This window comes from Triticum urartu, chromosome 7 (genome assembly GCF_003073215.2).
Source record: "Triticum urartu cultivar G1812 chromosome 7, Tu2.1, whole genome shotgun sequence".
Lineage (NCBI taxonomy): Eukaryota > Viridiplantae > Streptophyta > Magnoliopsida > Poales > Poaceae > Triticum > Triticum urartu.
Window position 1 is genome coordinate 565,429,112 of NC_053028.1, and position 71,358 is coordinate 565,500,469.

The following is a 71,358-nucleotide window of genomic DNA, read 5'->3' on the forward strand; positions in this document are numbered from 1 at the left end:
AGTCTTGAACTCCAGATATCTCTTCAAGTTTTCTATATCCACATGTTCTAAAAGCAATCCTCCAACTATACATGCATTTAACAATACCATGAAAAAATGGTACATATATATATACATTATAATACATCAATGGCATAACTACATTGGCAAAATAATGTCAAAATATTAGTTTGATTAAGTACCCCAAACTAAATAATTAAATCACTTGTTGTAACAAAACACATGTTTGGTTTATCACTACAAATATATAGTGCTATATATGGACATTGTATGGGGAACTGAAACCCTAGTATTAATAGACATTTTGAGTTGTTAATACCGCCAATAAAAAAGTGTTGTATGTATAATATATAAAAAATGTATCAATAAAAACAACATACAACTAGGTGTGTTATAACGAGGTAACAAAGTTTAGTATAAATAGTTATATGTGCAGATTTTTTAACTCACCCCACACCCATGAATTGGTTGAAAATCTCACCTCCATCTTAATCTCAAGAACATGGAGAAATGAAATAGTATCACTCATGTATTAAAATGAACTATTATATTCTTAAGATATTGATTGTCAGCAGAAAAGAGTACCAATATAATGTGAATTCCACGTTACTAGAGCTAGCATGACATAATCTTTTCATCATTTTTAAATCAAACACATATGATTAGTATCAAAACATGTAGAGAGAAGTTCATATTACAACGTCAAACTATCAGCAAAGTCCAAAAACACAACCCTAAACTACGAAACTATCTAACAACCCACAACTTTTAATATCGGGCAAAAAACAACCTTTAGGTGACTTTTGACCGGTTTGACTGGTCAGCGTCTAGCCAACGCCATTTGGGGTCAAGTTATGCCAAAAAAAGTTTGTAGAAAAATTGAAAAAAAACTCAAAAATCAACACAACCATTATTATTCAATCTAGGAAAGTTTCAACCAGTTTTGCTAAGTGAAAAACAAATGAGAGCGAAAATTCAAATTCTGAGCCATTTTGGGTCAAATTTTGGTCGAAATAAAAAGTTTCCAGAAAAAAATTTGAAAAATTTCTCAAACTTTTAAACAACCATTAATATTGAATCTGAGAAATTTTAAACCCGTTTTGCCAAGTATAGAAAAATGAGAGAAAAAATCAAATTCAGAGCAATTTGGGGTCAAATTTTGGTCAAGAAAAAAGTTTCCAGAAAATTATGGAAAACATCTCAAAAATCAACACAAATGTTATAATAAATCAGGGAAAGTTCCAACCAGGAGAAAAAAATGAGAGCTAAAATTCACATTCAGTCATTCTGGGTTAAATTTTGGCATAAACAGTTTTCAGAAAAAATTGAAAATATCCTCAAAAATCTACACAACCCTTAGATTCAATCTATGAAAGTTTGAAGAAGTATTGTTGAATGGTAAAAATACAAGCAAATTTCATATTCAGGAGATGGTGACATGGCGGATGACTAGGACGTTGACAGGTCAAAACAAGTCAACACGTGTAAAAAAACCACCTGAAGGTTGTTTTTCAGTATTGAAAGCCAAGGGTTGTAAATTACACAGTTTCGTAGTTGAAGGTTGTGTTAGGCTTTGCTGGTAGTTTGAGATTGTAATATGGGCTTCTCCCAAACATGTATGAAGCTATATGTCATCTAATTGCCAAAATAGGGCGTATATCTGTTTCTCTAATTGATTGATAAAGTCACCACATGCTTCTTTGTAGTCATTGGAAATGTCTTCTCCCATTGAACGAATATCGCCAGTAAGTCTGAAATAGATCCAGAAAATGGGAGCGCCAATGCCAAGTGTAGGACTTGAACCCTGTTGGGTTGTTTCCACCGCAAAGAACCTAACCATCTGAGCTAGGCTCAATTTGCTGATTAAATCTATTTTTAAGAAACACTAACAAGCATTTTATATGTGATATTTATTAAGGAAAATAATTGCTAGCACAATAGGAAACAACTAAAAACACAGATCAACCAGTACAAAATAAAAACATATTCGCCTTCTTCTTCCTTAGATGATACACCACCCATGGGAGATTGAAAATTACACCAAACCAACAGTAAATAAATGGACATCTGCAAACGCCTTTGACATAAAGGCCGCAATAACCACTCATCCTTTAGAAGTTGATGAAGAAGCATTGGTTGGAGCATCATCCCACGCAAAATAGGTTTGCAGTTGATCACCATCGGGTGCAGATGATTGGAGAAACCAGGCCATGTCGCAAAACAACACATAATAAGATGTCGAAGTCGTCGCATTAATAGCCAATCAATTGCTCTCCATTAGGGACACACTAACTATCAAGATTTGAAGAGAGCCGAGAGATCTAGAGAGACAAACTCTCATAGGCCCTTGACCGACTCCCGATCGGACGTCGTCGAGGCAGGAAGTGACCGGAGAGACCTCATTCAAATACGTCATCGCTGCCGCCGCCACATCGTTGATGTCGCTGGGAAACAATACTGAAGGAGAAAATAAACGAACAGACGCCCCCCCACTCCTCTTCCCACCGACAAGGCCATCTAACGGGGATGCGAAGGGGCACCGATGCGACGTCATATGGGAGAAACTTGGTGGCGGTTAGGGTTGAGAGAGAGGCCTAGAGAGAATTGAGAAAATCTTTTGTATGACCTTTCGTACGCACATATAAAATCTTGAGGGATTGTGAACATCCAATGGGTCGATTTAGCCCATATCCAACCTCAAGATAACCCCCACGCCCTCCTTCCTTCCTCCAAGCTGCCAAACGGCCAGCTCCAACAGCGGCGCCGAGGATAAGAGCAAAGCAATTAAACTAACCCACCAATGACAGCGAAGATTAGCCCCCGATCCCCCGGCTTAAGGCGCTTTTCCAGGCCACGCCTTTGTCGGGGCGCGGTGCACCTGGACGGGCTCTAATGATCCGGACCGGTGGCGCGCACATGGGCTTCGCCCCCGCGGCACGGCACGGCGCCGCTGCGGCCACTATAATACTCCTCGCCGGGACACGTCGCGGGGTTAGCCGGGGCCGATTATGGGATCCCATGGCGGGTTTGTCGAGTTCCCTAAGGTCAGCACGCTGCGAGCCTGTGATTCCACTGGCCGGGAGGCGTATTTAAAATGGCCCGCGCACTGGCGATCATGTGTGCGGATCGGCCGGGGCTGGGCGTGCTGCGCTGTGATGCGAAAAGGGAGCGCTTGGACGGATTCGAGCGGGGGGGAAGAGATCATTTCACTGGTCCGGGCGCGAACCGCCGGGCTCCATTGGTTAAGACTGCATGCACCTCATTCGACGGACGGGCAATGCCGTGCTGAATTGTTTTATGTAAAAGCGCTGTTTGTTCTACTGCACTGATGCCACTCTAGCCGACACCGTCGGCAGATCACGCTAGCCGATGAGGATAACTTAAGCAATGCCTTGGAGATGCGTGCCGTTCGTAGCTTATGTGCGCAATGCCACAGGAGTAGGTATTGAGATGTGAGTTCTGAAATGACTCCAACAACTTACTACTTCACGTAATGATGACGGACAACACTGACAGTACAGTACAGTACAGTACAGGCGCTGATCCAACATCAGGAGCGGCCAAGCCTCGTCGCTGTTCCGGACAGAAGATCAGCCTCCATCCAACAACTAGGTGCCCGAATACGCATAGTTGAATTTTAACCTCGTCGGGCCGCCGATGTGCTCCCCACCTTCTGCGGCGTGTCGATGGGCACAGAGGAAGAGTGTGCCGGCGTCGCCTTACCGCTATCCACTCCGATGGCACACCATTATTGGCCCCTCTTAGAGCATATCTAGCCGCGCCCTCAACAAGCCTCCCTGTTAGCGGCCGGTGCCTGAAAATCGGTTCAGTCGTGTCCCTAAAAATCCGTTTTCGCCGGTTTAGACCCAAACTGCCGCCGACGGACCCAGGCCGAACCCGGCGCGCTGGAGGGCGCCGGGCGAGCGTTTTTGGCGCGAAAGAGAATGGGCCCGCCGAGTCAGCGAGACGCCCCTTCGTCGTCCTCATCGCCTCGGTTCCCGCAGAAATCAATGCGAAGGCTGCCGCGTCCGTCAGCCTCCATTGGTGCCTCACGGGCGGCGCAGTGATGAAGGCGCCGTGACGCGCGTCCCGCCCTCTCCCGCCATGCGTCGCCCGGCATGCAGCCCGTCGCCGCCCCCAGCTACGGCTATAAAAGGCGACCTCCCCGTCGGTGGCCGCCACAGCTCTCATTTCCCCCATCTCTACCGCAAAAAGCAACACTCTCCCCTCTTCCCGTCGACGAACAGATGGCCGAGAGGTTCCCAGGCGACGGCGCGGCGGCGAACGGCTTCGGCCGCCGCAACCTCCAAGAGCCGGAGGCGCGCCTGCTCTACGATGCCGAGTACCCGGCGCCCCCAGACATGTGAGTGTCGGGGGCGTGGAGGCCGAGCGCCGGCGGCGTCCCGGTGCCCGAAGGGGCGGCACGGCGGGCCGAGATCGCCCGCATCAGCTCGTCCCTGACGGAGGAGCAGCGGAACGAGCCGCGCTACGCCGCCGACAGCCACACCCTCTGGACCATGTACTTCCAACGCCGCTGCGAGGAGCAGATCGCCTCCACCAACGGCGTCATCCCCCGCGGCCACCTCAATGCCGACGGGCGATGCAAGTGGTGGGGCGTGCCAGGCCGCACCCTCGAGGCCGTCCTCAACCACATCGAGACCGGAAACGTGTCGCGCCTCGAGTACCCGCCGCGACCGTCCTTCTCTCGCCGCCGGGGTAGCTCCTGGACGCCACGGCGGATGGAGCCGGAGGAGACGCCGCTCGGGCGCCGCACCCACGGCGGTGCCCTCATCATCAACGAGGGTGCCCGGCCCTCCCTGCGTAGCTCCCTCAGGTCCGACCGAAGCCCGAGCCGGGGCTCCTCTCGGTGAAGTCGGAGCACGTCGAGATGGTGGCCCCCGACGATGAGTCCGCCCTCAAGTGGGCGAAGGAGGAATACACCGGGAGCAGGTGCACCGCCAGCGCCGGGCGTACGCGGAGCTCCAGGCCCGGCGCTGCAGGTGAGAGGAGGGCGGTGTCATCGTCCTCGACAGCGATGAGGAGGACAAGGCTGGGCCGTCCAGCGCCCCATCGCGCGTCAGCGACCCTGGCCAGGGCTGCAGCAGGGACGGCGGCGGCACAGGCGAGGCACGCGACAACGACTACGATGATGGCGACGGCAACGACTACACCCGCTTTTACAGGCTTCTCGGCATGTAGACGACGGCGACGGCGATGGTGACGGCGGCTAGGCGTAGTTTAGGCATTGTTTTCATATTTTCTGTACAAATTTCAATGAAGTTTCACCGAGTTCGTGCCAAAATCGTCGAGTTTGCATATATTTGTACGAAATATCGCTGAACCCGGAACGACCTGTGGACCGACGACTAGGAACAAAGTCATCTTAAACGGTTCTTTTTGGGGCGCCCTTGGGGGGGGGGGGGGGGGGGGGGGGGGGGGGGGGGGGGGGGGAGGGGGCGAACGGCTAAAGATGCTCTTAGCTGCTCCACTACGGCAACCATGCCGGGCATAACAAATTCTGGCCGCCATTTTTTGTTCTTACCACTTCTCACTAACTGAGCTCGCTATAAAATCGAACTTCACTGACCAACATACCGGTTTCTACGCTCATTTTTTTACGAGCATCACAAATACTTCCTCCGTAAAAAAATATAAAAGCATTTAGATCACTATTTTAATGTTCTAAACATTTTTATATTCCTTTACGAAGGGAGTACTAAACTTTTGCTTAAAATACAGGCACAGGTAGCCTGGTAATTACGTTTGGTCGGTGAAATAACACTAGTACCAGGTAGCACGTACTATGCAAGACCGAAAACAATGATCTCTTTCAGTACTGTTCGCCTCACACGCTAGCATGCTGCTTTTCAGTAGTTGTGCAAGCGCACCCGCTTCTGCTGCAGCATCACAAGCACATCTCGAACTCTTCAGATCGAGTTCAATCCTAAACCACTCACATTTCATAGTATGATCCGAAGTCCAAACAATGTGTCTTTACACTCTGAACAGGATATAGTAATTGTAAACTACAACGCCCGCCCTCAGAAACAACAACAACAAAAATGTATGTGCCCGGAACTTCTAAGTGCACAGCACAGCTAAAGATGTTATTAACAGCAATTGTGCTACAAACAGTTGAATGAAATAATAAGCAGCAACAATTGCAAACCGTGCAACAGAAAAATGCAACAAGATTTTCAGGACTGCTGTACCATTATTTTCTAGAACAATACTACTACTACTAGAACCATGTCAAATTCTCAATATAGTGGTTAACTATTAGCTATTGGGCAAAGGGCCTGAAATATAACATTGAAACTCAACCCAAAATCTCATTCTTTACACAAGAAATCAAGAAGATTTGGAATCATTTATTAGAGTAAAACATGTCTAAATCCTGCAGGAAATAAAACTGTTCCAACCTATCACCACAGACACACATAAGATGGCCCCACATTTGACCATCAACCAGCTCCCACAAATACACATTCCAACAATCCAATACAGAATCCTACATAAGCCAAGTTAGATTTTACGAGAGCATCACATCAACTGCGCTCATATACTAGTTATAACCAGCAACAGACAGCAATAGTTGACGGTGGTAGATGCAATAGATAGATGCATGAAGAAAACTGCATTATAACAGAACACTTCATGGAGAAGTTGACTATGATGCAACATTCAAGCATTTATTTTAATTAGTTGTGCTTAAGATATTCTTGAAGGCAGGTGCAGCTTCAAGTAGGCAAAAAGTAAAATCTGCCTCTTCTCATTATCAGTTACAAACAGGAAACAACTATTATCAGTACAAACAGGAAACAGCTATCAAGAGGTAAAATCAATCAATTCTTCAGTTCAAGAAATAGTAATATGAGGCATAAAGAATGCTTCAGAACAGAATGTTACTAACTGTAAAGTACAGCACCTGCCCTCAGAAATATGTTAACATCCCAATCTACAAAATGCATGTAGAAACAACAAAAAACTAATTGTGCCTGAAACTTTTATATGCACGGCGCAACTAAAGAAGTTATTAACAGCAACTGTGCTACAAACATCGCATGAAGCATCTATCCAAAATGGTTAACAGTTGAATTGAAATAATAAAAGGTAGTAATGGCAAATCATGCGACGGAAAAATGTAACAAGATTTTTAGGACTGCAGTACCAGTCTTTTCTAGAACAATACTACCACAACCATGTCCAATTTTCAATATAGTGGTGAGCTTAGTCTCCATAAGACCTACCTAACCATCTCCATCGTTTCTCTGATTATTAGCTACTGGCCAAAGGGCCAGAAATATGACATTGAAACTCAGCCAAAATCTCATTCTTTATGCAAGAAATCAAGATGATTTGGAATCATTCACTAGAATAAAACAAGTCTAAATCCTGCAAGAAATAACACTGTTCCAACCTATCATGGCAGACACACGTAAGATGGCCCCACATTTGACCATCAATCAGCTCCCACAAATGCACATTGCTACAATCAACAGAATCCTACATGAGCCAAATTTGATTTTACGAGAGCATCACAATCTGCACTCATATCCTAGTTACAACCAGCATACATACAGTCACAGTAGAAGGTGGTAGATGCAATAGACAGATGCATCAAGAAAACTAAATTATAACAGAACACTTCATTGAGAAGTTGACTATGATGTACTCCCTCCGTCCGAAAATACTTGTCATCAAAATGGACAAAAATGGATGCATCTAGAACTAAAATACATCTACATACATCCCATTTTATTCATTTTGATGACAAGTATTTCCAGACGGAGGGAGTAGCATGCAATCATTTAATTTAATCAGTAATGCTCCAAGGTATCCTAGGAGTTAAGTGCAGCTTTAAGTCAGAAAAGAGTAAAATCTGCCTCTTCTCATTGTCAGCTACAGCAAAGGGAACAAACAGGAAACACACTAAAAATTGACAATTAAGAAGACCACTAGATCAAGAGGTAAATCAATCAATTCTTCAGTTCAAGAAATAATGATATGAGGCATAAAGAATGCTTAATATCAAGTACGGAGAAGAACACTAGATAAACAGAATGAAGCATGCCCTCAGCCCAAGAAAATAGAGACATGAGGTGGATCAGTTCGAAAATATTTCAAAAGCAGAGCAAACCGGCTTGGTATTTAGCATCAATACAAGCAGTAGTCACTTCATCCCGAAATGGTATCTAAAGTCTGAAACAAGCATAGCTTTCGTGCAACCACATGACAGCCACTTCTGATCAACACAAAAAGAAGAAATCAGCAGGCTCATACTTGATCCAATACATAAACACTGCAACTCACGAGTATATGAAAACTAGGCCATTAAGAAGCACCGACTCACTCAACAGCCCTCAGATTAAAGGTGAAGCGTCCACAGCGTAACCTTCTAGTGTTGTGAAAAGATCATGCGGAACAAGAGTTTGTTTGAGCCGGTGCCTAGATGTCTTGGATGCTAGCAACCAGTTTGCCATCAGTGTCAACGTAAAACAGCCAATGACCAAAACTGACCAGCAAGAGAAGAACACTAGATAAACAGAATGAAGCATGCCCTCAATCCTAAACAACTTCTGTTTCATAGTATGATCCGAAGTCCAAACAGCATGTCTGTGCGCTCTGAACATGATGTTACTAACTGTAAAGTACACCCGCAAAAAAATCTGTAAAGTACAGCACCTGCCAGCAGAAATATGTTAACATCTGAATCTACCAAACGCATGTAGAAACAACAAAAAACAAATTGTGCCCGGAACTTTTATATGCACAGCACCGCCAAAGAAGTTATTAACAGCAATTGTGCTACAAGCTTCGCATGAAGCATCTATCAAAATGGTTAACAATTGAATTGAAATAATAATAGGTAATAATTGCAAACTGTGCAACAGAAAAATGCAACAAGATATTCATAGATTTTCAGGACTGCGGTACCAGACTTTTCTAGAACAATGCTACTACAGACATGTCCAATTCTCGATATAGTGGTGAGCTTAGTCTCCGTAAGACCTAACTAACCATGTCCATCATTTCTCTTATTATTTTATTAGCTATTGAGCAAAGGGCGTAAATATGACATTGAAACCTAGCCTAAAATCTTATACACAAGAAATCAAAAGGATTTGGAATCATTTGTTAAAGTAGAACATGTCTAAATCCTGCAATAAATAGATCTGCTCGAAGCTATCAAGACAGACACACATAAGATGGCTCTATGACCATCAATCATCTCCCACAAATGCACATTGCTGCAAGCCTACAATCCAATACATGATCCTGCATAAGCCAAGTTTTAATTTACGAGAGGATCACATCAACTGAGCTCATATACTAGTTAACTTATAACCAGCAACAGACAGCCACAGTTGACGGTGGTAGATGTGATAGATAGATGCATGAAGAAAACTGAATTATAACAGAACAATTCATTGAGAAGTTGACTATGATGCAACATGCAAGCATTTAATTAAATTAGTTGTGCTCCAAGGTATTCTAGAAGTCAGGTGCAGCTTCAAGTCGGCAAGGAGTAAAACCTGCCTCTTCTCATTGCCAGCTACAACAAAGGGTACAAACAGCAAACACACAAAAAAATTGACTATTAAGAAGACCACTAGATCAAGAGGTAAATCGATCAATTCTTCAGTTCAAGAAACAGTGATGTGAGGCATAAAGAATGCTTAATATCAAGTATGGAGAAGAACACTAGATGAATATAGAATAAAGCATGTCCTCAGCCCAAGAAAATAGAGACATGAGGCGGATGAGTTCGACAATATTTCAAAAGCAGAACAAAACGGCTTGGTAATTTTAGCATCAACACAAGCAGTAGTCACTTCATCCCGAAATGGTATCTAAAGTGTGAAACAAGCATAGGTTTCATGCAACCACATGACAGTCACTTCTGATTGACACAAAAAGAAGAAATCAGCAGGCCCATACTTGATCCAATACATAGACATTACAACTCACGAGGATACGAAAACTAGCCTGTTAAGAAGCACCGCCTCTCTCAACATCCGTCAGATGAAAGGTGAAGCGTCGACAGCCTGACCTTTTACTGTTCTGAAGAAATCATGCGGAACAAGAGTTTGTTTGAGCCGATGCCTAGAGGGAAAGATGTCTTGGAAGCTAGCAACCAGTTTGTCATGAGTGTCAATGTAAAACAGCGAACGACCAAAACTGGCCAGCAAGAGCTCGTCACCACCACCCGAAGCAACGGTCACATACCAATAGCACTCACCATCATGGCCTTCAAGCTTTCCCCTGATTTCTGCGATCGGCAATGCAACCCGGTACTTCAAGTCCCAAACCTCACTGTCGTAGTTCGGCAACACCCATATATCAACAACTTCCGCAGCCTTGTTACAGCAATAGATGCCAAGCATGTCATCCATCTCAAGGATGCATGACTTGGTGGGATCAACTGGAGCATGCATCTGCCGAAATGACTCAGCTATGGTGTCAAATACCACCAGTTCCCATCCAGCCTCACAATCCTCCAGTGGGGTCTCGCCTGGGCGATAAAACAGGCACCAATGCAGGCTATCACGCACCCGGGCAGGTCCGTGGAAGTAAGCCGACGAGAATTTGGGCTCCGACAACCCGATGTACCTCGGTGGCTGGTCGGATCCCAGCGCAAAGACATAGCAGCCATTTTTGCCTGTAGGCGAGTCAAAGTCACTGTCGTCCCCCCAGTCCATTGCGCCCCTCCATTGCAGTAACAGCCGGTACTCGTCGGTAGGTCCGTGTAGGTACATCCCCAGGATGTTGAAGTCCGGCAGGGGCGGGAGGGAGGCGTGCTGACGCGTTACCGGGTTGCAGACGGCGAGGCGGGCGCGATTGCCAAGCATGCCAGACTTGGCGACGAGGAGGAGGCCGTCGCAGCAGAGCTCCAGACTGAAGGACCCGCCAAGCCGGGCGACGGTGTGGAACTGGGCGTCGGCGGTGGCGGCGGACCGGTGGTCGAAGGCGAGGAAGGTACGGTACCTGTTGTCGGCGGCGATGGGGAATGCGGGCTGGCGTGCGTGGTGGGCCAGGAGGAAGCGACGGGTGGAGGTGGCGCGGCGCCAGGCGCGGCGGACGGCGCGGCAGCGGATGAGCGATCTGGGGTCAAGGCGGGCGAGGATCTCCCAGAGCACGATCTCATCGGGGAGGTTGCGGAGGAGAGGCGTCGCTCCTGCGGCCGCGGCCTCCGCCATGGTCGCCGGCCGAGGGGAGGTTGGTGTTTCTGTTTCGGTGGAGAGAGAGTCGGAATGGAGATTTTTCTGAATAGGAATGGAGATAAGCGTAGAAGAAATGGAACTCTGGGCTGTGGAATGGTAGCAGCTCTCAAACGGGCTGGGCTTAGCCCAGAAGCAGATCGCTGTGAACTTTTTTTAATGGAGGTAACTGTGAACTGAAACGTCCTTTCAATTACTCATGTTTTTTTCCTACAAAAAAGTTACTCATGTTCCGGAAATCCAACTCTGACCCCAAGCTCATGCTCCCCGGTATGAAAAGGGTGTCTGATTGAGGGTAATTAAAGTCACGGAATGGAAATTAAAGGGGTACCAGACTTCAAATCATTTGTTTGGTTAGGGGGATTGAGAATTTATAAAGGAATAGGTCTAGGACTTGAGACTCTAACTCTCACCGTTTTATTAACAGGGGAGAGGAAGGGGTTGGCAGTTGAGAGGGAATCATTTTAGTGAGTCAATCTTAACCCTTCGTCATAACTTTATGTTCACTTTCCTGGTCTAGTCTCTTGTCAATTCTCATGAACCAAACAAAGGAATACAAATACCCTCAAATTCTCAAATTCTCAAAAATAATTCCTATCATGGCCAAACCGAGGATTGAGAATAAAATGACTCATACCATATCTAATCTCAATACAATTCCCTATACTAAACTCCCATCCCCCTTCCCAAATATTGCCAAACGCGTTGGAAAGGTAAAGGAAATAAAATATCAAACAAATCCAAAAAAATCTAAAAAGAATTACGCATCGAAGATGAAAGACTCTTGTAAGTGCGTGCAAATTTTCACACTGAGACGGCATCCGAGGAGCTCAGTACAAAACAAACATAATCAGAGATCAATTTTTTTTTGCAGCTTTGGGCATTTTTTGAGCTTTTATATTGTTTTCTTTGTGCCAAGCTCCTCAGATGTCATGTGAGCGTGAAACTTTGCAACCACCTAGAAGAATCTCTCATCTTTCATGTGTAGTTTTCTTTAGCTTTTTTTAAACGGGTTGTCTTTTTGAATTACTTCACTTGGTGCAGATGTACCCGAGCTCCTAACATTACTATCCTTGTGATTCCTTTTTTTTGCCATGGATACATTATACACTAGGAATCTTATTTTACCGCTTATCATTCCGCACGTGCATATGAGTTTTCTACTAAATCATACATTCCAAGATCATAGCAGTTATAGCATACAATATAAGTTCGTAATTATGAATATATAAAATAAAATAATATAATATTATTGCCTTTAGGTCATATTTCCAACAATCGCGTTGTCTTCATCGACCAACGCCATTTGTGGATTCTAGGTCGGTGCACAATTGGCCAATGTACACCGTTGGAATAGGTCGATGTCGTCTTATTTTGAAAAGTAACTTGGTCTATGAATATACCAATAGAATCCAAGCCTTGAAACAGCAGAAAATAATCCATCAATGATATCATGTGAATTTCTTAATGACCACACTTCATTTTAGGAAGTACTTTAGTACAACAATTTGGATATGCATCTAATTGATTGATACTACTGAATTGCTTATGGTGGATATGTATGCAATTAATATCTACCTTGCAATGGCCATATATATTTAGATGTCATGCACCTCATTCACCTAACCAGCACAACAACAAGAACCTTGATTGATCCCCAAGCTACATAAGCGCATCCATCAACCCAAAGTCGTACCACCATAAATCTGTCACCATGAGGACTTGCAGTCTCCTCCTCCTCATTGCCGCCACTATTGCAGTGGCTTATACCGTTGCCACATCCGCCCAAGTAGCCTGGTATCCAATTGGGGGCGTCAATGAACCGCACGTCCAGGAGCTCGGCAAGTGGGCAGTGGCGGAGCACGTCAAGCAGGCGCACGATGGGCTCAAGTTCATCAAGGTGATGAGCGGTGAAAAGGCGCCCGATGCCGGTGTGAAATATCACCTCATCATCAAAGCATTCAACAGCAACAACAAACCTGTTAGATACGAAGCGTTTTTGGTTGAGGAGATTAGGAGCAACACACGCAACCTCATCTCCTTTAGCCCCGTGAACTAAGTGATGACCAACTGGGTGGATAGTATTTTTGGATGTAATAAACATGTACTAATGAGAATAAATAATTTTTGTAAGCGGTATGGAAAACTATTTGAATTGAGATAACAAGTTTTTGGCCTACAAATTTCAAAAGGTAGTTTGCTCCATCATTAAATTGTCAACATAAAAAGTTCCTGGGAAGAAAAACTGGTTGTCATGTTGCATCTCTACTTTTCTCGGCATTATACTGAACTCCTTGGCGTGCAATTTCTTGGTGCTATCAATCATGTACTAATAGGCTATCGCGCACTTTGTTGCGCCGTTATTCACTCGTGGGATTAATCTCTCTTGTAGATTATTGTAGTTCATTGTTTCATTTTGACTTTATCTGTGTTGGCTTAGTTTTTAACTATATTTTGGTGGTATTTTTTCATTCATATATTGTATTGGGATACCGTTGGAGATGGTATTTGTTTTGAAAGGAGAGTGGACTTGTTCTAGCGTGGTTCCTTACATGTTCCGGCTTTATTGTCAATCAATGGTGATTGTGTGAGCCCGTCGGGTCGTCCAGTGAAGCTCGCGCTTGCTCACCTCGGCCCACTGCCTCACTCGCTTGCTTACTTTTTTTTCCTACTCGCTCCGCTGCTACCTTAGAAGAGACATGCTATCAATTTTTTTGTTTTCAAATTTTTTGCTAAATCAAAAGATGTTCATGATTTTTTTAATCTTGGATTCTAAAAAATCTTCCGCCTGAGAAAAACATGATTTTATACAATGTTTGTAAATTTTTAAAATATTTAGGGATTTCAAATAGTCTTCATGAATTAAGAAAAATCAGAGACCAAAACTGTTCGTGGACTTTTAAAATATTCGGATATTTAAAACATGGAAGCGGGCTCATATACAAGTAACAGCCGATACACAAGGCAAGCCTACAACCGACTCAAAAACCACGACGTACCGGGAGCATCAAAAATCTTGGGAGCTTAGTAACTGTATAGATAAAAGATCAGCCTCATGACGAACTAAGCATAGCTCGGCTGGTTAGGTTCCTTGTGATGAAACCAGCACACCAGGGAGGAGACATTCATGCCGACTACGAGGCGCCTGTCGCGATTTCGTCAATTTTAAGATGGCGTGCCAGCTCTCGAAGATGCTCATAGCGATAGGGTGTGCATGCGTTCACAAGATGAGTGTATGTGCATTTATATGAGCGTCTATTTAAAAAACACTTAAAAAAAGATCGGCCTCCTGAATAGGGTGTGCCCTGATTATCTTAGTCTTGCCAAATTATGGTGAATATTTTGGAGGTTTAATGAAAACTATAAGGGAATTCATACTTGGAGCATTTTCCGGCGACAACACTGTGCCCTGATTATCTTAGTCTTGCCAAACTATGGTGAATATTTTGAAGGTTTAATGAAAACTAGAAGGGAAGCCGTGCATTGCCGCGGCCTGCTGGCCAGGAAAAAAAACTTAAACACAGGAGGACTATTAATCGAAGGATTTAACAAAATGAAAAGTTCAATACTATCTATTTTCCCCAAAAGTTCATGTTCATCTTTCCGGTTGAAGAGCACAATCCATCCTCGGTTTTTTATTTTTTTACCTCTGAAAACAGCATTACTTACACTGAATATCACTATGCTTCTTAAATTGATATTATCTCATCTACTGACCCATTTTCAGACTTTTCTCACATAGTCAATGACTACATCACAGGAAAATATGTGTGTCATATACCAAACCTCTCATGCTAAATCATTAAGTTTAAAATGGAAAATTATCCAAATACAGTTGGAAGGCGAAATAAATCGATTGGACGTGGTTATGAAAGGGGCCAGCAGTAAAAGACCACGTTCTGAAGACTTGGCCACATGCATAATGCATTTCTGAATATTGTGGTACACATGTACAGCATGTAGAAAAACTAATCTGAAATATCCGCAAGTGGAATTAATAATATGCTCCAGAAGAAAATAGAGAGCTGCTGCCTACTGCTATCCTTTGTTCGTGATAACATGTCATGGCATTTTCTCCAGGAAGCGCTCAAGAGACACCCTCCTGGCAATGGGGGAGGGGGGGGGGGGGGGGGGGGGGGGGGGGGGGGGGGGGGGGGGGGGGTCTGCAAAGAAGGTTAAGTTGTTGCCTTTTTAAATCATGAATTCATATAACTCAGGAAAGATGCCTTGCATGGCGGTGCTCGTGTAATCACGTAGTAATGAGGATGAGAAGAGGTGATAGAAAATCAAAAGCATACCAATTTTTTTTTACCTGGATAGCATGCCAAAAATGAGAAGAACTCATCAATTAAAGCTACAATGATCTTAAATTGAAACAGATGAAAATGCTGAAACCTGATGTATCTGGCTTCCTTTCTTTGCAACAGATTCTGGCCAGCTTCATTTTCCCCTTGGCTCATGCACAACAAACATGAATGAAGCATCCGAAAGTGGGAATTCTTAATACTTCCCTAAACCAAATGAAGCAATCAAGTAGATGTACCTAAAGCACTGAAGCACTTAAGCACTTGAGTACAGTTGGAATACTGAAGCACATGAGTACCTCAAAATGCAGAGCTGATAAACCTGGACTAGATGGGACACATGATATACGATCATATTTCAGAGATATTAACAATTGCGAATAGTATTTTTATGAATCTCTTACCCCAATCAAAATATATCTGTTGAACTTTGAGAAACATGCTATCATAATGACCTTTTTGCAGCCATCCTACCAGGAAGCGTGACTGGCCAATCAAAAATACCAGTCACAAAAAGACTCTGTTACGCAGATTGTTAGATGACTTAGCTGAAACCATCTAGCCTTAGTTTTTTCAGAAATTAATTGAATCATAGAGTTCATCTTGTTGCAGAAAAGACACTTAAGCATAAAAGCTACCTGCAGGGCTGCAAATATATGGGCAGAACAAAGAGATGCAATGACCTTGATCATGTTACACGTCGAAAAATCCTTCAAGCTATTTAACTAGTTACTCAGCTATACATATCTACTCTCAAGTCTCGACACAAACATCCTTTTCAACACTTCCATTCACTTTGACACAATAATCTGCTGCTACGCCAGGATATCGGCACACTAACCTGCTAGTGAGCTTAGCACATCTAATTAGTTTATAAGAAAATCTTCCACTAGTTTTGCTCGCCAGTGGCACTGTGTATTGCAATGGTGTTAGTTTGTCCGTAATTCAATTTCAGTTCCTGTTGAAAAGGTACATGATCCATATCATGTTCATAATCAACAAGAAGTCTGCTCTGTTCTATTGATTTTTTTTATGAGTGGTGCCTTTTATTATTTCCCACTGAATCCATCGAGGAAGGTTTCTGCAAGAAATCTTTTCCCCTGAAATGGTAAAGCATGTTTCTGAATATAATCTTCTGCAAAGATTTGATGCCAAGTCAAATCCAGTGGTTTCTTGTGGCATTTCTCTGTTTGCAAGCTCTACTAAGACACATTGTATGTCAGACACAATCACATTTGCATCATTTCCCCTTACCCTTAGGACAGCCAATAAATATCAGTTGCATTTGCAGCTTGCCAAAACCACTAGCTTGTCACGAACTTCTTTGAACAAGAGCATGTCGCTAATTCGAGCACAAATCAAGCAGGAAACAGCAGCAATCATCAGCAATGCACCGAGTCGAATACCGTTGATGCTAAGTAACTTGCCACCGTACCAAAGAGATTAGCATAATGTCATCTGATCTTAAAATCAAGGTATACATTGCAAGTCAAAGAAACAACAAATACTAGGGAGATGTCTTCTCATCAAGCTAGAAGAAAAGCTCACGCGAAATCTTTCACCAAGATGGCCTTCTCCACAATCCCATCCTCCACCTTCCGCTGCTCTCCTTCTCTGGTCCCCTCGGCGCAACCCTTCTCCTGTCCCAGCTCTTGGCCGACGACCACAACAACCCTATCTTCCTCGTCTCCGCGCCCGGCGACGACCATGACCTCGTCGGCGTGGCATTCACTGCCGCGCCCTCCGCCAACAAGGGATTCGGGAATGGCCCCGCAGGTGGGTCCCGCCTCCACGCAGCCTCCACGAGGCGCGAGCGGGTCGTCCCCCTCGTCCTCGTCATCAGAGAGGGAGAGGTGAGGGAGGCGGGAGGAAACGGCCAACGCTGCAAGGGAGAAAGCCTCGGCGATGGACTCTTGCGGGAGCGCGCAGTCCTCCAGTCCCGCATCCTCCAGCCGCGGCGGCCGGATGGGGTCGCCGGCGATGTGCCTGCCGCCCTCGGCCGTTTTTTTTTTTTTTAGCGGACGGGTGTGCGCTGACTGGAGGTCTCTGGGCTAGCGAGTCTGGACGCGGGCTGGCTTCCAGTACGGGCTCACACGCGGATCATGGGCTTGTTGCCTGTAATAATTAACAGGCCTATGATGTTAACTGAGTCACACTATTTCACGGAAATTGTATATCACTAAAAAAATCATTGTCTAAAAGAAAACTTAAATAATCATGGAATATGCTTTTGGAACCCGGACACGTTTGAAAAATACAAAATCACACTTCAAAGTTCCAAAGAAAAAAACTGAAACAAAAAATAACACGCATACGTAGGAATGTATACTACATTTCTATAAATTTTCATGACAAAAACATTCTGGTGTGATCTAAAAAATAAAATCATGTATCTCTAGCACATGCACTGTTCACTATAAAATTCAATGATTTTGTTTTTGTGTGTATAAAGGCAAATACTGCACCTACAGAAACATAAACATCCATACTTATGTTTCATTTTTCAGGAAATTTTTCAAAATTTCAAATGGTATTTTTTGACAACCAGGCTTCCCTGGAGCCGGTGAGCAACAAATCTGCTCTTAGAGATCTCCAATAGATAATGTATTTTATACACCAAAAATGATGTGAGTAAAATATACATCACCAAAGAACGCCCAACTCCAACAGAAAATGTAAAATACAGTAGCCGGGCCGCTCCAACGGAAGATGTAAAATAGTCTAGGTGCACGACAGCTAATCCGTAATTTCATATCTTTTTTACAGAAAAACTTTCGATCTATTTGTCTTCAATCATGACAGTACACGAACATCAAAAGTAATAAAAGTTACATCCAGATATGTAGGCCACCTAGCGACAACTACATGCACTGAAACGACCCGAAAGTGCACCATCATAGCCCCTTCCTTGCTTGAGCCGGGTAAAATTTGTATAATAGACAGTCGGGAAGTCATCGTGTTAAGACCCTATAGGACCAGCGCACTAGAACAACAATCGCCGCCGATGAAGAGTAGTGTAAATCAGAAGGATCCAACCTGAAAGCACACGAATGTTGATGAACGGTGATCTGATCCGATCAGATCCACCAGAAACAGATCCACCAAAGACACACGTCCACCGACAATGCTAGACACGCCCGGAACGGGGCTAAGTGATTAGAACCTTATTCCATCTTCATGAAGCCCACCGTCTCGCCTTCCTGAGTAGGACACAAATCCTAACAAAATCTAAAGAGACAACTAAAAACGGAACCCTCCTGCCGGTAAGGGCCGGAATCCATCACGGCCTCGTGGCTCTCAGGCAACCGGAGATGAACTGTCAAAATCATCTCAAATCAACCATAAAAACAAACAAAACAACAACTTGAGCTAAACTGAACCTGATCTAGGCTGGAAAAAATGTATATATTTGAACATACATGAACTTGAGCATATAGCAGGGACACTCGAATTGAACGTTGTCTGAGCTATACATAATATTATATTGTCTCTATTTACTTCCTCTATCCCATAATATAAGAAACGCTCCTGGTTCCAGCGCCTCCGCGGGGATGCCAACGGCCTCATCCTGGCTGCTGCTAGGTGCCTAAGATGGGCAGGGCGCGCGGATCTCACCGAAATCGAGGAAGCAGAGGAACCTTGATTGATTTTTTTTTATGGGGAACCTTGATTGATTCGTGTAGGAGGACCGCCGCCGCCGCAGTTCTTCTCGCATTGCCGGGTTTAATTGGGTTTTGCTTTGGTGCTAAGGGATGTATATTTGCATCACTTGCGGATGTATTTGAGATTTTTTTTCATGCACATGATCTGTTGGTGGGATGGGCCTTGCTGATGTATACTTCATCTGTTCTCAAATGTAAGTTTTTTTAGAGATTTTAACAAAAAAACTACATACGTATGGAACAAAATAAATAAATTTACACTTTAAAATATTATATTCATATATATCCATATGTTATAGTCCATTTGAAATCTTTAAAAAAAATTATATTTAAGAACTGAAGGAATATTTCGAATTTCTACATCTACATATGCTCCTACTATTTCAGCCCTACTTCACCTTTTTCTTAGTCCGACCCAAATTTGCAAGCTCTATCCATCCACTGCAATTAAACAGTAGAGTACCATCAAAGTGTTTCGTCAACTCATGCGATTTCCACGTGCTCTAATAGTGGTCCGACCCAGCGCGCCATCAAATAGCTGCGTGCGCTCGTTGACCGCTGGTAGTACCTCCGACACTCTTCCCTCCTGCCATAGCAACGATGGACGGCGCCGGGAGGACGACGACGACGACGACGGCGTGCGTGACCGGCGCGGGCGGCTTCGTGGCCTCGTGGCTCGTCAAGCTGCTCCTCTCCCGCGGCGGCGGCCGCTACGCCGTCCACGGCACCGTGCGTGACCCCGGTGAGCTTCTTGAACCGTTGGATTCTTCCGTGACCATGACCGATGCTAAACGAAGATTCGGTCTCCTGTTGCTGCCGGAAGGCGACGCCAAGAACGCGCACCTGGCGGCGCTGGACGGCGCCGCGGAGAGGCTGCGGCTGTTCAAGGCCGACCTGCTGGACTACGGCAGCATGGCGGCGGCCATCGCCGGCTGCGACGTCGTCTTCCATGTCGCCTGCCCCGTCCTCGCCAACCACACCCCCAACCCCGAGGTACCTTTTCCCCTTTACCCTTTCCCTCTCTCGTTTTCTTCTCCGAAATTCAGTCAATAAACGGGTACAGGCGAACACGTCCTGTTCTGTTCTTGTAATCCAACAAGCGCCTCCATCTGCATGTTTCTGCAGGCTGATTTAATTGCCCCTGCTGTGACTGGCACGATGAACGTCCTGAAAGCTTGCTCTGAAGCTAAGGTCAAGAGGGTTGTGATGGTGTCCTCCGTCGCTGCCGTCATGGTGAACCCCAGCTGGCCTGGAGGCAAGCCCATGGATGAAGACTGCTGGTCTGACGTCGACTACTGCAGAACCACAGAGGTGAGACCACCAACCAAATCACGAGTCATGATCGTTCCTGTAAGTGCGGCGTAATTAATTCCTGAGATGTCACAACTCACTGCAGTGTCCAGTGATTATGAAGAATTGGATTGTCTCCAGTGAAATTCATGCGTTTCAAACATCATTTCAGTCCCCTTAGTTATGCAGAAATGTGGCTTCAGTCTTCGCAGTTTCTAATCCTGCCTCCTATCATTCTGTCAGAATTGGTACTACCTTTCCAAAACACTGGCAGAGCTTCAGGCCTTGGATTACGCAAAGAGAAGCGGACTAGATGTCGTGACAGTCTGCCCGTCCTTGGTCATCGGGCCCTTGCTGCAACCTACGGTGAACGCGAGCAGTTCGGTCATAGTTGATTTCTTGAAAGGTTGCCTCGCTTTGCCACACCGATCTGAAATAGTCATCGCCGAAGGCTGAATTCTTTGCCTATGTTTCCATGACTGCATTAGGTCCAATACCTGCTTCATACATTAGTATATTCGATTGAAATGGTTTTATCCTCTGACTCTCTGCAGGTGATAATGAGGTAAAGAGCAAAATCAGAAACTTCGTGGATGTTCGGGACGTTGCCGATTCTCTCATCTTGGTGTATGAAACCCCAGAGGTCTCTGGACGCTATGTATGCAGTTCACATGCAAGGAAGGTCTCTGATGTCATTGACCTGCTGAAGGGCATGTATCCTGCTTACAAATTTGCGAACAAGTAAGCCTGTCATTAATTGATATACATATGGTTGAGTTTATAAATGCAACTTGGTGATCGGTACAACGCTTCCTCTGATTTCTTAAGCTAGTTTCTGATATTAGAATGAAACAAAAATGATGTTTCTGCATATTTGATACACGGTGCTTTGTGCCTTGTGGAAGCACTGAATTAATGATGATCAGTCTCTTATTGGTGCATATAAGTCCATCTTTCTTGCATAGGCAAATTGGTAATGGTGGCATGCCAATGATGCCATGACATGACTACTGTAGCCTAATGCGTATTTCTGCTCGAAACCAATGGCAGGTTTGTCCAAGTGGATGACGAGCCCTCATTTAGTTCAACGAAGCTTGAGATGCTGGGCTGGAAAATCAAGCCACTTGAGGAGACCCTCAGGGACAGTGTCGAATCATACAAGGCTGCATCTGTCCTGGATTGAGCCAACAATATTTATGCATTTTCTTTCATAAGCTTGAGATGCCGGTGGCAACAAGTCTGGCTTTTGTTCATTTTGTAAGTTGATGTCAGCCTTGGTTGTTTTGAGCTTCGTTTGAACAAAATTTAGCTATCGGCATCAAAATGGCATAGTACTAGGAGACGCTCCTTCATGTGCACAATGTAGAAATCAGTCCGGGCAAAGTATGTTCTTGCACTTAATTTACTCTTCATATATTAATGGCATTGCTATAGTGTAGTGATTCACCATTTTTCTGTGCAAACTAAAGTGATTCCCAAATAAATGTTTAATCTTTTGAAAACGCTGAATTCCAAATTTTTATGTATATTTTTACTTCCCTTTGATGGGACAATAGTCATCAAAAACATGCTATGACTAGCTTTATGGTTCAGATGTTGGACTCACAACATTCAGTATTCACTAGCACAACTAAAAATAAAAACAATCATCCTTTTCTCTATCACTGCCTATATTTAATTCCTTAGCTCTTAAACCAAAAAAATCACGTCAACAATCAAATCTGGACATATTTACTCCATAAGACTATTTCAGCACGGTTTAGAATGATGTGGCGATGGTTTTCATAGATAGCAAGCTACAAAGAAATTTTTTGAAGAAAAATGAAGAGATTTTGAAGAGTTTAGTTGGAAAAATTCGACAATGATATTTAAAAAAAAACAGGATAAGCATAAGGCACTACAAGAAATCTGTTGAAACATGATGGTCCCAATCCATCACATACCACTACAAAAGTTTGAGATTTTAGAAAGCAATTTGATTTTATGCTATTATGCATGAATATACCTATATGTACTCTTGTTATTTAATATTTTATATTCTATTTTAGAATACCAAGTTAAGGTTCCTTTTGTAGTCTCTTCAAAAAATATTTATCTAAAATGCTACGAACATTTTCTACATGGAAAATATTACTCCCTACGATTCAAATTAATTGTCGCAGCTTTACTACAACTTTAGTACAAAGTTGCACTAATGTTGTGACAATTAATTTGGATCGGAGGATATTGGTTCATGTCAAAGTTAGTATCTCTTTAATTCATTTGCTATTATTCATGTATTAAATAAAATTCTAGCTATCACTCGATATAATCCACATTTGAACTATATGTATCAAAAATTGTTCAACAAATGAAAATAATAATTCATATTTAAGTACCTCCGTAACTTTTTAGCTCCTCTCCAATTTTTTTCTAAACAAAAAGTCTCCTTGGAAAAGTTCAAACCTCCACATGTGTAATGTTGATATTTTTTTTCATTTTTATACAGTTTAAATGTGATATGAAAACTACTAAAATTGGAATGGGGTCATGATCTCATAAGATATTGTTTAAAATGTCTTATAATTTCACAAATCTTGGATCGTACATTGCTTTTATAGCACATGCATCTTGGAGTAAGAATCATATCATTGAAAGGTAAAATTTGGAAGTTTGAACTTCACAGAACATTTCTTTATCGTTTTCACTTGAGATTTAGATTACAACTCTTTTTGAGGGAGAGATTTAGATAACAACTTGATTTTACAAAATTATGCATAAATATACTTTTATGCCCATCTTTTTATGTATTATATTTTGATACCAAGTTAAGGTACACCATGTAGTACCTTCCAAAACAAATCACTGAAAAGTTCCAAACTTTCTCTACATATAACATACTACATTATATATGTGTACATCAAAGGTATAATTTGGTATAATTTATGTATTAAATGAATTTCTACCTATTTACCATATACAATTCAGAATTGAAGTTAATGTATCAAAAAAGCCTCCAAATGAAAAAAATGCTTATTTTTTAGCTCCTATCCATAAAACATATAAAAAATCAAATGGATGGCATACTTATTTGAATTCATTTGGAATCTTGAATTAGACTTCTTTTTGTTAACAACGGATTAAATCCTACTATTAACATGCATGAAACTGACATTCATAGCCTTTTTATGCTCACACTTAGTTTAGGATTCCTATATATATGCACGCATTGCTCAAGGAATTGGTTGTAATATATTTCAATGGGATTTAGTCATATGGAACATGAATATTTGGATAATAATATGAGACCGAAATGAAAAATTCCTATGTTGTACTGTATTTGAGTATATATATACAAAACATTTATTGAATATAAGTAGTATTATAGAATGCTAACAACAGAGCCTTCCCTGTGCATGGTTGCATGTGGATGTGGCATGTTTCAATTATGTTAGTGGAGATCACCTACTTAGTTATGCTAGATGATATCCCATGTGTTGCTGTGGGAATCTTGCTAAAAGGAATATATATTTTTGTGCTAGATAAAAGGAATATATGAATATGTGGTATAAAGTAACTAAAGCTAATGCAAAAGCAAATGTAAGTGTGTTGTGGGTTTACACTTTAAAAGCAATATAATATATGGAGCATCTAAACATGATGTAGCAAAAAAAAAGAGAAAACTTTTGGGTTGAGGTTAACAAGATATTAGTTTCTACCAATAATGTGAAGCATGAACTTGAGAGGTATGCTCCAAGCTTCCAATACATATATCGTTCATATCAAAATAAAAATTAATATAGAAAAACAATTATGACTAACATGGATGACTTGATGATGTGGCTTGGTTGCATGGATAAATTAATGAAAATTGTAACTAATAGCTGCCATGTATAACTTGTTATTGTGACATAATTGTATGGATATAAGAAAAATAATTAGTCACAACAATTTAGGAATAGAGGATAGATGCCTGATGCCGACAAATGTTATGATGGATCCAAGTGCATCCGAAAACATCAAGGATGTGTTTGGTAGGCTATATCAAGCCCAACTAGGCTCTGGCGGGCCAAGTACTCAGCTGTTTGGTTGCCTGACCTACATGTAGAAACCGGCTCGCACGGAACTTAAAGCGCTCTCAGCCAAGCCCGCAGGGAACGCCTAGATCGGCAGTTTTTCCAGATGCAGACTCAGCCTATTGCAATTTACACTATAAGAATGATGCGAGTTGTGCTTGATGCAGTCTACCAAACGACATGCAGATGATGGCCCGGAACCTGTATACACCAAAAAAGGCTCCATTGAGACAGGTTCCACTGAGAAAGTAACCAAACACTTCATAAAAAACTAAAAATAGCAACAACAAAAAGTTAAGCAATTCCGATTTGAAAACATGGTCGGGTGGTCTACTCTTTTTTTTACGGATCAACAAGTGTATATATTAATTAAGCAGCAGTCTTACACTCGTTTTGACAGAGATTACACAAATCAACTGGTCCTGAGCCTAGCCAGGTAGCAGTACGCCGCGACATGCGACCTAGTTGAGCCATCAAGTGAGCAGCAACATTCAGACTACGCTTTACATATACTCCCTCCGTTCCAAATTACTCGTCGTAAAAATGGATGTATCTAGAACTAAAATACATTTAGATACATCCCTACCTGCGACAAGTAATTCGGAACAGAGAGAGTACTAAGCAAAACTCACGACCTTCATGCAAGAGGTTCTTTGTCTCACATGTGAACTTCGTGAAAAAATCACATCCGTGGTGATTAAGGCGAGAAAACAAAAGTGGGCCTAAAATATGCTTGAACAATGGGTGTTTTAGAGCATGCACTTTGTCCCTTTGTCCAAAACACTTCTTCATGAAAATTTACATGTGAGTCAAATATTTGACTATGTTTGTTAAAAAATAGAATTGTTCATTTTTTTTAAAAATCTGATGTTAATGTTTTTGTCTGGTGCATGTGCACCCAGAAGCCAAACTTATGTGTCGGTGTTGATTCCAAGTTTTTTTAGGTAAGAGAAAAATGTGTGCCATCGTTTAACTTGTGCGTGTGGTAGCGTGTGTACACACACACAACACGTTACGTTGTACTTGGTGTTCCTTTTTAAGACGTTGCATTTTTTAAAAGGAAAATTAGATCATGAAGAATCGGTATGCGGCCGGATGATTAGGCGTGGTTGTACAGTGGAATATTTTTATCACGGGAGACGACGCTCCCATCCCATGCCATCGATCGACAGCGAGGTTGCGGACACACAAATACGGGAAAGGTCGAGGACTACACACATAAAATTCGCAAAACCAAAGACCAAAGCCGAAAGACTCTGATCTTGTTTCATCAAAAATATAAAACCCCGCACGAGGCCAGCGCGGCGCGCGGCGAGACGCGGAAGGAACAAGCAAACAGCGCACGGCAGAGAGAGTGAGCAGTAGAGCTGTAGAGGCGCGCAGAGAGAGAGAGAGAGAGGGAGAGAGAGGGACGGGAGCATGGAGGTGGCGGCGGCGAAGACGACGAGCGTTGTGTGCGTGACCGGCGCAGGGGGCTTCGTCGCCTCGTGGCTCGTCAAGCTCCTCCTCTCCGCCCCCAAGGCCCGCTACACCGTCCGCGGCACGGCGCGCGATCCCGGTAAGAGCGCGCCCTGGCCTTCCTTCCCCGTCGCTCCCATTTTAATTTCCCTTGGCTTGCCCTCGACCGCTCGACGATCAGATGGATAGATGGTTGCTGTTGATACGAAATGCGGCGAAGCAGGCCAGCCGAGCCGACCATACGTGGTTGTTGGAACTTGAAGTCAGCTGAAGCAATTTTGCCATTTTGAGATCCTAAAGTTTGATCCTCCGGCAATTTCTGTCTTTAATCTGTTCTCACAGAGCAAAACTTAGAACGAATCACAAGAGTTAGAAGATCCTACATTCGTAATTCTGAAAACTTGAAGAAGTTGAGCATACTTGTTATTCGTGGTTTTGCAGCTCTGGCTAAGCTCCCATTTTTATTTTTATTTTTGCTGCAGGTGATGCTAAGAATGCTCATCTCAAGGGGCTAGGCGGTGCCGAGGAAAGGTTGCAGCTGGTCAAGGCCGACCTTTTGGACTACGACAGTGTATCGGCGGCGATTGCCGGCTGTGAGGGCGTCTTCCATGTCGCCTGCCCTGTCCCCTCTGGCCGATCAACCGACCCAGAGGTGAATTCTCAAGAACATGCATCGCATAATTTGTGTGATTCTGAGGCGAATATGAACATACAACTGTTCAACACAGTGGCTTAGTAGAATGCAGTCTGCCAGCATAAGTATCTCTACTTGACCTTAGACAGAAATCTTCTCAACGATGTTGCCCAAAGATCCCCTGGAAGGACGATCTCTGACTGGCAGGAGACATTCTGAATGTATACTCCATAAAGTGTGAGATCTGCAACATTGTTATGGTAGCAGTCTAGCAGACATAGTTATCTGGTTTGAGGCTCACCTGCCATACATTACTCCTTTTCTTTTACCAGTGCCATCATCTACATGTAACCACATAGTTAATTTCTAGAAATAAGCATCTATTCTGATGATGTAATCTTGCTGCTTTGTAGGCAGAGATCATAGCTCCTGCTGTAACAGGCACACTGAATGTGCTGAAGGCCTGCCATGAGGCGAAAGTTAAGCGAGTAGTCATGGTGTCTTCAGGTGTTGCAGTGGTCGCTAATCCTAACTGGCCCAAGGGCAAAGCCTTTGATGAAGAGAGCTGGTCAGACGAGGACTACTGCAGAAAGAATGGGGTAAGGCAACACCTGTGTGGTTGTATGATTGTTTAGCCTATGTGATATATCATACTCCCTCCGTCCGGAAATATTTGTCATCAAAATGGATAAAAAAGAGTGTATCTAGAACTAAAATACATCTAGATACATCCCCCTTTATTCATCTTGATGATAAGTATTCCCGGACGGAGGGAGTATTACATTACAGATTCCTGTTTTTTGGCTCAATGTTTCACTTCGAATGTATATATAGGATTAAGAGTCAATGTTTAAGGTTGACATTTACCTCTGTTTTAGATCAAACTTTTTGATTCGAGAGAAGCCACTAAGCTCAATGTAGAACGCAAGCATTTAGCTGCAAAAAACCCCGTTACGCTCACATGCCTATTGCAACACCACATCCCAGCTTGAGAACAAATGTCCATAAAGGATCTTATCTAAACATTCACTAGCTCGCTGGACTTGATCCTCCCTAGATCTGTATCTTTTAGCGAGATTGGGTCCACCCTGTGTCTAGAGCCCATTTGAACACTTACTGTCTTTTCCGGTTAAATATTTCGTTCATGGAACTCCTTTTTATGTCTTGAGTTCACCCTGTTCTTTGTGTTGATGGGATACTGTTGATCTGAGCCATGCATACATGTCTCATCAGCACCTCACGATTGAATTAAATCCTTGCAATTGCCTCTTAATCATCTTGAGGCAGCAAAGAAGGCGCAAAAGTTACAAAGCAAACCTGACAAAACTAGGAAGAAAAGAAAACAAGGCCTAGGCTAGCCGATACCCAAACTAACCAAATACTCCCTCCGTCCGGAAATACTCGTCATCAGAATGGATAAAACTCGTCATCAGAATGGATAAAAGAGGATGTATCTAGATGTATTTTAGTTCTAGATACATCTCTTTTTATCTATTTTGATGACAAGTATTTTCGGACGGAGGGAGTACGAAGAAGGCGGGAAAAAGCAAAACACAGCAAACTCTATTGATAGTTGGCATTGACCGAAAATTCAGTTTTGACTCATAGGCTGGCTCTGACTTAAAACAAGCCAAAATTTGGTTTTGACTCAAAGTCACTTTTTATTCATGCACTCTATTTCTATTTTTCGCTTTGTTTTGGAAGAGAGAGGATTTGCTGAACCATGGTTCAGCTCGTCCATGTCTCTAGACCACACAAGAGAGGATTTTCCAAATGGGAAGCATCAGCAATAGTTGGCTTTCATCTTGTTAGGAGCTAGGGTTCTGCCGTTTCTAGGGCGGAGATTGTAGGGGAAAGATGAAGGAAGACGATGTTATGACCGGCCAGGTCTATGGCCACAGGAGGCCCAACAGGCAGGCTTAGGCCCGCAAGTTATCTTAGTTTTATTTTCAGATTATGGTTATATATATGAGCTGTAAGACTATTTTGGAAATTAAGCAATAAGACTATTTCTATTGCCCGGCTCCCAGAGGAGTCGGAAACCCTAAACCCTAGCCGCCTTCTTCTCTCGCCGCCGCCGCACCGCGCCAAGGCGGCGCCTCGCCGCCGGCCGCCGCGCTCAAGCCCTCGCCCTTCCCCTTCCTTTCCCTACTGTCTCCGGCCAAGACCGGGCAGAACCCTAGCCGCTAACACCTTGGTATCAGGTACCCGGATTTCGACCATGTCTTCCCCGCCAATCCCACCACCGCTGCCGCCGATCCACCACGCCTCCCCCACCGCCGCTGCCACCGATTCCTCCACCAGCGCCACCGCGTCGCCGGGTACTACGGCCTCCCTATCAGCGCCGCTCTCCTCCGCCCCCGGCACCACGCCGGGCTAGGGCCAGCCGCACCTCCCCATCCAGCAACCATCGCTGCCGCTTTCCCCAGCGCCGCCGCAATTCACACCGGAGGCTATGGCCGGCGTGCTCAATGACCTAGTCGTGGCAGTCCAGGGCATCCGCCTCTACTTGGCCAGCCTGTATGGACCGCCTCCACCGCTGCATCAGGCCGCGGCCGCGGGACAGCAGGCGCTGCCGTGGTACTCAGTACCGGCGGCCCTCACCGGCGGCTTCCCGGCGCTTCCCGCCCCGGCGGCTTCGACGCCGCCTTGGCCGCAGTGGCCGACACCGTTCTCAGCGCCAACCGCGCCCCCCGCCACCGTCCAGGGACCGCAGTGGCCGACCTGGACCCCGCCGTCCGCGCCACCCTCCATCGCGTCGTCCCTTCCGGCGGCCACGGTGCCAGTTCCACCACCGCCACCGCCCAAACCTGGCCCGGGCGGGTCCTCGCCGAGCGGCCTTCCGATCCAGGAGGTCCGCTTTCCTTCGTCACCATCGCCGCTTCCCGACTGGCTCCACGGGCCGCCGTCGGCTCCCACGGAGGCCCGGCCGCCGTCAAGGGTCCAGTGGCAGCCCGAGGCGTCGGGCGTCACAGGGCACTACGCCGAGCCTTCCACCCTGGACCGGGTGCCGTCATCCGCCCTCCGTACCGCCGAGGCAGTGGGCCTAGGCGCGCCACACCAGCAACCGCCCCGGTTCGCAAAAATCGACTTCGCCACGTACGACGGTTCGGACGACCCGCTTAACTGGCTCAACCAATGTGACCAGTTCTTCCGTGGACAGCGCACGCCCGCGTCCGAGCGCACGTGGCTGGCTTCCTACCATCTCTGCGGGGCCGCCCAGACATGGTACTACGCCCTCGAGCAGGACGAGGGCGGCATGCCACCGTGGGATCGCTTCCGCGAGCTATGTCTTCTTCGATTCGGACCACCGGTACGCGGGAGCCGCTTGGCCGAGTTGGGCCGCCTACCGTTCACCTCCACGGTGCAGGATTTCGCCGACCGCTTCCAGGCTCTAGCGTGCCACGCGCCGGGTGTGACAGCCTTACAGCTGGCGGAGCTCTTCGTCGGCGGCCTTCCCGACCACATCCGCGTGGACGTCGAGATGAAGGGACCACAAGACCTTCAGACGGCCATGTACTATGCGCGGGCGTTCGAGCAGCGTGCCCAGGCTTTGACGTCGACGCGGCCATCCGCGCCACGTGGGGGTCGTCCGCCTCCCCGGCCGCCTCCGGCAGCGCCGTCGTCCTCGACCACCGCCCCGGCCGCTACCCCGGCCCCGACGCGGCCGTTTCAGCGCCTCACTCAGGCGGAGCAGCTGGAACGCAGGCGCTTGGGCCTGTGCTTCAACTGCGATGCGCCCTATGCGCCGGGCCATGTTTGCCCGCGCCTCTTCTACCTGGAAACGACGGACGAGACCGAGGATGACACCCCGGAGGCTGACCTTGGCGCCCCGACTCTTGCGGAGCCCGCAGCGGCACCCGCACCGGCCCCGGCTACCGCCCTCGTGGTGTCCCTTCACGCGCTGGCCGGCATCCGTGATGAACGGACGCTGCTTTTACCGGTCATGATCCATGGCGAGCGCCTGGTGGCCCTCTTGGACACAGGTTCCACGCATAATTTCCTGCCGGAGGCCACCATGCGGCGTCTTGCGCTCCAGCCGGCCGGAGAGGAGCAGTTGCGGGTTACTGTCGCTAATGGCGACCGCCTACACTGCCACGGGCTCGCCCGCAACGTGCCCATCACTATCGGCGACGAGCACTTCACCATCACCTGCGCCGGCATCGATTTGGGCTGCTTCGACTTCATCCTCGGCGTCGACTTCTTGCACACGTTGGGTCCTATTCTTTGGGACTTCGACGCGCTGATGATGACCTTCTGGCGTTTGGGTCGTCACATTCGGTGGGAGGGCATTAGGGGGGCCGCACCCGCACCCCCTCTTCAGCTGGCCGCGACAACCACGGAGGCCGAGCATCCGCTCTTGGACGGACTCCTGCAGCAGCACCGGGATCTCTTTGAGGAGCCACATGGTCTGCCACCGGCCCGGATCTACGACCACCGTATTCACCTCCTTCCGGGATCGGCCCCTGTGGCCGTACGGCCTTACCGGTATCCACAGTTGCAAAAGGACGAGTTGGAGCGACAATGTGCACTCATGCTTGCCGCCGGCATCATCCGCATCTCCACGTCCCCGTTTACAACACCGGTCCTCCTCGTTCGTAAGTCGGATGGCACGTGGCATTTCTGCATCGACTACCGCGCCCTTAATGCTCTCACATTAAAGGACAAGTTTCCTATTCCGGTTGTCGATGAGGTTCTCGACGAGCTACACGGGGCGCGCTTCTTCACCAAGCTGGACCTTCGGTCGGGGTATCATCAGGTGCGCATGCATCCAGACGACATCGCCAAGACGGCGTTTCGGACTCATCACGGCCACTTCGAGTTCTTGGTGATGCCCTTTGGCCTCTCCAACGCCCCGGCGACATTTCAGGCCTTGATGAACGATGTCCTCCGGCCCTACTTACGTCGGTTTGTGCTCATTTTCTTTGACGACATTCTTATCTACAACGCCTCCTGGGCAGAGCACCTCCAGCATGTGGCCATCGTCTTCAACGAGCTTCGGGCGCATCATCTTCATCTTAAGCGCTCGAAGTGCTCGTTCGGGACACCTTCGGTCGCTTACCTCGGCCACGTCATCTCGGCCGAGGGAGTGGCCATGGACGCCGACAAGGTGGCGGCCGTCGCCGCCTGGCCGATCCCGCAGTCTCCACGGGCTCTTCGCGGGTTCCTTGGCCTCGCAGGGTACTACCGGAAGTTCATCCGGGAATTTGGCCTCATCGCGGCCCCGCTCACGCGTCTCCTCCGTCGCGACGCCTTCTCTTGGGATGCGGAGGCCACTTCAGCATTCGAGGCCCTCAAGGGGGCCCTCACGACGGGACCCGTACTGCAGATGCCGGATTTCGACCTTCCCTTCACCGTCGACTGCGACGCTTCCGGTGCGGGGTTCGGTGCGGTCCTACACCAGGGCGAGGGACCCCTCGCTTTCTTCAGCCGCCCCTTTGCCGCACGCCATCTCAAGTTGGTGGCGTATGAGCATGAGCTCATTGGGTTGGTGCAGGCAGTACGCCATTGGCGGCCCTATCTTTGGGGTCGCTCTTTCTGGATCCGCACGGACCATTACAGCCTCAAGTTCATGCTGGATCAGAGGCTCTCGACGATGCCCCATCACCAATGGATCAGTAAACTCTTTGGCTTTGACTTCACCGTCGAGTACCGGTCGGGTCGCCTTAACACCGTCGCCGACGCCCTGTCTCGGCGTGACGCCAATGTGGACGACGGTGCGGCGGAGGGGGCGGCCTTCTACATCATCACCGGGCCCTCCTTCGCCCTCTACGCCGACATCCGCCGGGCGACCGCTGCCGCGGCCGACTCCCTCCTTCTGCAGCAGCAGCTAGCGGCGGGAGAGCTGGAGGAGCCGTGGCGCCTCGCCGATGGCCTGCTTCTCCATGGGCGCCGGGTCTTTGTTCTGGCGCACGACGATCTTCGCCAGCAGGTGCTGCGCCTCGCTCACTCGGCGGGCCATGAGGGAGTGCAGAAGACGCTCCATCATCTCCGCGCCGACTTCTACATTCCTGGTGATCGGGCCCTGGTCCGTGATTGGGTTCGGTCGTGTGTGACGTGCCAGCGCAACAAGACGGAGACTCTACAGCCGGCTGGCATGCTTCAGCCCTTGGAGGTCCCATCTCAGGTTTGGGCGGACATCTCCATGGACTTCATCGAGGGCCTCCCCAAGGTGGGCGGCAAGTCCGTCATTCTCACGGTGGTCGACCGCTTCTCCAAGTATGCTCATTTCATCGCGCTTGGCCATCCATATTCAGCGGCATCTATCGCACGGGCCTTCTTCGATGGCATTGTCCGTCTCCACGGGTTCCCTTCTTCGATCGTCAGTGATCGGGACCCCGTGTTCACGGGACACGTGTGGCGTGACCTTTTCCGGCTGGCGGGCGTGAAGCTACACTTGAGCACCGCCTTCCACCCTCAGACGGACGGCCAGTCTGAGATCGTTAACAAGGTGATTGCCATGTATTTGCGTTGTGTTACAGGTGATCGCCCTCGCGCATGGGTGGACTGGCTTTCGTGGGCGGAGTACTGCTACAACACCTCTTATCACTCCGCCCTCCGTGCTACGCCCTTTGAGGTGGTGTATGGCCGGCCACCCCCGCCGATCCTTTCGGTTGATCCGGCCTTGGCACGGACCGAGGTAGCCGGGGCTCTTCTGAGGAGCCGTGATGAGATGCTCGCGGAGGTCCAGCAACGACTCCTGCAGGCCCAGCAGTTGGCCAAACGTTACTATGATGGCCACCATCGCGAGGCGGAGTACGCGGTGGGTGATTGGGTATGGCTGCGTCTACTTACCGCTCTACGCAGTCCTTGGACCCACGCGCGAGGAAGAAGCTCGGTCCTCGCTATGCCGGTCCCTTTGCGATCCTGGAACGCATTGGGAAAGTGGCTTATCGTCTGTAGCTTCCGACAGGCGCGCGGATCCATGATGTCTTCCATGTCGGGCTGCTCAAGCCATTCCGCGGCGAGCCACCCACGGCGCCGCCGGCCCTTCCACCGATCACGGACGGGCGTCTCCTTCTTGAGCCAGAGAAGGCGCTGAAGGCTCAGCTGCGCCGAGGCTCCTGGTACGTGTTGATCCGGTGGACTAGACTACCAGCGGAGGACGCTACTTGAGAGCAGCGCGAGGAGTTCCGCCAGCACTACCCCGACTTTCAGCTCGAGGACGAGCTGTTTGCGCAGGCGGGGAGAGATGTTATGACCGGCCAGGTCTATGGCCGCAGGAGGCCCAACAGGCAGGCTTAGGCCCGCAAGTTATCTTAGTTTTATTTTCAGATTATGGTTAATATACGAGCTGTAAGACTATTTTGGGAATTAAGCAATAAGACTATTTCTATTGCCCGGCTCCCAGAGGAGCCGGAAACCCTAAACCCTAGCCGCCTCCTTCTCTCGCCGCCGCCGCATCGCGCCAGGACGGCGCCTCGCCGCCGGCCACCGCGCTCAAGCCCTTGCCCTTCCCCCTCCTTTCCCTACTGTCTCCGGCCAAGACCGGGCAGAACCCTAGCCGCTAACAGACGAGGACGAGGGCGCGGCGGCCGGCGGCTGGGCGCCGTCCTTGCGTGGTGGAGAAGAGGCGGCGGTGGCGCAAGAGGCGGCTAGGGTTAGGTCTCCCAGCTCCCTAAGGGAAGCCGAGCAAATAATGATTGCTTCTTGCTTGATTAGATTGATACATCTCCTTTCCTTATATAAAGAGGTTTACTTGACTCCTAAGCAAACGACCCTAATAACGATAAGATAATTGGGCTAAACCCCTAATAACAATAAGATAACTTGGGCCACAGCCCACTGGGCTAAGCCCTTAATATGCTGGTCATAACACTTCTCCCCGCCTGCACAAACAGCTCGTCCTCGAGCTGTAAGGCGGGGAAGCGCTTGCTGAACTCCTCGAGGTGATCAACCAGCGTCAAACACCTCCGCGACAGCTGGGGCGGCCAGGTCGCTGAGCCCAGCGGCGACGGCATCCTCCTCAATGTAGTCTGCCGCCTCCAAGTAGAAGAGTCGGGGCAGACGTGGCCAGGCATGTAGGTCTCGTCGCAGTTGAAGCACAACCCTTGGCGGCGACGCTCGAGTAGCTCGACCGAGGTGAGCCGGCGGAACGGGCGCGCCGTGGTCACGGCAAGGGGTGCCGCGGAAGCCTGAGCAGGTCGATCCTGCGCGGGAACATCCGGCCAGGGTGGTGGCCCAGCAGCCCGGGACAGTGATGCCTGCTGGATGGCCACCGCGCGGCGCTCGAACGCGCGGGCGTAGTACATGGCCGTCTAGAGGTCCTGAGGTCCCTGCAGCTCGACATCCACGTGGATATGATCTGGCAGACCACCGACGAAGAGTTCGGCCCGCTGGTGAGCCGTCACGCCGGACGTGTGGCACGCCAGGGCCTGAAAGCGGTCGGTGTAGTCCTGCACAGTAGAGGTGAAGGGAAGGCGGCCCAACTCCGCCAGCCGGCTCCCACGTATCAACAGTCCGAAGCGAAGGAGGCAGAACTCACGAAAAAGCTCCCATGGGGGCATGCCGCCCTCGTCCTGCTCGAGGGCGTAGTACCACGTTTGTGCGGCGCCGCGGAGGTGATAAGAGGCGAGCCAGGTGCGGTCCGATGCGAGCGTCCGTTGCCCCCGGAAGAACTTCTCGCACTGGTTGAGCCAGTTGAGGGGGTCCTCGACACCGTCATAGGTGGCGAAGGCGAGCTTGGCGAAGCGCGGCGGTGTCTGAGCATGACCGACGTGAGTGTACGGCTCGGCGGTACGGAGTAGCAAAGAGGATGGCGTTGGTCCGGTGTGCACAGGTGGTCCCCAGGAAAGCGATGGCCCGTCGAAGCCAGTGTGGAAACCTGCGGAGCCGGAGGGCCCGTCGTACGACAGGGAGGGCGCCGGCTGGTCCGCGGCCATGGTGTAGACTGACGACGGTGACGTCCCGGCCAACCAGGCCGGAAGCTGGGACGGCGAGGGCGGGAACCGCACTTGCTGAATCGGCACGCCCGCCGGCGCGGTTGTAGTCAGCCCGGTGCTGGGCGGCGGAGGCACCGGCAGCGGCAGCTGCTGCTTCCTGGAAACGGCGGAGGCGGCGGGCGCGGCGATGCCCGCGACCGGCCATTGTGGCCAGATCGGGGCGGTGGGGGGGGCTGGCTGTAGCTGCAGCGGCCCGACCAGCGTCGCGGTGGCCCCGGGGTGCGGCGGCTGCCAGGGCTACCAGGGCGGTGGCGGCGAGGACCCGAGTGGCGTGGGTGACGCGGCGAGGGCCGGCACCGGCCACTGCGGCCATTGGGGCGCGACGGCGGACGGCGGCTGAAGCGGCCAGTGGTGGTGTAGAGGACCGGTCGGCGCCGCGGGTGCCGAATACCACGGCAGGGCGGCTGGCCAGGTCGCGGCGGCCGGCGGCAAGGGCGGCGGCGGCCCGTAGGTGCCGGCTAGGTATAGTTGTATCCCCTGGACGACGGTGACGAGATCGTTGAGGACCCCGGTGATCTCCTCCGAAGTGTAGGCGGCGGTCGGTGGTGCGGTGGAGGGCGCCGTCATCTGGGTGGTGGCGGCGCCGGAGGATGCGACCAGCGGCGCGGTGGAGAAGGCCAGCGGCGTGGTGGTGACGGTCGGCAGCGGAAGCGACGGGATGGGCGGCGGCGAAGACATGATCGAAACTAAGCTACCTGATACCAAGGTGTTAGGAGCTAGGTTCTACCGGTTCTAGGGCGGAGATTGTAGGGAAAAGATGGAGGAAGACGAGGACGAGGGCGCGGCGGCCGGCGGCTGGGTGCCGTCCTTGCGTGGTGGAGAAGAGGCGGCGGCGGCGCAAGAGGCGGCTAGGGTTACGTCTCCCGGCTCCCTAAGGGAAGCCGAGCAAATAATGATTGCTTCTTGCTTGATTAGATTGATACATCTCCTCTCCTTATATAAAGAGGTTTACTTGACTCCTAAGCAAACGACCCTAATAACGATAAGATAATTGGGCTAAACCCCTAATAACAATAAGATAACTTGGGCCACAACCCACTGGGCTAAGCCCCTAATATGCCGGTCATAACACAACTTTAGGTTAATACAAAATTCTTCCGCTAACCACACAAGATACTGCTCCTGTCTTGTTATTCTTATAAAAGATAATTTTTTTCTGGATCACCCATTCAAAACAAACATGTGTTGTTATTTGACAGGATTGGTATTACCTTTCCAAAACATTGGCGGAGCGCGAGGCTTTTGCTTATGCAGCAAAAACTGGGTTGGACATTGTAACTATATGCCCATCATTGGTAATTGGACCCTTGATGCAGTCTACAATAAATTCAAGCAGTAAAATTCTCCTTAACTATTTGAAAGGTGGGTGTGTTATGTTGTTATGTCTGTCTTCTCTTTGCTTTCATTATACTATAAAAATTATGGACATCAAAAAGGATCTCTGCACTCGGTTGCACATTTTCCAACTGAAAAAAGGACACTACTTATTTATTTGAATTGTTTGAATTGCTTACCACATGTGTCACATGGTAAAAAAAGATACTAAATTGCAAAAAATAACTGCATATCATTAAAATAAAGCTGTTCACCATCCCTCAAAAAAAAATGAAGCTGTTCACCAAACTAGTTTAGGATTATAATTCTGTTTCTGTATTACTAAAACACTTATCTTTTTGCAGGAGAACATGATACTGTAGAAAATAAAAGCAGGGATATAGCGGATGTTCGTGATGTTGCTGATGCTATTCTTCTGGCGTATGAGAATCCAGAGATGTCCGGACGGTACATATGTAATGCACCTGCAATAAAAGTCTGTGATATGGTTAACATACTGAAGACCTTGTATCCAACCTACACATATCCCAAAAGGTAAGCGCCTTCCTCAGCAGGCAACTTTTTTTTACCTTACCAGCGCTATGGCTATTTTAGTTCTACATATCATGAGTTAGTTGGCACTGCCTAAGAAGGAAGGATAAATAACCTTCAGTTCACTTCGAAAAGGTACTAGAAGAATTCAACATCCATTTGTCTTTCCTGATATTACTAATTGTAGAATTCAAGTACTTGAACAGGGATTGACAAATTGACTAAAGCCTAATAGAGATTCACATTCCTAGAATTGTATCCATGCCAGTGAGCATGTAGTTTGTGATATGGACTTTAAAATTTTAATGAACCAATGTTGTTTCACCATATCACCAAATGCTGCTCGATGTGTGTCCTTCACCCCTGCTTTTCCATGCTTAGCTTGGATGAAACTTATTTTTCTCTCCAAATTTCTATGTAGCTTTACGGAAGTGGAAGGAAATCTTGTTTATAGTTCAGAGAAACTTCAGAAGCTAGGGTGGACCTTCAGGCCTGTAGAGAAGACCCTGGGGGACAGCGTCGAATCCTACCGAGCATCTGGACTCCTGAACTGAGCATGCAACTGGGACAAGCTTGGTTGTTGATCCTTGCAAATTATTTCTAAATCATGTAAACAGAGAAACAAAATAAGTTGGTGACACAATCATCAAGGGAATAATGTTACCATAAAAATAATTAAATAAATAAACATTATGCAAGCCTTTCTTTTGCGGAGTCTTGAGGTATTTCGAGTAAAATAGCTGCAATGTTCTGGTGCTTCTCTGAGTGACTTGCTGTGTCGTATACGATTGCTGAACTTGCTTAACTAGGACTATGCTGACCATTTTTAAAGACCTGTATGTATCAACTGTTGGTGTACAAAATTCGGCATGGTATGAGCCGGACATCCTCAGTTCGACGAGTACATCTTCCCAGAAAGCATAACTAGAAAATGTGCAGGCGGCCCATGTTTCCCCAATGTCTCAGTTTGTCGGGGTCAATGAAACTCTAAAAGTATGTAGAGAGTGGGAGCTACAGAACTGTTAATATGAAAATCAATTCCATTCATCAACTGATCATTAAATTAAACTGAAAACAGGAGCGACGATGAAGCTGCTCTCTGCAAATTGGAAGGATAGTGATTGAACTATCTTAACATTACAAATCAAAAGGACACTGTACAGTTGAAGTTAAAATATTATGTTTGCCTATTATCCAGGGAACTGAACTTATTATGTTTTAACTGATTCTTCTTTCTCCACATCATAGATAGCTCAACAGGTTCACTGTTCATGTTTAACCTGCATAAGAAATGAGGATGTGAAGACAGATTTCTTTCAGAAACAACCGATGGTAGCTTTCCTTTGAAAAAAGAAAAACTGATGGTAGCTTTGACAGAAGTATATAGCGAATGCATCAAGATTGAATACATGTGTGAAACTTCAACAATGGCATTAAACGAACACCTAATGATCTTACAATGTCAACTTACAATCTTTAGCACTTGGTCAACGACAACCTATAAAACTGTCTATTAAGTAGTATTAATCAATAATGTTTAGTATTTGGACTCTACCAGTTCACTTAACACTGGGGGCATATCTTGATACAGGAACCTGCAAGTGTTGGCGCCTACTGGCTTCATCAGATGCAGAGGTGCAGTCCTCATGGTCGGCGACCTTATGTGAATTAAATGAACCATAGCAGAAACTGATGTCACGCACGTCGAGGGAAGCGACCATTAAGGTAAACGATGAATTTTAGTCCCCAGATAAGCACCGTTGGCAATGGCACTGGAAGCCAAATCCTTCAGTGAGAATCTTCTGCCTGGCGTTCACATCCATGCTTGTATCAATGTAGCAGATGCGCAGCTCTTCACCTATGACAGATGCAAAAGAGCAGCATTAAGATATTGGTACCCATCAGTGTTTTTGCTTTAACTGTTGTCAAGAGAACAAAGGCTACATAGGTACTGCTACACCTATCTATACCTTCGTCAATATCACGAAGGGTCATCAATTTAGCGTCTGCGTTTTCAAGCCAAACTATGTGAGTATTTGGATCTGCAAGTTGACAGGAAAAGAATATGAATATTCGGATTTGAATTTGAAAAGAAAGGGAAGTGATACCCAAGCAAGTAGAAAAATCGCTGCTTATAGGATGGAATTACATCCATTGTTGTGTGTCACCATTATACTAGCAATCTTCTTTCTAATGCATCAATTGGAAGATAATTCATCTTGTTTCGAATGTAAAACAATATAGGTATTTCATCATCGAGTGCAATGAAAGCAAACAAATACTCCATCCGATCCAAAATAAGTGTCGCAGTTTTAAACTGCGGTTAGTTCAAAACTGCGACACTTATTATGGATCGGAGGTAGTAGTACATTAGTGATTAGTGGATATAACTTGGAGTTGCATAGTACTGAAATAATACTGAAAACTCAGACAGCACAATCAACACTTCATATGCCACAACAGACAACAACAAATTCTACGTCACAAGGAAATGCAGCAGTTAAATCCTTGCTTTCAAATAAGAACTTTAGAAGTCATATCCTTGCTTTCAAATAAAAACTTCAGAAGTCATAATGAGAGCCATTATGGTAAATATTAATATCCCCTTTTCCCGTTAACAGGAGCATGTGAAGAGCCATACCACAGTCATGGTTGTAGAACGAGGGGAGCATATATACAGCATTGCCAACTGATGCATCACATGTTACCGACGCTACTGCTGAGGATAGAAGATCCTCATATGAACTTGCAACCAATTCAATACGGAATGCATTTACACGTATTCTTGCAAGTACATTGATGTACCATTGTTTGGTCAAAACTAATACTGTCAAAGAAACTCCAGGAAAACCAAATGATAGAGAGGGTGAAATAAGATATAAAAGGATACAAGTTGTGAGTTCTTCCTGAAACCCTGCCTTCCTAAAAGTGGACTTCAAAAATTCAAACTCCTCTTCCATCTATTATATTCCAATTATATCCATGTCAGGACCAACCGTACAACAACATAGGGAAAGAAACATGTGAATGCTATGACATTCTTTTTTCTGCGATGATAATAGTTACAGCTGTGAAGATGGACATATGAAGCATAAGAAAAAATCAACTCCATTCTCAGTAAAAAAAACTAGCTCGACAGCTCGCAAAAAAGGGCTACCTCAATAAGTGTACCCTGGTGCAATTGGGCTGGCTGAAGAATGTCAAGACAATCTGCACCAACATCTCCTGATATAACCATGCAAGCTAGCCGCTTGACCATGTATGGGTACTTGAGACCACGTGAACTTCAGAGCACACAAGAATAAAGACAGATAAGCCAGGATGCTACACTGACAATCGAATGTCAAGCAAAACGGCAATATCGTAACAATAACAAAACGAATATAACTGACAACGTTATTAGAGAGAAGTCAGGAGATGCACATCAACATCAAGATGAAATGTAGTAACAAACATACCTACAGTGGTCATCTAACAAAGACCAATCCGCCTTCTTTTCAATGCCATGGAATCCCTAAACAGGATGAAACCACACATCTTAGCCGCTAAAAGAGACAGTAATTTTGCTCTTCCGAAAGAAGCGGAATTAGCAATGGTATCTTTTATCCGTCTGACAGTCGAAGAAGCATCATAAAATAAAGTTAAGCGGTCATGGCATATCTCAATCTCTTTATTCAGAATAATGTGAAGACTAAAGTCATTGCTCACAGAAGAACAAGGTAGCATAGACTGTCCTTACTGGAACTGTACAAACCACTAAAACCTACTGAATCTGCAGGAGGAACAGTGCAAAGGCATCCTCACCTCGGCATGCTCCCGACACGCGTCGCTGCAGAAGTAGCAGTCCCCTCTGGAGTCGCCGCCCTTCCCCGCTTTCCTCCTGAGGCAGCGGTAGCACACCTGAGGAGACCAATCCGATATAGTTCGCTCCATTCGTGGCCAATATGAAGCAAGTGGGGGCGCGCTCACCTCGTGGAAGAGAGAGCGGGACGGATGGGTGACGAGAGGCTGCGCCGAGTGGAGGACCTCGCCGTTGGCGATGGGGCGGGTAGCGAAGACTCCACGGCCGGCTGAGTCCGTCAAGGCGACGCGAACCGGCGGTGGGCCGCGAGCAGCGGCAACCGCCGCCGCGGTGGAGAGGAGGCGGCGGCGGACGAGGGACATTTGGGAATGCAGAGAAGAGATCTCACCCGTTGATCTGGTTGTATCTGCCAACTGAGCTTCATCAACGGTAATTGGGCCGACTATCAGTCGTCTCATAAAAATCATCTCGTTTTTTCTCAACCCAATACATACGCACATCCACTCATCCCTATAAAAGACATACGCACGTACATCTATCTCTATATAAAGTATAAACGCATATACATACATCATATCCCTATGAGCATCTTCGAGAAAACGACCTGGTATAACAAAGTGGCCACGTACACATTTGTAATCAACGAGAACATCTCCTCCCATTAAACGCACAACACCGAAAGGCCTGGAATAAATGCAGGAAAATGCGAGCACCAGTGTAAGCATTTGGACCAAAAAGATTCATGCGAAGTAGTTTAAGTGGTCTCCTCGTAGCATTGATATTTTTCATTGGCAACTTTTTCTGCTTGAAAAACACTATAAAGTCTATTTTTTGTCAAAGATAACATTTTTAACACCAAGAATATGATCACCTTTTGATTAGATTATTTGCAAGGTCCCAACATGTCCTAGTTTTCTATATCATAACCATCCTTTAGAATATTTTACAATAAGACATGTGTGAGGTTTCATTTTTTTTAGTGAAATCAACAATGTATAAATTATCTCTACACACACACCGATGAAAACTATATATTATTATCTCGACATAAAACTTGACAATCTACTTTAGTAAATAGAACATTAAAACCAAAATCGGCAAGTCTATATACAAGAAGTAGATTGTATCCAAGAGATTCCACAATGTAACATTTTTGAGCGAGCTATCATGTGATATGCCCACCTTACCAAGGCCATGCATGTTGTACTTGGAGTTGTCTCTAAAAGTCACATACTTGCGTGGACAATCATTGTTAGCAAGCTCACGGAACATGTCTTTGTCGCCGGCCATGTGATCGGTGCAACCACAACCAAGAATCCATTCCTTTCCACCGAACATATAATCTCTACGAACATTCACCATGAGACTAAGATTTCTCAATATCTTTTCATACTCCTTATCATCATCGTCAATGCTCTTATCACAATAACAATGTTCACCAATGTCATCATCTTCTTGATCACGTAAATCATTATTCTCATTAGTTGCATGAACATGACATTTTTCAAGAGAATGAATACGAATAGCTTTGGTGATAATATTAGCAAGGGTGATAGGATTTTCTCTAACAAGAATAAGATCTCTAAGTACAAAAAAGTACTTATCAAAGTTGGGATCATCGGGCTTGATGATCTTACGGAAAACGGTTATCTTGTGTAGATTCTCATCGAATCTCTTAAGAGAATAATTTGGATGTCGTTTTTCTAAGTCATTCTACAAAGTATAAACACATACAAGGTTTTTCATACTATGAAGAGCACGATTAGGAAGACCTCTAACAAAAAGATTTACGGTTCTCAAATTACAAAGCATGTTAGGTTCTTTAGGGGTTGGGTGCAAGGGATCAATGGAGGGTTCATAAGGACGATGAATATACTCACTCAAGTTGCAATCATCAAATATATTAAGCATCTCATCTTTCGAAAAGTTAAAGCACTTGAAGGAAATATGCCCTAGAGGCAATAATAAAGTTGTTATTTATATTTCCTTATATCATGATAAATGTTTATTATTCATGCTAGAATTTTATTAACCGGAAACTTAGTACATGTGTGGATACATAGACAAACAAAGTGTCCCTAGTGTGCCTCTACTTGGCTAGCTCGTTAATCAACGATGGTTAAGTTTCCTAGCCATAGACATGTGTTGTCATTTGATGAACGAGATCACATCATTAGAGAATGATGTGATGGACAAGACCCATCCGTTAGCTTAGGATAATGATCGTTTAGTTTTTCTGCTATTGCTTTCTTCATGACTTATACATGTTCCTCAGACTATGAGATTATGCAACTCCCGAATACCGGAGGAACACCTTGTGTGCTATCAAACGTCACAATGTAACTGGGTGATTATAAAGATGCTCTATAGGTGTCTCCGATGGTGTTTGTTAAGTTGGCATAGATCGAGATTAGGACTTGTCACTCCGTGTATCAGAGAGGTATCTCTGGGCCCTCTCGGTAATGCACATTACTATGATCCTTGCAAGCAATGTGACTAATGAGTTAGTCACATGACCATGCATTACAGAATGAGTAAAGGGACTTGCCGGTAACGAGATTGAACTAGGTATAATGATACCAATGATCCAATCTCGGGCAAGTAACATACCGATGACAAAGGGAACAACGTATGTTGTTATGCGGTTTGACCGATAAAGATCTTCGTAGAATATGTAGGAGACAATATGAGCATCCAGGTTCCACTATCGGTTATTGACCGGAGATGTGTCTCAGTCATGTCTACATAGTTCTCGAACCCGTAGGGTCTGCACGCTTAACACTCGATGACGGTTTGTATTATGAGTTTCGTGTTTTGATGAACCGAAGTTTGTTCGAAGTCCCGGATGAGATCACGGATATGACGAGGAGTCTCGAAATGGTCGAGACATAAAGATTCATATATTGGAAGGCTACATTCGGACACCAGAATGGTTCGGGTCATTTCAGATAAGTTTCGGAGTACTGGGCGTTACCGGAACCCCCCGGGAGGTTAATGGGCACCATGGGCCTTAGTGGAGAAGAGAGAGGGCCGGCCAGGAGGTGGCGGGCACCCCCCTTGCCAGTACGAATTGGATAAGGGGTGGGGGCGGCGCCCCCTCCTTCCTTCTCTCCTCTTCCTCCTTCCCTTCTTCTCCTACTTGGAATAGGAAAGGGGGGGGGACCGTATCCTACTTGGAACGGGAGTCCAAGTAGGACTCCCCCCATGGCGCGCCCCTAGGGTCGGCCACCTCTCCTCCCCCCTTTATATACGTGGGAGGGGGCACCCCAAAGGCACACTGTAACGCCCCGAGACCGATGTGCCAGGTGTCATCCAGTTATTCGCTGTTGTTGCGTTGTCGTTGCTTGCGTGTCATGCATTGCATATCATGTCATCATGCGCATTTCATTTGCATACGTGTTCATCTCATGCATCCGAGCATTTTCCCCGTTGTCCGTTTTGCAATCCGGCGCTCCGTTCTCCTCCGGTGGTCATTTCTACCTTTCTTTCGTGTGTGGGGATTAAACATTTTCGGATTGGACCGAGACTTGCCAAGCGGCCTTGGTTTACTACCGGTAGACTGCCTATCAAGTTTCGTACCATTTGGACTTCGTTTGATGCTCCAACGGTTAACCGAGGGACCGAAAAGGCCTCGTGTGTGTTGCAGCCCAACACCCTTCCAATTTGGCCCAAAACCCACCTAAACCTGTTCCATCATCTCGGACGTTCGATCACGATCGCGTGGCCGAAAACCGCACCTCATTTGGACTCTCCTAGCTCCCTCTACCTATATATATGTGGCCATCCCCGAAATTTTCGCGGATGAACCCTAGTCTCCGTCCTCCTCCAGCCGCCGGACGTGTCCGACCGGGCCGGACATGTCCGCCTCCGCCCCTCGTCCAACCAGATCGCGCCACGTCAGCGCCCGCGCCGCCCCACTTCGCCGCCGGCCCGTGAGGCCCGAATCGGACCCGCCCCGGGCCGCGCCGGGCCCGAGGAGGCCCGTGCCTCCGCCGCCGTCCCCGCGTTGCCGGAGCTCTACGCCGGCTTCGTCTCCGGCCGCAGCCGGCCAGCAGCTCGCCGGAGTCGACCGAGCCGACCGAGCCGCCCTGCCGCCTGGAGGCCCGCTCCCAGCCGGACCCCGCGCCGCCCAGATCCGCCGACGTCCGCCCGAGCCGCTGCTCTGCCCGGAGCTTCTCACACCGGCGAGCCCGCACTACCGCGCGCCGCCGCCCTGTTGCGCCGCCCCGCCGCCTGCCTCTCGCCTAGGGCGCCACCCCTTGCCGCCGTGCACCTCCAGCGCCACCCCCATGCGCCGCCCCAACGCTGCACGCAGGCCCCGCCGCTTCTTCCTCGCCGCCAGCCACCTCCCTGCTCGCCGGAGTCCGCGAAGACTCGCCGGAGTCCAAGTCCGGCCAGTACTGGGTCGGGTTGGATCAAACTTGTCACACCCTCGATGCGGCTATATCTCCCACGTGTCGAAGCACGACTTAGAGGCATAACCGCATTGAAAGCAATGTCGCAAGTGAGGTAATCTTCACACAACCCATGTAATACATAAGGGAAACGATACATAGTTGGCTTACAATCGCCACTTCACATAATTACATGAATAAAACATTACAACATCCAAATACAGTCAAGGTCCGACTACGGAACCAAAATAAAAGAAGAGCCCCAAGTGCGACACGGTCCCCGATCGACCCCAACTGGGCTCCACTACTGTTCAACTGGAAACGGAAACAACATAACGAACACGATCTTCATCGAGCTCCTCCTTGAGCTTGGTTGCGTCATCTGCACGGTTCAACGGCACCTGCAAGCTGGTTTTTGAAGTATCTGTGAGCCACAGGGACTCAGCAATCTCACACCCTCACGATCAAGACTATTTAAGCTTATGGGTAAGGTAAAAGGTATGAGGTGGAGCTGCAGCAAGCGACTAGCATATATGGTGGCTAACATACGCAAATGAGAGCGAGAAGAGAAGGCAAAGCACGTTCGAACAACTATGATCAAGAAGTGATCCTAGAACAACCTACGTCAAGCATAACTCCAACAACCGTGTTCACTTCCCGGACTCCGCCGGAAAGAGACCATCACGGTTACACACGCGGTTGATGTATTTTAATTAAGGTCAACTTCAGGTTATCTACAACCGGACATTAACAAATTCCCATCTGCCCATAACCGCGGGCACGGGTTTCGAAAGTTCAGATCCCTGCAGGGGTGTCCCAACTTAGCCCATGACAAGCTCTCATGGTCAACGAAGGAATAGACCTCCTCCCGAGACATTCCGATCAGACTCGGTATCCCGGTTCTTCAAGACATCCTCGACAATGGTAAAATAAGTCCAGCAAGACCACCTGATGCGCCGACATCCCGATAGGAGCTGCACATATCTCGTTCTTAGGGCACACCGGATAAGCTAAGCGTACAGAAGCCGACGTAACCCAAGTTGCCAAGGGATGGCCCTGCACGGTGCTCTGGGTTGGACCAACACTTAGACAAGCACTGGCCCGGGGGGGTTAAAATAAGATGACCCTCAGGATGTGCGACTCCCAAGGGAAAAAGGCTAGGTGGCGAATGGTAAAACCAAGGTTGGGCCTTGCTGGAGGAGTTTTATCCAAAGCGAATTGTCAAGGGGTTCCCATTATAACCCAACCGCATAAGGAATGCAAAATCCGAGAACATAACACCGATATGACGGAAACTAGGGCGGCAAGAGTGGAATAAAACACCAGGCATAAGGCCGAACCTTCCACCCTTTACCAAGTATATAGATGCATTAATTAAATAAAATATATAGTGATATCCCAACAAGTAAACATGTTCCAACAAGGAACAACATCTCCATGTTCCAACAAGGAACAAACTTCAATCTTCACCTGCAACTAACAACGCTATAAGAGGGGCTGAGCAAAGCGATAACGCGGGGACGGCGGCGGAGGCACGGGCCTCCTCGGGCCCGGCGCGGCCCGGGGCGGGTCCGATTCGGGCCTCACGGGCCGGCGGCGAAGTGGGGCGGCGCGGGCGCTGACGTGGCGCGATCTGGTTGGACGAAGGGCGGAGGAGGACATGTCCGGCCCGGTCGGACACGTCCGGCGGCTGGAGGAGGACGGAGACTAGGGTTCATCCGCGAAAATTTCGGGGATGGCCACATATATATAGGTAGAGGGAGCTAGGAGAGTCCAAATAAGGTGCGGTTTTCGGCCACGCGATCGTGATCGAATGGCCGAGATGATGGAACAGGTTTAGGTGGGTTTTGGGCCAAATTGGAAGGGTGTTGGGCTGCAACACACACGAGGCCTTTTCGGTCCCTCGGTTAACCGTTGGAGCATCAAACAAAGTCCAAATGGTACGAAACTTGACAGGCGGTCTACCAGTAGTAAACCAAGGCCGCTTGGCAAGTCTCGGTCCAATCCGGAAATGTTTAATCCCCACAAATGAAAGAAAGGTAGAAATGACCACCGGAGGAGAACGGAGCGCCGGATTGCAAAACGGACAACGGGGAAAATGCTCGGATGCATGAGACGAACACGTATGCAAATGAAATGCGCATGATGACATGATATGCAATGCATGACATGCAAGCAACGACAACGCAACAACAGCGAATAACTGGATGACACCTGGCACATCGGTCTTGGGGCGTTACAACACTCCACCACTATGAGAGGATCTCGTCCCGAGATCTAGAATGGCACCGGAGGGACAAACAGAAGAGAAAGAGAAGAGGAAAAATTTAGTTGCTTTTTTGACAAACGAGTGAAACCACGAACCTTGAAAGTTTGAACAAAAGACAGAAAGAAAGCAACGGAGATGAAGGAAGTTGAAAAACACTCCGTTAGGGAAAAAGAACAAGGAAGAACAACTTCGGGCAGCACTCCGGTTGAAAATAACAGGAATTGAATAAGAACTTGGTAAGATGAGAGAATACTTGATGAAATCATCAACACACAACCTCCGGTTAAAAGGATAAGCACGATCAAAACATGGTCCTGACAAACCAAGAAGATGGGTTGAGGAGAGCAACATCACAATGCCTCCGGAACGAAGGGAAAACAATATCTTGAGATAGCACGGTTACAACAAATGCTAGAACGGAGTTGTTGGAAAACCAACAACGAAAAGAATAAGCTTGATATGGTCTTATGGAATACATCTCAAATTATGAGGTGACAACCTGCCACTCACGGAAAAAGAATTGGATTGGAATGAACAAGGAGACGAGAAACTTATCACCGGAAGGATACATGAAGAACTTGGGTCATATATTATCGCCATTAATAGCATTACTCCTTAGGGAAAGCTTTAGGTGAAATATAACTGAAAGCACAAGTGCTCCCTAGGTGGTTTTGATAATTGATGACAACATATCTCTTGTTGGACTAACATTTCTATCTAGCATGTTTCAGATAAGTTCAACAATGGAGTGGCATGGACTAAAGGTTGTGGGAACTCCTTCAAGATGCTAAGGACAAAGGATTGGCTAAAGCTTCAAGCTCAAGACTCTTCATTTTACATTTTAGTGATCCAAGATAACATTGAGTCCATAGAAAAAGCCAATACCATCAAGGAGGGATGAGGTGTTGCTTAATGAGCCTCTTGCTTCATGTGCTTAGTGATATGCTCCAAAATCCTCAGCTACTTTCCCACTTCCACATATGACCTAAACCTTAAGCCAAACTCGGTCCTACCGATTCTTTCTATCCGGCGCCACCGAGTTTCACTTGTCATAAGCCACTGCCAAACCCTAGCAATTCGGTTCTACCGATAGGGATCTCGGTCTCACCGAGATGGGATTGCAAACTCTCTGTTTCCCTTTCGTAACTTTTCGGTCTCACCGAAAAAGCGAATCGGTCCCACCGAGATTGCAATGTAAATTCAGTGTTTCCTTTTTGTAACTTTTCGGTCTCACCGAAATAGCAAATCGGTCTCACCGAGTTTGCCTGACCAACTCTCTGGTTAGCTAATTACCAAAATCGGTCTCACCGAGTTTGTGTAATCGGTCTCACCGAGATTACGTTATGCCCAAACCCTAACCATATCGGTCCTACCGAGTTGCATGTCAGTCCCACCAAAAATCTCTAACGGTCACTAGGTTTACCTTTTCGGTCCGACCGAGTTTGTTGATTCGGTCCCACCAAGATTGGAAAACTGTGTGTAACGGTTGGATTTTGTGTGGAGGCTATATATACCCCTCCACCTCCTCTTCATTCAAAAAGAGAGCCATCAGACTAAGCCTACACTTCCAGCATCCTATTTCTGAGAGAACTACCTACTCATGTGTTGAGACCAAGATATTCCATTCCTACCATATGAATCTTGATCTCTAGCCTTCCCCAAGTTGCTTTCCACTCAAACCTTCTTTCCAACAGATCCAAATCCTATGAGAGAGAGTTGAGTGTTGGGGAGACTATCATTTGAAGCACAAGAGCAAGGAGTTCATTACCTACACACCATTTGTTACTTCTTGGAGAGTGGTGTCTCCTAGATTGGCTAGGTGTCACTTGGGAGCCTCCGACAAGATTGTGGAGTTGAACCAAGGAGTTTGTAAGGGCAAGGAGATCGCCTACTTCGTGAAGATCTACCGCTAGTGAGGCAAGTCCTTCGTGGACGATGGCCATGGTGGGATAGACAAGGTTGCTTCTTCGTGGACCCTTTATGGGTGGTTGCTTCTTCGTGGACCCTTCATGGGTGGAGCCCTCCGTGGACTCGCGCAACCGTTACCCTTTGTGGGTGGAGCCCTCCGTGGACTCGCGCAACCGTTACCCTTCGTGGGTTGAAGTCTCCATCAACGTGGATGTAGGATAGCACCACCTATCCGAACCATGGGAAAAACATCCGTGTCTCCAATTGCGTTTGAATTCTCCAAACCCTTCCCTTTACATTCTTGCAAGTTGCATGCTTTACATTCCGCTGCTCATATACTCTTTGCATGCTTGCTTGATATGTATTGTGTATGTTGAAGTTGTGCCTAAAACTCCACTCAAACCAAAAAGGCCTAAAAATTGCAACTTTAGCACTAAGTGTCTAATCACCCCCTTCTAGACACATCTACTTCTAGATCCTTCAAGTGGTATCAGAGCTTTGGTCTCCATTGCCTTGGTTTAATCACCATTGGAGGAAGATGGATGTGTCTACCTTAGGGAGTCTTAGACGTAGAGTGCCTATTCTTGATGGAGAGTATTTTCATGAGTGGAAAAATGAGATGCTTGTAATCTTCAATCAATATCATTTGAACAAGTATATTGCTAGTCCTTGTGCGCCTCATATTGATCCTTTGCATCCTACCCTAGACGAAGATATTAACATGATTCGCAATCTTAGAACTATTGAGCTCATCATTAGAGGATTGCCCAAAAATTTGATTTCTAGTTTGCCTACTCTTAATTGTGCCTATACTATATGGAAATTTCTTGAGGAACGATTTCCCGATCATTCCTCAAAAACTTTGGATGAAATTCTCCATAAATCTATTGCCTTGAGTAAGATGAACTCTAGTGATCCTAGTTTTGGTAATTGTCTATTTGAACTTACCAATCTTAAGCATGCTAAAGGAGATGTTGGAATCATTAGTGATATCATATTCGAAGCTATAAGAATTCATAAAAGTGACCACTTTGATGATCATTTATCTAATGAATTACCCTCTCTAGGAAATGATGAGTCACAAGATCATGATGAACATGGATACTATGATGATGATGATGATAGTGACTTCGATCTTGATGATGCAATGAGACATTTTGGTCTTATGGCAAATCTTCGGGGATATGAATCAGGAGGAAAGGAATGGGTTCTTGATAGTGGATGTACTGATCATATGACCGGAGATGAAGAGATGTTTCGTGAGCTTGCTGAAAATGATGGCCCTCGAAAATATGTCACCTTTGGTGATAATTCAAAGGGTAAAGTGGTTGGCCTTGGTAAGGTGGCCATCTCACATGATAGTTCCATTCAAAATGTCATGCTCGTTGAATCTCTCGGCTACAACTTACTTTCAGTATCTAGACTTGCTGATTTCGGTTTGAATGTCCTATTTACTGAGGTAGATTGCCAAGTATTTCGTCGAGACAATCATAAAATGGTCTTTACCGGTATGCGTAGAGGTGATCTTTACATTGTCGATTTCTCTAAAAAGGCACAACCTAAAACTTGCTTTGTTGCTAAATCCTCGAAAGGTTGGTTGTGGCATAGACGACTAGGTCACGTTGGCATGAGAAACCTTGACAAGCTTATTAAAGGAAATCATATCCTTGGAGTTAACGATGTCATATTTGATAAGGATAGACTTTGCAGTGCTTGTCAAGCAGGTAAACAGGTTGGAGGAAGACATCCCGTGAAGAACATCATGACCACAAGGAGGCCACTCGAGCTACTTCACCTGGATCTTTTTGGTCCCAACGCCTACAAGAGTCTCGGTGGAAATTCTTTTGGTCTAGTTATAGTTGATGATTTTTCAAGATTTACGTGGGTGTTCTTTCTTAATGACAAGTCGCAGGTCCAGAAGATCTTCAAAAATTTCGCTAGGAAGGCCCAAAATCAGTTTGACGTGAAGATCAAGAAGGTTCGGAGTGACAACGGAACGGAGTTCAAGAACGCAAATGTGGACACCTTTCTTGACGAAGAAGGGATTTCACACGAGTTCTCGGCTACGTACACACCTCAACAAAATGGAGTTGTTGAGAGGAAGAACCGGACGCTCATCGAAATGGCAAGAACGATGCTTGATGAATACAAGACGCCGAAGCACTTTTGGGCAGAAGCGGTTGAGACAACTTGTCACGCAACAAATCGCTTATATCTTCACAAGCTACTCGGCAAGACGGCATACGAGCTTCTCACCGGTAACAAACCCCAAGTTGGATACTTTCGAGTATTCGGCTCAAAGTGCTACATTCTTGATAAGCATCGTCGTTCAAAGTTTGCTCCTAAATCTCATGAAGGTTTTCTACTTGGTTATGGCTCAAACTCTCACACTTACCGTGTCTACAACAATTTCACCCGAAAGGTTGAAGAGACGGTAGATGTGAAGTTTGATGAATCTAATGGCTCGCAAGTAGAGCAATTGCCAATTGATGTAGGAGACAAAGAGCCTTCAGAAGCAATCCAAGACTTGTCCATTGGCAAAATTCGTCCAATGGAGGTGAAGGAGAGTACTTCATCCGTCCAAGTGGAAGCTTCTACTTCGCGACAAGGTGAACCAAGAATCGACACGGAAGCATCCACAAGTGGGACACACCAAGATGAAGAAAACGAGGAAATACATCAAGACGAACATCAACAACCTCCTTCTCCACCAAGACAAGAGAACGACGACGTCAACAATGAAGAAGGCCAAGAAGAAGAACAAGATGAAGAAGATGTTCAACGAAGACCCAAGCAAAAGCTTTCACGAGTTCGAGCAAGAATTGCCAAAGATCATCCCGTTGAGCAAATCCTCAATGATATACAAACCGGGAGAATCACTCGCTCAAAAACTCGTTTAGCTAACTTTTGTGAAAACTATTCATTCATCTCTAGCATTGAACCTGTGAAGGTTGAAGAAGCATTGGAAGATCCGGATTGGATAAACGCTATGCATGAAGAGCTACACAATTTTGAGAGAAACCAAGTTTGGACATTGGTTGAGAAGCCCGACAACAACCACAACATCATTGGTACCAAATGGGTGTTTCGCAACAAGCAAGATGAAGATGGACAAGTGGTTCGCAACAAAGCACGTCTCGTCGCCCAAGGGTACACACAAGTCGAAGATATGGACTATGGTGAGACATATGCTCCCGTTGCTAGACTTGAGTCCATTCGCATCTTACTTGCCTATGCTAATCACCATAATATCACCTTGTACCAAATGGACATTAAAAGTGCTTTTTCTAAATGATGAAATAGAGGAGGAAGTTTATGTCAAACAACCTCCCGGCTTTATCAATCCTAAGAAACCAAATCATGTTTACAAACTTCACAAAGCTCTTTATGGTCTTAAACAAGCTCCTAGAGCATGGTATAAATGCTTGACCAAGTTCCTTATTACAAGTGGTTTTGAAATTGGTAAAATTGATTCTACTCTTTTTACTAAAAGGGTTAATGGAGAACTATTTGTATGCCAAATTTATGTCAATGATATCATATTTGGTTCAACTAACCCTCTCTTTAGTGAAAAGTTTGGAAAGCTAATGTCAGAGAAGTTTGAGATGTCTATGATGAGTGAACTCAAATTCTTTCTTGGTTTGCAAATCAAGCAAACTAAGGAAGGTACATTTGTCTCTCAAACAAAGTACACCAAGGACTTATTCAAGAAGTTCAATATGCAAGAATGCAAAGGTATGTCTACACCCATGCCTACTAGTGGACATAATGATTTGACCAAAGATGGTGAACCGGTTGATCAAAAGGTTTATCGCTCTATGATTGGTTCATTGTTATACCTATGTGCTTCATGTCCCGATATTATGCTAAGTGTGTGCATGTGTGCACGATATCAAGCTGCTCCTAAAGAATGTCATCTTAAGGCTGTGAAAAGGATAGTGAGATATTTAATCCATACACCAAATTTTGGCATTTGGTATCCTAAGAGGTCTTCTTTTGATCTTGTTGGCTATTCCGACTCGGATTATGCCGGAGACAAGATTGATAGAAAGTCCACTTCGGGTACTTGTCAATTTCTTGGTAGATCTCTTGTGTCTTGGTCTTCCAAGAAACAAAACTCGGTATCCTTATCCACCGCCGAAGCAGAATACATTGCCGCTGGTTCATGTTGTGCTCAATTACTTTGGATGACCCAAACTCTTAAAGATTATGGGATTTATGTGAAACATGTTCCACTACTTTGTGACAATGAAAGTGCTATCAAAATTGGTCATAATCCTGTGCAACATTCTCGAACTAAGCATATTGAAGTTCGTCATCATTTCATTCGAGATCATGTTGCTAAGGGTGACATTAACCTTAAGCACGTTCGCACCGATAAGCAATTAGCGGATATATTTACTAAACCACTTGATGAGAAAGTGTTTTGCAGGTTGAGAGGAGAATTGAACATCATTGATGCTTCGAACTTGGAGTAGAAACTCCATTGGACACATGCAAGACATGAGCTTATGACTAATCCATGATATATCTCTTATGATAACTATCTTATGTCTTGGATATATTTGCACCTTGCATGTTGTCTAACCCATGTAGGTGCTTGGTTGAATCTAATTCCATGAGATTGCGACTCATTCACATCTTGAGCAATCTCTACATCACCAAGACTCTACACAATGGTGGTTGAAGACAAGGAAGCACAAAACCATTCAAACATATCCTTTGACAAATTCTATGTTGAGCTTCATGATTGTCATTTTTGGATACACAAGTGCTCTTCCTTGCAAAGAACTAACCCATGTAGGTAGATGAACTCAAACTCCAAGTGGTGCTCCCAACTCTTGATGAGCTACATCAACCTTGAGCACCCACACAAGTTCAACTACATGAGCAAGAACCACACCACCACCCAAGGTATGTTATTCCATCTTAGAGAAGCTTTACTCCAAGACATGAGTCAAAGCAACTCAACAACATGTGAATACATCAAGATGCTTAAACGAAAAATGGTAACCCCATTTTGAGCTTAAACGATGAGTATGACCTATGATCAAGTGTTCTCACTTGACTCCTAAGTCAATATACTCTAACATAGGTGACTATTTCACCGCCCAACTCTAGATGAAGTTCTCTTGTGTTCTTTTCTGTGTTATTGCATTTGTCTCATGCATGTTTAGTTTCTTTATCTTTTTTTTTAAAAAAACTTCATCTAGATCTTTCAGTTTCTTCTCTTTTCTCCTTGTTTTTGTTCTGCATTTTATGCATTCAATTCCTTGCAAATCCTTCAGGTAATTCATTGCAAATCTTTGTGAGATCCTACATGTCTAGTGAGCTGAGGTGACAAGTGTTTTTTTTCGTGTGAACTCGGTTTCACCGACTTGTAATTTTCGGTCCAACCGAATCTTTTTGGTGCCACCGAAACATACCACTCGGTGCCACCAACTTCGCAACAGGAAAAACAGTTTGCCACTTGTTCTATATTTCTTCTGATCCAGCTCTACTCAATGAATCTTGTCCTCTACAAGCATCACAGTTTTATCCATTGCTTTGTGCTGAGTCTCAAGGACCAAACCTATACGACGGATTCCAGAAAGCCCTTCTTGGAAAAGGGGGAGAGAGAGATCACATCAAAGCTTGTAGGAGAGAGAGATCACATCAAGGGAGAGAAAAAGTCTCAAGGACCAAACCTACAAGAGAGAAAGTATTAAGGGGGAGAGAGAGACTTCCAGGGGGAGAGAATACTCAAGGATCCCAGATGCTTGATGCTTGATGTTCAAGAGGAGAGATGTCACATGTCTTTTTAGGGGGAAAGACATGTTCATTTGTATCTTTCAGCTCTGATTTTCTATTCCCTATCTTCTCCCAATATCCCATGTAAGATTCAGGGGGAGCAAGACACCTAAGGGAAAGAAATCAGTCAAATTCATTGCATATCTTTATTCTTGGGGACATGTTGAATCCAATGTGGTACCTTGTACTCACTCTCTACATGTCATCCCAGTCTTGGTATTCTTGTGGTTTCTTTTGTTTGCTCTGGCTAGTGGATGTACCTGTGTTATCTAACTTTGTTTGTGCAGGTTCATTCCATCCTAAGCCAACTCAAGACCACAAGGTAAGTATATGCATCAAAATCATGAGTATGAGGAGTTCTTGCTTATGTACATACTGTTTGCAAGAAGGACTCATGAGCATGAAGGTATTTTCCTTGATAATCTTTTGCTCTGATGCATATGGCCAAGATACATGTAACACATTGCCTACTCTGTCATGGTTATGCTCTCACATGCCTCTATATTTCATATTTACATGAGTGCATACATGTAGGGGGAGCCTATGCTTGTTACATGTCCTTCCAAAGCTTTACTTGTTGTTCTTTATATCTTTATCTAAAGCTTTGATGTATGTTGCCATCAATTACCAAAAAGGGGGAGATTGAAAGCACAAGTGCTCCCTAGGTGGTTTTGATAATTGATGACAACATATCTCTTGTTGGACTAACATTTCTATCTAGCATGTTTCAGATAAGTTCAACAATGGAGTGGCATGGACTAAAGGTTGTGGGAACTCCTTCAAGATGCTAAGGACAAAGGATTGGCTAAAGCTTCAAGCTCAAGACTCTTCATTTTACATTTTAGTGATCCAAGATCACATTGAGTCCATAGGAAAAGCCAATACTATCAAGGAGGGATGAGGTGTTGCTTAATGAGCCTCTTGCTTCATGTGCTTAATGATATGCTCCAAAATCCTCAGCTACTTTCCCACTTCCACATATGACCTAAACCCTAAGCCAAACTCGGTCCTACCGATTCTTTCTATCCGGCGCCACCGAGTTTCACTTGTCATAAGCCACTGCCAAACCCTAGCAATTCGGTTCTACCGATAGGGATCTCGGTCTCACCGAGATGGGATTGCAAACTCTCTGTTTCCCTTTCGTAACTTTTCGGTCTCACCGAAAGAGCGAATCGGTCCCACCGAGATTGCAATGTAAATTCAGTGTTTCCTTTTTGTAACTTTTCGGTCTCACCGAAAGAGCAAATCGGTCCCACCGAGTTTGCCTGACCAACTCTCTGGTTAGCTAATTACCAAACTCGGTCTCACCGAGTTTGTGTAATCGGTCTCACCGAGATTACGTTATGCCCAAACCCTAACCATATCGGTCCTACCGAGTTGCATGTCAGTCCCACCGAAAATCTCTAACGGTCACTAGGTTTACCTTTTCGGTCCGACCGAGTTTGTTGATTCGGTCCCACCGAGATTGGAAAACTGTGTGTAACGGTTGGATTTTGTGTGGAGGCTATATATACCCCTCCACCTCCTCTTCATTCGTGGAGAGAGCCATCAGACTAAGCCTACACTTCCAGCATCCTATTTCTGAGAGAGAACTACCTACTCATGTGTTGAGGCCAAGATATTCCATTCCTACCATATGAATCTTGATCTCTAGCTTTCCCCAAGTTGCTTTCCACTCAAACCTTCTTTCCACCAGATCCAAATCCTATGAGAGAGAGTTGAGTGTTGGGGAGACTATCATTTGAAGCACAAGAGCAAGGAGTTCATTACCTACACACCATTTGTTACTTCTTGGAGAGTGGTGTCTCCTAGATTGGCTAGGTGTTCACTTGGGAGCCTCCGACAAGATTGTGGAGTTGAACCAAGGAGTTTGTAAGGGCAAGGAGATCGCCTACTTCGTGAAGATCTACCGCTAGTGAGGCAAGTCCTTCGTGGGCGATGGCCATGGTGGGATAGACAAGGTTGCTTCTTCGTGGACCCTTTGTGGGTGGTTGCTTCTTCGTGGACCCTTCGTGGGTGGAAGCCCTCCGTGGACTCGCGCAACCGTTACCCTTTGTGGGTGGAGCCCTCCGTGGACTCGCGCAACCGTTACCCTTCGTGGGTTGAAGTCTCCATCAACGTGGATGTAGGATAGCACCACCTATCCGAACCACGGGAAAAACATCTGTGTCTCCAATTGCGTTTGAATTCTCCAAACCCTTCCCTTTACATTCTTGCAAGTTGCATGCTTTACATTCCGCTGCTCATATACTCTTTGCATGCTTGCTTGATATGTATTGTGTATCTTGAAATTCTGCCTAAAACTCCACTCAAACCAAAAAGGCCTAAAAATTGCAACTTTAGCACTAAGTGTCTAATCACCCCCCTCTAGACACATCTACTTCTAGATCCTTCAATAACCCAAGATAATCCAATGACGATTGAGATTTAAAATACCTCATTCTTAACAACATGTGAATCATGAAACATGAACTCAAATTATCAAGAATGACATAATACCACCTCCAATGATACGAAGAAAGAATTGCACTCGGATAGCAAGATGAAGAAAGCTTGAGCTCCTTTGAAAAGAATCTCGATGAACACTAAGAGAAAGAATTAAATCCTTGATGAACCATCATGTAGAACCTTCATGACGAACTCCGGTAACAAAAGAATGATCAAACGGAAAGGAAGATAAGAAGAGTAAGGTTGAAGCCTTGCAATGATTAGATGAAGCTTAGCAACGAGATAAAGAGAAAACTTGGCACTCCGGTAAAGAAAGATGAACAAATGGAAACAAGAATTTGATGAGCCTCCGGAATAAGGAATTGAATTTAGTCGATGAAACAAGAATAAGAATTACATTATGCTTATCCTTCATCAATTAAATTAATGACAATCAACGGATTTGACATATTACTTATTCTTGTAGCAAAGATTAAGAGAGATATAACATAAACTTGAGAAGGTCTTCAATGATCCACCGTTAGAGTTTGAAAGAATGAAAGAATTGATATGATATTGAAGGAAGAAGAATCTTGGTCAAAGCACCGTAAGAATTGAAAATGAACAAAGAGAAGATAAAGAAACACCGGGAAGAATTTGCAAATGAATGAAGATGCTTGAGACAATTTATATATGAGAGAACGAAGAGATCATGCACTGATTAGAGAATATTTGATCGATGCACCGGTAAGAATTGAAAATGAGAGCTGAAATCTAGAATTAATAAATCTTAGATGATTGGCTCCGGATAAACAAACTGAGAAGACTCTCGAATTGCTCCGGAAGGGTGAAAAGAATTCTCACAACCGAAAACAATTATGATAGAATGGCATAAAGCTATCACCATGAATCTTGAAGAGACAAGAACAAGATTGAGAGAAAATCTTCTTCGGTCTTCAAGTACAGAGAATGGCGACGAGAAGCACCACCATGGAACGTTGAGACACTCCGGGATGAAAAATTAGAAATGTTGAAACAACGATGAAAAGAATTTGAGAGATTTTGGAGGAAAACACATTTGACCAATGATAAATCATACTTACGTCAAACTTTGACAAGAATTTAGGATAACTCCGGGAAAATAAGAAGAGTCAGGTAAGATCCTGGGAAAAGACCTGTGGGTTAGGGCCCACTCAAAAGAAACACCGTTGAGCGATTACTTGAAAAGAGATATTGCACTGGTTGAATTAAATGACTTGAATGAGGGGACATCCTCGAAAGAGTTTGAATGAAAGCAGAGTGTAAACACGAATCTTCGGGATATCTTGAGCACTCCGAAACAAATGTATAGCGGGATGTGAATGATTAAGAGGTGCACCGGTATGAGATGGTATTTGAAACGAGGAAAGGATATGATCAACAAAGCTTGAATTGGTTCCACCGGAGAAGAAAAAAACAAATAATGATGAGCTTGACGCTCCATCAGAAACTTCATGAGAATCACAGGATAAGAACATTAATGGAAAGAATGGAGATACTTCTCATCACTGAGATGATACTTGATTAAGAAATCTGAGTCTTCGAAGAAAACAAGGGTGGGTGGGCGGGAAAACAAAGGCAGCTTGGGACGATGAAACAAACACCGTTGAAGAAGAACTGATAATTGATCTTGCGGATGTTGAAATGATCGGATCCACTTGAAGAGAAAACACGCCGGTTGAAAAGAATTGACATGACAAACTTCGATGATCAGAAGGATTAGTATTCACATAGGAATATGAGAACACCATTTAGGAAAAGGTATGGAATCAACATTTGACTTCGAAGCAACTCGAATACCACAACTCAAAACAAAACAAAGGATTGGCTTGCAGAATAAGCCGAACAAACATATGATAGAGATTTCGTCCGAAGTTTTCGTGGTGGGGCCTACACGGGCTCGATCGTACAGCACCATCATGTACAAGGCAGTGCACATGACATACGAAGCGTCCCCGAGTCGGCATAACCAAGGACTCTTTAAGACACAACAAGACCACTGTGAAACCAATCATGAATAGGCGGACCACTAGACGTCGAACCCCAATTTCATATCATACATCTGTCGGAAAGATATCCTAGGAGCTACTTGAATTCCCACTTATAAACTCCTGAAATTTTCCGGTTATGCAATCAAGTGTTGGGGATACAGGGGAAGCATAATATCTCACCCAAAACTAGCAAATCCTACATCCAGGTGTATCCATCCTTCAACACATAACCAAGAAACCTTCGGAAATCATCTACCTCAACCTTCGAAAAGCATCCGTTATACAAGTTATGGCAATACTCCCGAACTCCCGCCCCAGTACTGGGTGGCGTCGAGGTTATCTCACCAACGAACTGCATAAAAGAGATTTTCGATGTCGGCGTACTAAACTCAGGTATTCCAGAACTGCAACGATAAAATTATGACGACAACACCTCGGAGCTCAACTCCCCGGGACACTTCCACAAAACCCCTGACAGGAGGCACCAAGACAATGTTCTCGTCACAAAACCATCGGAACGATTCCAAGATACCCGCGTGATCCTAAATTTTTTTAGTGAAATTTGAGAAGAGAAGAGTCAAAACTCTACGTCAGGATGCCTTAGAGCGATGAGGAGACTGGGAAGTAAAAGAATTCCTAAACTCTCCGATATATAATTTCCTAAATGACTCAAAACATTTTTCTAGACTCAACTCGGCTGCTAAAACGATCAATCAGTGGGGCTCCTAAGGTCGGGGAAGGCTCTGATACCAACTTGTAACGCCCTCGATGCGGCTATATCTCCCACGTGTCGAAGCACGAACTTAGAGGCATAACCGCATTGAAAGCAATGTCGCAAGTGAGGTAATCTTCACACAACCCATGTAATACATAAGGGAAACGATACATAGTTGGCTTACAATCGCCACTTCACACAATTACATGAATAAAACATTACAACATGCAAATACAGTCAAGGTCCGACTACGGAACCAAAATAAAAGAAGAACCCCAAGTGCGACACGGTCCCCGATCGACCCCAACTGGGCTCCACTACTGATCAACTGGAAACGGAAACAACATAACGAACACGATCTTCATCGAGCTCCTCCTTGAGCTTGGTTGCGTCATCTGCACGGTTCAACGGCACCTGCAAGCTGGTTTTTGAAGTATCTGTGAGCCATAGGGACTCAGCAATCTCGCACCCTCGCGATCAAGACTATTTAAGCTTATGGGTAAGGTAAAAGGTATGAGGTGGAGCTGCAGCAAGCGACTAGCATATATGGTGGCTAACATACGCAAATGAGAGCGAGAAGAGAAGGCAAAGCACGTTCGAACAACTATGATCAAGAAGTGATCCTAGAACAACCTACGTCAAGTATAACTCCAACAACCGTGTTCACTTCCCGGACTCCGCCGGAAAGAGACCATCACGGTTACACACGCGGTTGATGTATTTTAATTAAGGTCAACTTCGGGTTTTCTACAATCGGACATTAACAAATTCCCATCTGCCCATAACCGCGGGCACGGCTTTCGAAAGTTCAAATCCCTGCAGGGGTGTCCCAACTTAGCCCATGACAAGCTCTCACGGTCAACGAAGGAATAGACCTCCTCCCGAGACATTCCGACCAGACTCGGTATCCCGGTTCTTCAAGACATCCTCGACAATGGTAAAACAAGTCCAGCAAGACCACCCAATGCGCTGACATCCCGATAGGAGCTGCACATATCTCGTTCTCAGGGCACACCGGATAAGCTAAGCGTACAGAAGCCGACGTAACCCAAGTTGCCAAGGGATGGCCCTGCACGGTGCTCTGGGTTGGACTAACACTTAGACAAGCACTGGCCCGGGGGGGGGGTTAAATAAGATGACCCTCGGAATGCGCGACTCCCAAGGGAAAAGGCTAGGTGGCAAATGGTAAAACCAAGGTTGGGCCTTGCTGGAGGAGTTTTATCCAAAGCGAACTATCAAGGGGTTCCCATTATAACCCAACCGCGTAAGGAAGGCAAAATCCGGGAACATAACACCGATATGACGGAAACTAGGGCGGCAAGAGTGGAACAAAACACCAGGCATAAGGCCAAACCTTCCACCCTTTACCAAGTATATAGATGCATTAATTAAATAAGATATATAGTGATATCCCAACAAGTAAACATGTTCCAACAAGGAACAAACTTCAATCTTCACCTGCAACTAACAACGCTATAAGAGGGGCTGAGCAAAGCGGTAACATAGCCAATCAACGGTTTGCTAGGACAAGGTGGGTTAGAGGCTTGGTTCAATAATATGGGAGGCATGATAAGCAAGTGGTAGGTATCGCAGCATAGGCATAGCAAGTGAGCGAGCAACTAAGCAAGCAAAGATAGAAGTGATTTCGAAGGTATGATCATCTTGCCTGAGATCCCGCAAGGAAGAAGGACGAGTCCATGAAGAAGACAAACGGACGTAGTCGAACAGATCCTCACAACACGACGTTATTGGAACTAACCCGAAGAAGCAACACCGGAAAGAAGCAAAAAACATAGTAAACAACCAACACATGAACATGGTATGATATGCGGGATGCGGTATGCGATGCATATGCATGATTTGCAAAGGAATGAATGAACCTGGCCTCAACTTGGAAATCCAAGTGTGCCACTGGAAAGATGAGGTGAAATCGCTTGAAAACGATATAAAGATCACCGGAATCGGAGCTACAGTTTGGAAATGGCAAGCAATGCAAATGTGACCACGGTCTGCGATTTACAGCAAGTAGCCATCTAAATGCAACAAGATGAACATGCTACAGCACCCAAACATGGCATCAAAATACATGGCAGGGATCCATTCATGATGCTTAACAAAAGATGAACACTGAGCTACGGCCAATTCATCCAACAACAGGTTCAAACAAGCATGGCAAAAATGCATTTGGTAAACAGATTTCAGACTTAGTGAAATTAACACAAGCCTGGAATTTCAGATCAGGTAGCACACTTTGGAGCATGAAAACTATAAGCTACAGGGCCTGAACATGGCAAAGTAAAGCATGGCATGGAACTACTCAAATAGCTTAACAAAAGTCCCTTAGTGACCTTGAGCCAAAAGGGATCAGAAAATACAATTGCAAGCATGTGAACATGGCAAAAACATAATCAGTTCTCAGACTTGGTGAAAACTGGAGCATGCTGAAAACAGATATCAAGTAGGCATGTTAACGAGCTCGATGCACTCACTACAGAGCAAGGCATGACAATCTAAGCATACAAACATCAAGAATACACAAAATGCAAGCTAGACATGGAAAGAACAATAACATAGCATGCACGGATCATCCTTGGCAAAATCGCTAACAAGTAGACAATCTGCCCAGATTCACAAAGTAGCAAAAGTAGAGCTCGACTGACTCAAGCTAGGGTGCTCCATAATTGCAAAAAAGACATGGATGGATAGAGCACTACAAGATTAACAAAACATCCTTACTGATAATCCTCAAAAGAGGCACGGATCACTAGGAAACAACATGAACATATGGCCATATGAGACAAACAGCTCAAGGACTTAGTGGAAATGCTAAGTCCCTAAAATCAGCATTACCAAGTGCCTCACTTTGCAAGCTTGTGCTAGTTATCACACACATCACAAAAATACATGGATTGCACCTCTGGAAAGATGGCAAAACCCTTAACAATACGTGTTTAGAGCTCATGGGCATATCATGCACACAATAATCATGGCAAAAATGACAAATATCTAAATGGAGCAGCAGATCTGACAATTATCTCAAGTAGCACTCTTCTAACAGCATTTCGGGCATCAAGATGAACTCAAATGAAAATGATGCAATGAGATGAAATGATGTGCTCTCTGAGACGAACATTTTGATATGCTATATGCATGAATCAGAGCTATGGATGCAAAGTTACGACATGATGAACATGGCCATATGAAACTGGGAATCTCGAGGACTTAGGAGAAATTTTAACCTTGCAAAAGTCAACCCGGGATGAGGAGAAGCGGGACGAGGTGGATCCGGTTCGGGATGGTCGTTTGGTTGGAGGGATGGGTGGATCTGGTCCAACCCGACCCAGATCTGGCCGGACTTGGACTCCGGCGAGTCTTCGCGGACTCCGGCGAGCAGGGAGGTGGCCGACGGCGAGGAAGAAGCGGCGGGGCCTGCGTGCAGCGTTGGGGCGGCGCGCGGGGCTGGCGCTGGCGGTGCGCGGCGGCAAGGGGCGGCGCCCTAGGCGAGAGGCAGGCGGCGGGGCGGTGCAACAGGGCGGCGGCGCGCGGTGGTGCGGGCTCGCCGGTGTGAGAAGCTCCGGGCAGAGCAGCGGCTCGGGCGGACGTCGGTGGATCTGGGCGGCGCGGGGTCCGGCTGGGAGCGGGCCTCCAGGCGGCAGGGCGGCGCGGTCGGCTCGGTCGGCTCCGGCGAGCTGCTGGCCGGCGGCGGCCGAAGACGAAGCCGGGCGGAGCTCCGGCAACGCGGGGACGGCGGCGGAGGCACGGGCCTCCTCGGGCCCGGCGCGGCCCGGGGCGGGTCCGATTCGGGCCTCACGGGCCGGCGGCGAACTGGGGCGGCGCGGGCGCTGACGTGGCGTGATCTGGTTGGACGAGGGGCGGAGGCGGACATGTCCGGCCCGGTCGGACATGTCCGGCGGCTGGAGGAGGACGGAGACTAGGGTTCATCCGTGAAAATTTCGGGGATGGCCACATATATATAGGTAGAGGGAGCTAGGAGAGTCGAAATGAGGTGCGGTTTTCGGCCACGCGATCGTGATTGAACGGCCGAGATGATGGAACAGGTTTAGGTGGGTTTTGGGCCAAATTGGAAGGGTGTTGGGCTGCAACACACACGAGGCCTTTTCGGTCCCTCGGTTAACCGTTAGAGCATCAAACGAAGTCCAAATGGTACGAAACTTGACAGGCGGTCTACCGGTAGTAAACCAAGGCCACTTGGCAAGTCTCGGTCCAATCCGGAAATGTTTAATCCCCACACACGAAAGAAAGGTAGAAATGACCACCGGAGGAGAACGGAGCGCCGGATTGCAAAACGGACAACGGGGAAAATGCTCGGATGCATGAGACGAACACGTATGCAAATGAAATGCGCATGATGACATGATATGCAATGCATGACATGCAAGCAACGACAACGCAACAACAACGAATAACTGGATGACACCTGGCACATCGGTCTCGGGGCGTTACACACACCAAGTCTTCTCTTAGCCGTGTGCGGTGCCCCTCTCCGCAGTTACACACCTCAGTCATATCGTCGTAGTGCTTAGGCGAAGCCTTGCGCCGGTAACTTCATCATCACCTTTGCCACGTCATCGTGCTGACGGAACTCTCCCTCAGCCTCAACTGGATCAAGAGATCGAGGGACGTCATCGAGCTGAACGTGTGCTGAACGTGGAGGTGCCGTACGTTCGGTGCTTGGATCGGTTGGATCGTGAAGACATTCGACTACATCAACCGCGTTATTAAACGCTTCTGCTTTCGGTCTACGAGGGTACGTGGACACACTCTCCCCCCTTGTTGCTATTCTTCTCCTAGTTAGGTCTTGCGTGATCGTAGAATTTTTTTTGAAATACTGCGTTCCCCAACTACACTCTCCATTAAGAATAGGAACTCTACACCTAAGACTTCTCAAAGTAGACAAATTCATCTTTCTCTGAGGTGGTGAAGCCAAAGCACTGGAGATCAAAACTATGATACCACTTGTCGGATCGAAAGGGTTTGCATAGAGGGGGGTGAATAAACACTAGCAATGCCCGATTGAAAGTGCGTTATATCGACTAGAGGGGGGTAAATAGGCGATTTTTATGAATTCTTCACTGAGGAATTTGCAGGTGAGGAAATTCCTTAGCGAAGAACTACTAGCAGCGGAATAAGTACTCAAAAGTAAACATAATAGAACACAAGCATAGTCATCATGATGAAATGAAGACAAGCACAGAGTACAGAAAGTGTAAGCACAGGATAACATAAGATGAAGACAAACAGACTGAAGAAATTGACCTGAGGAATTTGAGTAAGTCTTCAGTCAAAGTCTTCAAACACAAATATGAACAAGCACTCAATATAGTTATGAGAAAATGAAAGAGTTGAGGAAATAGAAGCAGTGAGCTTGGTGAAGACAATGATTTGGTAGACCAGTTCCAACTGCTGTCTCAGTTGTACATCTGGTTAGGGCGGCTAGGTATTTAAACCTGAGGACACACAATCCCGGACACCCAGTTCTGAACACGCAGTCCAGAACACTCAGTCCTCACCGTATTCCCCTTGAGCTAAGATCACACAGACCTCGACCAATCACTCATGGTAAGTCTTCAGGTGACTTCCGAACCTTCACAAACTTGGTCACTTGGCGATCCACAATTCCTCTTGGATGCTCTAGACCTTGACGCCTAACCGTCCAGAAGAAGCACAGTCTTCAAAGGTAACAAGCGTCGGATCCACGTAGGATCAGTCTCTTAAGTGATGCTCAATCACTTGGGGTTTGCAGGTGTTTGGGTTTGGGTTTTCCTCACTTGATGATTTTCACTCAAAGTCCTCGGAGGATGGGATGCTCTCAAATGACAAGTGTCAGTTTCTCTCGGAGCAGCCAACCAGCTAGTGGTTGTAGGGGGCGGCTATTTATAGCCTAGGGAGCAGCCCGATATGATAAGACATAAATGCCCTTCAATGATATGACCGTTAGGTGGGTAGATATTTTGGGACAGCTGGCACAAGGCACATAAACGGTTGGAAATTTGAGTATCAAATTCCTCAGGGCTATCATGTTCCTCACTGTGTAGGCAATCTGCACTGGCGAATTCCTAACTCCTCAGTCAGAACAAATTCCTCAGAGACCAGAAGAACTTCGTCTCTATCACTAAAGAATATGACTGAACTATATGAGATTTCCAATGGCTTCACTCGAAGGGATTGGTAGGTGTCGGATTTTGAGTTGAGCATCACATGGAAATTTTTCCTTAGTATTTCCTCGACCCCCTTTAACAGTACGGTGTTTCTACGACTCAAGAAAGAAAAATGAAACTATAAAAACAAAAGTCTTCATGCTTCATGTTCCTCGAATAAATACCAAGTCTTCATGATTGCACCAATTTCTTCACTTTCAAAATCTTCAAAAAGTCTTCAGAAATCCAAAGTCTTCAGTCAAAGAACCTCATTTTTAGGGGTCGACTTTCTCTATAAATATCAAACTCCTCATAGACTTATAGACCTGTGTACACTCACAAACACATTAGTCCCTTAACCTATAAGTCTTCCATACACCAAAATCACTAAGGGGCACTAGATGCACTTACAATCTCCCCCTTTTTGGTGATTGATGACAATATAGGTTAAGTTTTCAACGGGGATAAACATATGAAGTGTAAATACTAATATTGAGGAATTTGATTGCAAGATATAGAAGACCTCCCCCTAAAGACGTGCATGATGAGGAATTTGCTTTTGAAGCATTGCGCACTTGAAGAGTAGAATCATGGAGATCCCCCCTATATCTTGTAATTCATACACGCATTCGACATATCATGATGAAGAATTTGGAATGCATGATGAAATATGGTGACTGATGTAATTCATCATGCGTGCATTAACATATATGAGGAATAAGCATGCAGAAAAACACATCAAAAGTATCAGAGCACCATCGGGTTTAAGTTTACAACTCGATCCAATAAAGTTTCAGAAGAACAAGAGTTGTAACTTAGCAAAAAAAACCGCCCATATAGACAGACCCGCTTGAATACTAACTCAAAATTCTCCCCCTTTGTCATCGAATGACTAAAAGGATTGAAAATGAGGACTAACGCCCTTGAAGAATATCAAGTTGATGAAGGAGCGCCAGCGTTGTTGGGGTCGTTTGTTGTTGAAGGGCCTGCTGCAGTGTCGTCCAAGTCTTCATGCTCATTGGTGTCGCGCGATGAAGAATAGGAGCTGGACACCAAAGGAGGAACCTTGACCTTCTTGTATTTCTTCGGTGGAGGTGCAGACCAGTCAAAATCTTCCTTGAGACTCGTTGCCTTGAGATCTTCATCACCATACAGATATGACAGAATGGCCTAGGTGCGACCGAAGACTTCATGGAGGTAGTAATGGTTTTTCTTCACTGCATTGTGTGTGGCAGTCATGTTGTGAAGAAATGAACCGAACTGACGCTTAACCCATTTATGGTTTCGATCCACCTTCTGGTGAAGACTAAGCAGAAGCTCACGGTCAGTCATCACACAAGGATCAGTCACTTGAGGAGTAGACTTGGGTGCATTTGCAGCAGAGTCATGTGTGGCAGAGTCATCATTGGTGGAATAAGATGCAGCTTTGCGAAACTGACCATCCAATGGACGAATGCCTTCATCAATGACAGCAGGATCCTTGCCCTTTTCATCAGTTGAAGTAAAAGTATGCTTGAGGACTTCAATCGGGGGCAAGTAGCTGAGGTGATTCTAAAAATCAGCCTTGTAGTTGAGTGAAGACCTTGTCCTAAGGAATCTCATAATCCAAGGTGCATACGGTTTCAGCTCAAACGGAGAAAGTGTAGCATTTGCGAGAGTCCTCATGAAGAAATCGTGATAGTTTGATAGGAATGCTATTGTAATGATGTTGAATAGCAGATTCTTCATGAGATGCCAACTTATTTCCATCAGAATGAGTCGTGGACTTTGATGGGACTTCATTGTCTCGGTCAGAGTGCGATAGACAGTCCGGCAATATAGGTATTCCTCACGGAGGAATTTGTTCGTGGGCCTGACCTGGCTTTCAAGGCTTCATCAGAACTTGCATGTAGTGATTTTGTAAGCTCAGGTTCACTGTAGATGCAACGAGCAGCTCAAGGGGAGGACTGAGTGGTGAAGCACAAAGCAATTCAGTAGTTGATGCCGTGTAGTAAGTGTTTTCAGACATCTAGTCCAGCACCCATGAATTCACATCTTTAGAATCTCTTGTGATGTGCAGCGTCACATAAAATTGAAGAATGAGTTCTTCATTCCAATCACAGATGTTAGTGCAGAAATTATAAACAGTCCAGCGTCGTGAAGACACTGAGGACTGGCTCGAAGCACGACAGAGATTCCATATCCATGTGAGATAGTGCTCATGGTAGAAGATTTGTCTTTGTTAAACAACACTGAGGAATAGAAAGTAGCATGGTGGCAGTCCAGAAACACCTTTTCCTAAAGTGAGCAGAGTCATAGGGGTTGTAGTCTGTGAAGAATACGTGCTCGCCAAAGAAATCATCAGCCTTGAATTTTTGCTTCCTAGAGAATGGATCCTTTGGCTTTGGGTAGAGGAGTGTCAGTGAGTTGCATCACAACCTCAGGAATCGCAATCTCAGGTTCTTCAGGCTGAGGAATTTCTGGTTCCTCTTTAGTGGCAGTCTGCGTCTTCAGATCAGTAGCAGCAGTTTCTTCAGCACTAGTGGCTGGAATTTCTTCACGTACATATGAAGTGGGGTGAGTTTCTTCAGAGCCCATTTGAACAATTTGTGCAGGGGATTGAGGTATTTGCTATAAAGGTGTGAATAGTGGAGAGGGGGTTGGCTGACTTTCCCAAAATATCATCACTTAGCACAGGTGTGGTGCAGCCCTGTCCACATCTTCATCTTCCATTTCTCAACGCCAGCCTCTTCAGCTGTGAACTTGAGGCATAGGCGAAGGAAAACAACCGGTGTTGAAGGGATTTGTCCGCTTCAATTCTTCATCCATTGCTCCTGACGAAGCAGCAGAATTTTTCTTCATCAGATCCGCTAGGGATCACATATTCTTCATTCAAAAGGACAAGTCCTTTGATGGCATGGTTGAGATCGGAACAACATACAATGTGATTGCCAATGAATTTTCATAGACTTCATTTTCTTCGGAGCTGAAGATCTGAAGTAGCTGATGCTTTCTTTTCTTCATAGCTGCACGCTCTGCAGCCTTGGTCTTTCTTCCATCTGATGCAGATGGAAGGATCGAGTTGGTGTAGGCGCAGGAGGAGCAGAGGAATCTGGTTGATTTTCTTCAGGCACAACTGATGCAGTTGCCCTGACTTCTTCATTTTCTTCAGGCGCACCACTAGTGGATGCCTTGACAATTTCTTCAGCGGCTGGAATTGCAGTCATCAGCCCTGGAACTCACATTTTCTCAGCAGCCTGAAAGTCATCAGCGGTGCTGGCATGTTTATAGTCGGCTGAGCAGATGCTTCAGCCTGAGGAATTTCCTATTGCGATGGAGCTGCAACATTGGAGGTGAACTTTTCAGTCAGTTTAACAAACCTGACCTTGGCTCCTTGCCAATCAGCACAGTAGGCTTTGAAGTCATCGCTGAGGGTTTTGATTTCAGACTGGATTTTTACAAGTTCATCAGTTGTCATAGTGACAACGTTGTTCTTCAAAAATTTCTCCTTATATTGCGCTTTCTTGATCTGTCTGGCCTTCTCATATTTCCATTTTTATTCTTGGATGAAATGGGTCAGCATGTGACTTTGGCTAGGAGTCAACTTGAGATCAGGCATAGGAGTGTTTGGGTCCTTGTGCCAGAGATCAATATAGTCAAGGACCAACCTTGGATCCAAAAGCAGTGGCACATTTGTACCTTTGGCTCTAGCGGCCCTGACTTGCTTGTTTCTGATGATCTCAGCAAGTTCTTCATCATCAGCTTCGTCTTCTTCAGACGACACTTGGAAGGTGACCTGCTTTTTTTGAGGACTAGGGCAAGGACCTCGTCCAACAGTGGCCTTTGTCTTCAGCAGAGAGGGTCCCGTTGAAGAATTGGGTGCGGCTGAGGAACTAGCTGAAGCTCATGAGGCAATAGAGATGCATGTAGTCCTTTGGCACGTGGTAAGATGCACCGGTGCAGAGGACTTTGGAGGAGGAGCTGAGGACTTTAGAGGAGCTGAGGATTTTGGAGGAGCAGGAGCAGCATGAGGAATTGGCCTTGAGGGCTTTGAAGTTCTGGCCGTGAGGGCATTGCTGAGGAGTTGGCCTTGATGGCACTGAAGGTGAAGCACTTGGCTTACGTGCAGGCTTCTTTTCCATAGATTTCTTCGGCATGAAAGAGGCCTCAGTGGCAGCAGTAGCATCAGAGTCTTCATTGAATTTCCTCACTGCTTCTTTTGCTTGCTTGGCCAACTTGGCCTGGCGCTTGGCCCATTCTTCAGGAAAGTCCTCACCGCGCTTGACGCTCGTGGGATCTGCTTCTTGGCCAGGTGCCAATGGAGGTCTTGAAGCATGGAGGGGTAACAGCGAATTCTTCATGTGTTTGAGAGTAACATATCTGTACTCCCCTCCATCTACTAGCCCATCTCTCTCTATCTTCTGACTGCGCACTGCGCTGATTTTATCTTCCT

At 46.1% G+C, this 71,358-nt stretch overlaps 5 protein-coding genes across 6 annotated transcripts; 2 read left to right on the forward strand and 3 right to left on the reverse strand.

The window, feature by feature from the left end:
- Positions 1-9,836: 9,836 nt before the first annotated feature.
- Positions 9,837-11,276, reverse strand: LOC125524599 (F-box only protein 8-like). The gene has a single exon (XM_048689634.1). The coding sequence runs from the start codon at positions 11,199-11,201 to the stop codon at positions 10,023-10,025; it is 1,179 nt and encodes a 392-aa protein (XP_048545591.1). The 5' UTR covers positions 11,202-11,276; the 3' UTR covers positions 9,837-10,022.
- Positions 11,277-16,929: 5,653 nt separating this feature from the next.
- LOC125519088 lies at positions 16,930-19,241 on the reverse strand. Its single transcript, XM_048683975.1, has 3 exons — positions 19,142-19,241; positions 17,620-17,641; positions 16,930-17,572 (listed from the first exon to the last, which is right to left on the reverse strand). Exons 1-3 carry the CDS (start codon positions 19,239-19,241, stop codon positions 17,071-17,073), a joined length of 624 nt encoding a protein of 207 aa, XP_048539932.1. The 3' UTR covers positions 16,930-17,070.
- A 467-nt stretch (positions 19,242-19,708) lies between these two features.
- Positions 19,709-21,927, forward strand: LOC125520531 (cinnamoyl-CoA reductase 1-like). Its single transcript, XM_048685485.1, has 6 exons — positions 19,709-19,930; positions 20,012-20,181; positions 20,314-20,499; positions 20,722-20,884; positions 21,033-21,219; positions 21,529-21,927. Exons 1-6 carry the CDS (start codon positions 19,789-19,791, stop codon positions 21,659-21,661), a joined length of 981 nt encoding a protein of 326 aa, XP_048541442.1. The 5' UTR covers positions 19,709-19,788; the 3' UTR covers positions 21,662-21,927.
- Positions 21,928-25,829: 3,902 nt separating this feature from the next.
- Positions 25,830-38,147, forward strand: LOC125519961 (cinnamoyl-CoA reductase 1-like). The gene is made up of 6 exons (XM_048684742.1): positions 25,830-26,091; positions 26,474-26,643; positions 27,039-27,224; positions 36,767-36,929; positions 37,247-37,436; positions 37,855-38,147. The coding sequence occupies exons 1-6, from the start codon at positions 25,953-25,955 to the stop codon at positions 37,985-37,987; spliced, it is 981 nt and encodes a 326-aa protein (XP_048540699.1). The 5' UTR covers positions 25,830-25,952; the 3' UTR covers positions 37,988-38,147.
- A 329-nt stretch (positions 38,148-38,476) lies between these two features.
- LOC125519962 (histone-lysine N-methyltransferase ATXR4) lies at positions 38,477-41,643 on the reverse strand. Of its 2 annotated transcripts, XR_007288380.1 has the most exons (9): positions 41,403-41,643; positions 41,238-41,333; positions 40,892-40,947; positions 40,591-40,717; positions 40,324-40,393; positions 40,075-40,254; positions 39,404-39,475; positions 38,989-39,291; positions 38,477-38,713 (listed from the first exon to the last, which is right to left on the reverse strand). XR_007288380.1 is itself a non-coding variant. In XM_048684743.1 (8 exons), exons 1-8 carry the CDS (start codon positions 41,595-41,597, stop codon positions 39,173-39,175), a joined length of 915 nt encoding a protein of 304 aa, XP_048540700.1. In that variant the 5' UTR covers positions 41,598-41,643; the 3' UTR covers positions 38,844-39,172. The 2 variants fall into 2 exon arrangements, 1 of the variants encoding a protein (XP_048540700.1); XM_048684743.1 differs by lacking the exon at positions 38,477-38,713 and having other exon boundaries at positions 38,844-39,291.
- Positions 41,644-71,358: the final 29,715 nt, after the last annotated feature.

Coding starts and splice junctions, on each gene's coding strand:
- LOC125519961 (XM_048684742.1), top strand. CDS start 25,953: ATGGAGGTGGCGGCGGCGAAGACGACGAGCGTTGTGTGCGTGACCGGC. Junction 26,092..26,473: donor CGGCACGGCGCGCGATCCCG/GTAAGAGCGCGC, acceptor TTTTTGCTGCAG/GTGATGCTAAGAATGCTCAT. Junction 26,644..27,038: donor GCCGATCAACCGACCCAGAG/GTGAATTCTCAA, acceptor GCTGCTTTGTAG/GCAGAGATCATAGCTCCTGC.
- LOC125524599 (XM_048689634.1), bottom strand. CDS start 11,201: ATGGCGGAGGCCGCGGCCGCAGGAGCGACGCCTCTCCTCCGCAACCTC.
- LOC125520531 (XM_048685485.1), top strand. CDS start 19,789: ATGGACGGCGCCGGGAGGACGACGACGACGACGACGGCGTGCGTGACC. Junction 20,182..20,313: donor ACCACACCCCCAACCCCGAG/GTACCTTTTCCC, acceptor ATGTTTCTGCAG/GCTGATTTAATTGCCCCTGC. Junction 20,500..20,721: donor ACTACTGCAGAACCACAGAG/GTGAGACCACCA, acceptor TCATTCTGTCAG/AATTGGTACTACCTTTCCAA.
- LOC125519962 (XM_048684743.1), bottom strand. CDS start 41,597: ATGTCCCTCGTCCGCCGCCGCCTCCTCTCCACCGCGGCGGCGGTTGCC. Junction 39,476..40,074: donor GTTCTACAACCATGACTGTG/GTATGGCTCTTC, acceptor GTCAACTTGCAG/ATCCAAATACTCACATAGTT. Junction 39,292..39,403: donor CCTTCGTGATATTGACGAAG/GTATAGATAGGT, acceptor CATCTGTCATAG/GTGAAGAGCTGCGCATCTGC.
- LOC125519088 (XM_048683975.1), bottom strand. CDS start 19,241: ATGCGAGAAGAACTGCGGCGGCGGCGGTCCTCCTACACGAATCAATCA. Junction 17,642..19,141: donor CCTCTGCTTCCTCGATTTCG/GTGAGATCCGCG, acceptor TAATTATTACAG/GCAACAAGCCCATGATCCGC. Junction 17,573..17,619: donor AACAAGCCCATGATCCGCGT/GTGAGCCCGTAC, acceptor TCGCTAGCCCAG/AGACCTCCAGTCAGCGCACA.